General features: G+C 55.6%; 1 protein-coding gene across 1 annotated transcript; it reads right to left on the bottom strand.

Moving 5' to 3' along the window:
- Positions 1-13326: 13326 nt before the first annotated feature.
- On the bottom strand, positions 13327-68640 carry MAPK4 (mitogen-activated protein kinase 4). Its single transcript, XM_071425875.1, has 6 exons — positions 68507-68640; positions 39780-40505; positions 29091-29235; positions 19962-20123; positions 17223-17424; positions 13327-14165 (listed from the first exon to the last, which is right to left on the bottom strand). The coding sequence occupies exons 2-6, from the start codon at positions 40323-40325 to the stop codon at positions 13478-13480; spliced, it is 1743 nt and encodes a 580-aa protein (XP_071281976.1). The 5' UTR covers positions 40326-40505; positions 68507-68640; the 3' UTR covers positions 13327-13477.
- Positions 68641-70132: the final 1492 nt, after the last annotated feature.

Raw genomic sequence — 70132 nt, 5'->3', positions numbered from 1 at the left:
ATCTGTCCTTTCATTCCTTCCATGGTGCCTCACTGTCACTCCCACAAACTCACTGATAATGCAGCTCTGTGTGTGTACAGCTGATACAGAACAAATAATTATTTAAGCAGCGATACTGGCTTTTATCTCACTCCAGTCTCAGAAGGTTTTGCATCATGGACTAGCAGAACAAGCCATCCCTCAGAAGGTTCCTGTGGTTTGATGAAAGCTGGCCTCTTGGCCTTCTGCCCTTTATTTCTGTTAAAAAGCAATGTTGATTGTTCATTCTGACACGCCTGATACAGATGGATGACCCTGCTGACTCTTCACATTTACATGAGGCAGTAGAGATGATGGCTGCCCCGAGGCAAGGTTTGTGAAGAAAAATAATGTCTTTTATTACACCAATTCCACTGAAAGATATTTACTGCTCTCCGCCAGCCTTGCCCCTTTTACTTCTTTACAGTAACAACAGAACTGAGTATGTTTACACTGTTTCCATTCTTTGCATTCAGTTTTGGACTGGAAATTTCATTCTGTTTTAAAGCATTTCTGTGTAAAATTTCTCATTTAGCCTTTTTTGGCTCCAGTGTGTGCAGAAGAGTGTGGGGTCCCGAGGCCAGCTCACATAGGAACAGCCCACAGTGGTGCTGAGTGACAAGTTCCTTTATCAGTGACTCTCACTGTAGGTTAACATGTTGGTCTTTTGCTGCTTTTAAGTTTATGTTTTACTTTCTCTTCTTGTGATCTGCAGCCACTTTTTAGGCCAGTCTGCTCTCAGGTCAGATCTAATCTGCTGAACTGCTGGACAGCAAGGGGCACGGTGAGAAATCCTGAGAGGGGCTGACCCGGTGAAATTCGGGCTAGATAGAAGCACAATGCTCTTTATGGTGAGGATGGTCAATTTATCGATATAAATTGTAATGAAGCTGGTGAGGCTGGCCCGGGTTGCCCAGAGAGGTGACAGATGTCCCGTCCCTGGGAGCACCCAGGGCCAGCTGTGACGGGGCCCTGGAGGCACCACAGCGAGCGGCTCTGGCAGCGGCAGCCTGGGCCATTTTGGTGCTTTCATCCCTAGCAACGCTGCTTTTCTGCTGGGAATGGCGGCGAGCCCCTTCCTCCGCGAGCCACCCCACAGCAGCCCCTCTGCCCCCTCTGCCCGGGCTCCGTGCGCTCCGTCTCGGCTGAGGGGGGCACGGCAGCGGCGTCCTTCCCGTCCCGACCCGCGCAACGCGGCTCCGCGGCGCCCGCTGGCGTCCCGGGCACGGAGCGGAGCACAAAGCCGAGCGGAGCACAGGGCCAGGACTGCCCTCTTCTGATCGCTCCGGGGATGCCGAGCCGCGACTGGCTGGCAGCCTTTGTCCGACCGCAGCGCGCTCAAAAAGCACCAAACCGCGAATTTCACGGCGGGTTTGCAAGTCCCCAAGGCTCGCTGACCTCAGTTGAGCTGGAAAGAGCTTAGACACCTCGGGAGAGTCCAACCCCATCGACAGGGCCTGGTGACACTGCACTCGGGTTTAAGATCTTGGAATAAGGGCCTTTTGGTCTCTCTCACCTCACAGGCTGTGGATCTTGCTGCAGGATGAGGATGGAGCTTCCAGGGACTGATCAGAGCCAGAATGGGCTTGGGAATGACAGAATCGGTCCCGTCAGCCTATGCAAATTCCAGGAGCTGTTTCTGCCCTTACCTGATGGACACCTCACCGAGCCTGGGCTCCCAGGCACTCAGCCTCTGCTGAGAACACTCTGCTTTTGTCTCCATGCGGCACCAACCGACGAAAATAACAGAGAAACCTGCCAGAAAAGATCCATTAACCTTCACGGGTCTCAAGTTGCACTGGCTGGGGACGCTATAAAATGCATTTTCTGTACTTGTTAGCACAGTGTCATACAGTCAGCCCTAACTTTTCTGTGTCAAGCAAAGGATGGCATCCCAACCACTGCAAAACGACCTAATTTCCCACAAAGTGAGGAGAGGGCTGATAGGCAGAGTGCCATCCTGGCAGTAAGGAGAAATGTCTTTTCTCTTTGAGTCATCATTCCCCTGCTGGGCTGCTGGCCACCCGTGGGACTCTGCTAAAGCAGGGGTACAGCTGCTGGCCCACGGTGTTCCCTCTGTGTCCTGCTTGAGCTCCTCTGCATTTCATCCTACACGCACTCTCACAGGGCACATGCTGCTAGCTGAACCTTGAAATCCAGCTTCTCCCATGGGAAAGGGCTGATATTAAAACACTGAAACATTTAGGCTTTAGGAAAATACCTGATCGAGGGTATATCATGGTGAGTTTTTGCATCTCACTCTAAGAGTAAAGGACAGAAATCCCTTACATTAATTGTGCATTTTGTCACTTCACAGAAAGCACAGGTTTGGGACAAATCTGGGTTTGGGACAGTGTCAGATGTCTCAGTTATGAGGCATCTGGGTAGGGAGATATGAGAGTTAAAAAAGCTCTGCTGTAAGGTGAGCTTTGGCACTTATTCAGAAGCCCTTCTGTAGTTTAAATTACAGAGGACCTAACTCAATCAAGAGTTCATCAACCATGTTGTGAAAGGAAGTCTCCAATTCTCAACAGCTTCACAAACAGGATTTTTCTCTTTTCTGAGAGCAAGGGAACTTGAGCCTCTTAGAAATCCAGCCCTACTTGGCTAACATGTTTTGTTTCTCTTTTCCATCCTGGTTGAAGCTTGTTTTCCCCACTGCAAGGATCAGGTGGGCTGAGGCTGAAGGGAATCAACACCTAAAGGTACGTGAGGATTGAAGAGCTGTAGGAGCCACGGCCCCGCTCTGCTCTGAGGTCTAAGGCAGGAAGCAAGCCACCAGACAGTGAATATTAGGAACAGCTTACCCTCTCGAGCCTGCTCCTGACCCCTTCATGTTCCCCAAATGTCTCCCAGCAAGATTTGCTGCCCTCTCTCCTTTGCAGGCCCTCAGCTGAGGGTCGGTCACCCCTGCTGTCCCTGGGCGGGTTCTGGGGGCGCCTGGCGTCTCTGCTGTGATGAAACAGGGCTGGGCTCCCTATGGGACACTGCCAGCAGAGCCTGGTGGGGGCCGCCACAGCCCCCACCACGGCCATCCCTGAGCCCCCCGTGTGGCCAGGCCCTGCTGGAATCCAAAATGCAGGAACTCTCAGAACTTCGGGCCTGTAAGCCAAAGCCTAGAATTAAACACGGGATTTCACAGAATCACAGAATTTCTAGGTTGGAAGAGACCTTCAAGATCATCGAGTCCAACCTGTGTTCTAACACCTCACTTTGATCTGAGACCTTGGAAAAGGCTCCCAAACTGAGGTGCTAGAAGCGAGAATGTGGATTTATAGTTTAAAGCAGAGACACGCTGAGCTAAGGGGAGGAAAGTTTCGAGTTTTAGAGTTTAAGATATAGAAGAAATAAAAGTAGTTACAGAGGCGAACAAAGAGTTTAGAATGCAGTGCTGTAGGTAACATATAGAAAAAATAAAAATGGTTACAGAGGTGAACAAGGAGTTTAGAATGCAGTGCTGTAGGTTTGTGTGTCATAACATGGTTGGCTAAGAAAGCTTATACTGTAACATGGGTCCATAAGACAAAATATTTAAAGATTAGGTCAAAAGCATAAATATCCTTGTTGGCGGTGTTTTATTGGTCAATAAAACCTTTAAAGGCCTTTAGCTAAGGATCTTGTGGCCTTCTGAACCATGCAGTGAAGATGTGAGCTAAACTCACCCCTCCTGCCCCTGTAGAAGACAAGAAAAATAAACCACATCATCAAAAACAACTCAGAGGTCCCATCTTGAATTCCCTCCAAAATTCCCCCTGGGTGGATTCTCGCAGGGCCGGAGCAGGACTGCAGTCAGGGTGTGTTTCCAGTGTGCTCAGGAGGGTCAGACCATGGCTGTTCCTCAGCCCCAGTGCAGCCCTCAGAGCACACCCACCGGAGCAGCGGCTGCCTTTGGGATATTCCGTTCACACAGGGCTTACAGAGGCCAAACAAGCAGGCACTGTGCTTTTTCAGCTTCTGGTGAACTCGCGTGGATGAGACCTGCCCGTCGTCCCTGCCCCAAATATCTGGGGAGATGCAGAGCACCGAGAGCTACAGCACCACGTTACTGCTCAGAAAGATTCTGACTTCTCATTTTGAGCTCCTCCGAGAGATCTTACGCTGCTCTCTGTGGGACCGAAAGCAGCTTGCAACATAAATGTTTGAATATTGTTACAAGTGATGAGTGGTTTTAAAGGATGGTTTAGCAGGCACACCTATCAGCTCAGTGCTACCTGGGGAGAGGAAGGTGGTTCATCCCTGTGGTGTTTGAGAGGAAGGTGGTTCATCCCTGTCCCCAGGACGAGGGAAGAGATAAGAATCTGACTCCACGTTCTCAGAAGGCTGATTTATTATTTTATTATATATATTATATTAAAGAATGCTATACTAAAACTATATTAAAGAAAGAGAATGGATACATCAGAAGGTTTAACAAGAATGGTAATGAAAGCTTGTGATTGACTCCTCAGAGTCCATCATAGCTGATGGTGATTGGCCATTAAGTTAAAACAATTCACATGGAACCAATCAAAGAGGCATCTGTTGGTAAATGATCTCCAGACCACATTCCAAAGCAATCAGATAATTATTGTTTTAATTCTTTTCTGAGGCTTCTCAGCTTCCTGGGACAAAAATCCTGGCAAAGGGATTTTTCAGAAAATATGACAGTGACACATCCCTCTGCAACCCTTGTCAGAGGGGACACTGAATGTGCTGTCTAAGCTGAGGATGGGCACTCTTGTGTTTCAGCCACGCTGGCACAACACAGGAGGCCTGGCCAGTGTGGGCTCAGGTCTCCAGAAACAGCAAAATTCCCTTTTCTGTTCTAACATCTGCTGCCAAAATGCCAACCCCAGCAAGCACAGTGCGCAGCCACTTGCATGCAGGCAACAAAGCTGGCCCAAATGACTTTGCTGACCTTCCTGGGGATGCTGTGCTGCAGTGCTCGGCTGGAGAAAACCTGCCAGACACAAATCAGCAGGACTCAACACCTCCCGGCTTTCTTCACAGGAGCGGGGAGCCCTGCGAACCCAGACCTACACCTGCTCCTCGCAGCTCACACGTACCCCAGCAGCTGTGATCCCATTATCTTTCCCAGCAGGGGGAAAAGCTTGGCGTGAAGCCATGGACTGCCGGCGCACCTCCCTGGAAACCTGTGCGTCACAGGCGCTGGAAACGGAGATCTGCTGGAGGATGTGAGGTGAGAGCAGGGCTCTGGCCCTGCGGTGGCCCCAGTATGGGGTCGATCTGTGGGAGATAACGCAGGCTGTGGGTGGGGAAAGCCGGAACCCAAGTCTGATGAATTTCCCTGCAGAGGGCGGCCTGTCCTTGCCTAAGACGGCTCGCGGCCCCAAGAGCTGCGCGACTCTGAAATTAAAATCAAACAAAAATCAAACAAAAATCAAACAGTTCTAGGCAGGAAACACAGCTATTCCCACCTGCCAGCGGAAGAGCTGCCTTGCAGAGTGCCAGCCCCGGCTCGAGGCATCGCCCAAAAGGAGACCTTTGTCTGGCTGCAGTTCTGCGCCCCAGCACCTCAGCTGGAGATAGGCTCCTGCTGGCTCTCCTTGAGTCCACCACTCTGCTCTGCCATGCCTTCCCCTCTCAGGATTTCTCCCTTCCCTCGTTCTTCTTCTGTCCTCAGAGGGCAGATCCCGGCTGTTCTGTGGCGGTGCTGAGCAGGGAGCTCGGTGTGTCCAGAGGAACCTCGGCCCGCGGTGAGCCGGAGCAGCCGGGACGCGTGGGCTCAGTGCCTGCCCTGCCCTGGACAAGCTGCTGCGGGAGGTGGGTTCCCTGCAGGCTGCCGCTTGTTCTAACCTGCTGCCCTGGGCCGGGCGGCCTCTAAAGGTACCTTCCCACCCAAACTGCTCCATGGGTCTATGAAAGCTTCTCTGTTGGGAAAGAAAACCGGATCACGCCTCACTCTTTTCATCAGTCAGCCTCAAAGCATTTTTTTCACCCCCTCCCTCCTATTTTGCAAGTGAGATCGAGGACATGCAGACAGAGCTCAGCAGACCTCAGGGAGGAGCAGGCTGCAGAGCAAGCCCCAGGGCAGCTCTGCCTGGCTCCAAATCACAGGTTTGGAGCACCAAGGCTGGCTGACAGAAGCTGGGCGTGAGCACAGTGATGCTCCTGTGAAAATCCAGCAGCACAGAGAGACCCTGTTGCTCCTGGAGGAGTGGCTCAAAGTGGCAGGCGAGAGGAGGGAGCAGCTTAGCCTTTACTGACAGCTCCTGTGTCCCAGGGATGCAGTTTGGAGTGACCTGCTCCAGTCCCTTGCCCGGTGCAGAGGTGACAAACAGGTCTGCCCACGTCTGGCTCAGTCAGTGTGAAATGTCACTCGGTGCCTCTGGACACACAGGAGTCACAGCCAAAGGAAGACACCAGGGCTCCTGCTGTTCAGCTCCTCTGCCAGTGCCTGCCTGGTTAAATATTCCAGCGTGTTGCTCAGCAGCTCACAGGCTGGCATTCCTGCCACAGTGGCCTTTGGTTCCCCGTTAGTTTATCCATCAGAGGCTGAGGGACGGCGCAGCCTGTGTGAGGATGAAGGGGTGACACAGCCACTGCCACCCAGACACCACTGCCACATTGCTATCCCCAGCAGGCCTGTCCCGCTGCCAGGGCCGAGGGGCAGCTCCCCCAGGCCCTAGGGACACTCGGGGGGTGCTGGGACACAGCTCTGGGATGAGATGGACATGGCTCAGAAATGGCATGGGCCATGCAGAGACAGTGTGAGCCCCTGATCTGCTGCTAATTTTGGGCAGAAAAGCTGATTCCTCTGCATCCTTTTGTAGGAAGGCAGTGAGCTGTCTGGGCTGTGGGACACAGAGCAGGCTGAGTTAGTGGCAGGAGCACCCAAATATGTGGCCTTGTTTTGCTGCAGTGACAGACTTTTGAGCCTGTAATGAACAAGCATCGCACCCCATCTTCTCTGGAGAGAGAGGATTTTCTTCTTCCTTCCTTTCACAGAGGACACTTCCATGGGACACACAAGGAAAATCTGGAGGCCTCTCCAACTCGTGTTTAACTGTTCCCAGGAGGATTCTCTCTGGTTTATGGACCTCCCTGGGGACTGTGTGCCTGCAGTGGACAGACAGCAGCAGTACAAGCATCCTTCCTGCCTTGCCCTGCCTTCCTCACAGCCAGCTGTGCCCAAAGATTGACTCTGGAGCCTGAGGAGGCGCCCTCAGGTGAGGCTGTTCTGCGCCCCTGCAGGGACTGCTCTGGGCACTGAGGAGAGTTCCTTGGTAGGACACCGTGCTGCACATCCACACACATCCCGTACGTCCAGCTCCTACAAAAACGTGGGCTACTTGCTCAGGGATGGAGTAACTCCACTACCAACCACCTCCAGCCAGCTGGAAAAGCTTGACCTCTGTCAGTTTTACCCCTACAACAGCATAGAGAAGTTCTCCTAAGGGAGGAATTCCCTCAGCGGGTGAAGGAAGGTGAGAAGATGTGGCTGACCTTTGTCACGAGAAGGCAAGATGGAGCTGTGAGGTTGGAAACAAACCTTCCTGGTCTGGAGTGCTGATCCAGGGCTGGCTGGCCAGGTGGGCCAGGTGCTCAGCGCACGAAGCACGTGTGTTTATGTGCACACAAAACAAGAGTGTTTATGTGCACACACACAGAGGTGAGCCCTGCTGTGCCTGGCTGGGTCCAGGCCGTGCACGCGGCGAGTCTCCTCTCCCCTTTCCCCTCCGAAACCACCAAGTGCTTTAGGGAAGGACTTGCCTGGATGACCGGTGGCTTCCCAGCGTCCAGCTGCTCCTGGGCACAGGGATTTGCAGAACACAGGAAGGGCACCGGGCTGGAAGCGTTTTGCTCCCTCCCTGCATGTTGCTGCTCCCTGGGGAACGTGGCTGCCTCTGGATGCTCTCGGGGGAGCCACCGGGAGCTGAGGCATGGAACGGGTGTGATGGGACGCTCCTCACTGGGTGCTCCTGCTGGCTCCGGCAGGGTTTGGGGACAGACAGCACACACACAGTTTTAAGGGGAGTATTTCAGCACTAAATTGCCGTCCTGTGCCCCGTTTCACCCCACCCGCAGGGCAGGAACCCTCCGGGAGCAGCGGGCTGAGCTCACGGACAGGCGAGGGCACCGCGGGCTCCACGCCAGCCCTGCTCACGGCCGCATCGCTGCTGCTCCCCGGGCCCCCTCGCCACAGCCTGGCCACGTTCAGGCTGTTCCACTGGCCCCTCTTCCCTCCTGAAATGCCTGATGGACTAGCAGGAACGTCCCAGGAGTTTGAAATCTCTGGTGGACACAAACGCTTCATGCAGCTTTGACATACGCAGGGATTAACTCTGTTTTTCAGAGTTAATTCCTGTGTATGTCAACAGGAATTATTTTAATTAATAATATCAATTTAATTAATAAAATTAATTATGATTTTCAGAGTAATTCCTGTGCATGTCAACAGGAATCTTTATGAAGCTTTGGAGAGAATATACCCCAGGCCATCTTTAATAGCGCAGATGGCCTTGGGTATATTCTCAAAGATGGCTGTCAAAGATGGCCTGGGGTATATTCTCTCCAAAGCTTCATGAAAATTCATATAAACGTCCTAAAGCACCTAATTTTCACTGCAACGTTAATGAAAGCAACCATTCAGAGATCCTTTTGTTACACTTTATTCCACCACAACCTAAGACCAGGGGCTGTGGGACACAGAGCAGGCAGGGCAAGACCATGGGTGAAAGGGTTGTTTTTTTTAAGACAGAATCTTTTTTATTTCAACAAATAAAAACCTACTCTGAATTTAGCAATATGATTGTTATAAGCCAGCTTTCCCAGTGCCTGGATGGCAGTTTAAAATACTGGGATGAGCACAGCTTCAGAAAGTGAAGATGCTCTTTGAGAGGACTCCATTCACCCGAATATTGTACAGAATCAAACTCTGCCTTTCAAAATGTCAAAGGCAACAATTCACAAGCAAGCACCATATGGTGTGTTTGTTCTCTTCCTCTTAGAACCAGCTGAAAAAAAAAGAACATTTCAGAGCTGAAGTGTCTGCATGCCACACTGTACAGTGCTCTCACTGCAAGCCCTCAAAAACTGTAGATGGTGGCATGAAATTGCTCCAAGGGACAGAATTGATCATTTGCAGTCCAGTCTCCAAAAAGCCCACTTGTAAAATGCACTGACACTATGTTGTGGTTTTGCTCTGGGATCTGGGAGGGATTTGCACAGGACAAAGCTCCCCGGATGTCCCCAAAGCCCTTTTAAAAGGCAGCTGAAGTGGGTATTTTTGTTACTGCCGTGGTGAAGCTCTGAAGGCCTGGTTAGTGCAGCTCCGTGACGGTGTAACAGCTGCTGAGTCCCAGCACGATTAAAAATAAACTGCAGCAAAAATAGTCACAGATTTGTGACTGAGGAAGAGAAATCACTGGGGCAGCAGCAGAACTGTTGGAGGCATCTCTCTGACGCTTAAGGGGGTTTTTAAATCACCCTCCTGACGGGTTCCCAGGCTCCAGCCCGTGGCCAGTGGGTGGAAGGGCAGATCCTGGTGAGGAGCCACCAGGGGCAGCTCCTGCAGTTTCAGGGGGGGATTTTCTGCTCCTCCTGTTGCTCTTTAATTTAATCCTGTAACAGCTGGGGCCCACATCTCTGAGTCCTGGGTATCACCCATCCAGGGCCACGTGGGCTCCACGGTGTCACCAGCAACAGCAGTGCTCTGTCTCTTTCAATGATTGCTCTCTGCAAATTTACTGAAACACCCGGTGGGTGATCTTGCACCCATCAAGAAATGCTTCTTCAAATTGCATGAGACGCAGATGATGACCAAGCCTAAATTCCCTCCCTGCGACCCTGAGTGCTCACACGGCCTGAACCTGCCAAAACAAAGCTGGGTGAGAAGCAGCCCAACACCAAGAATGCAAATATTCCTGTGATGCAGGTCTTCGTGGTCACTCTTAAGCATGGTCACCCATTTTTCCAACCTGAGTAATATGCAGAATTCTGTGGATTTTTACTCCAGTACTGGAGTAAACACTTCAGAATAAAAATAATAGTTAATAAAATAATTACACACCGCCACGCATGGAAGGCTCAGGCCTTACATTTTATTTCTGCAAATGAGAGACAGATCTGGCTTGTGATCAGCTAAGCACACTCAGGTAACAAATTAAAGCCATCCCTCTTATCCCCTTTTCCCAGCATGTGATGCTGAGGTTTTAGAACAACATTAAATAAGAGCTCACAAAGCGAGATGGAAAATCCAGAGTGGTGGCAACACGCTCTGTTTGCTTGCTACCGAGTCTGTTTTACACCTTAATTGTGGGCCCATAAGACAATACTCAAAAGCAAAACTGTTTTTTTCATGGCCACATTAAATAGTCCTGCAGGCCTCTGGAGAAGAAGTGACAGCCCATGGGAAATGGCTTCTGGTTTCAGGGGACGTGGCCACCGCTGCCCGGCCGGGAGAGCGTGGTTTGTACGGGCCGAGTTCTTGCGTTCAGAGGAGCCATGGCAGCACGGGCTGCTCCATCTCCAGAGGAGTTTCCAGGGTCACCGAGCTGCTCTCCTCCTGCAGCCCTGGCTCTGCTGGCCCCAGCTGGCTGCCCTGCTGCAGCTCCGTGCCTCTGCCACCGGGATGGGCTCCGGCCAGAGCCCCGGGACACAGCCGAGCCCGCTCCGGCACCGAGCCCAGCACACCTCAGAGCCCTGCAGGCCAGCTTCAAACCCTGCTGGCTGCTGCCAGGGGGGTGCCACAGGGCCCAGCGGCACCGTGGGCAGAGGGATACGGGCAGTGGGACCATGGGCAGTGGGACCATGGGACTGTGGGGAGCAGGACTATGGGGAATGGGACCATGGGCAGTTGGGACTGTGGGGAATGGGACTGTGAGCAGTGGGACTGTGGGGAATGGGACTGTGGGCAGTGGGATCGTGGGCAGTGGGACTGTGGGCAGTGGGACTGTGGGGAATGGGACCGTGGGCAGTGGGACTGTGGGCAGTGGGACATGGGGAGCAGGACTGTGGGCAGTGGGACCATGGTCAGCCAGCTGTAGGGCAGAGGGATATGGGCAGTGGGACTGTGGGGAATGGGACTGTGGGCAGTGGGATCGTGGGCAGTGGGACTGTGGGCAGTGGGACTGTGGGGAATGGGACCGTGGGCAGTGGGACTGTGGGCAGTGGGACATGGGGAGCAGGACTGTGGGCAGTGGGACCGTGGGGAGTGGGACTATGGGGAATGGGACCGTGGGCAGTGGGACTGTGGGGAATGGGACATGGGGAGCAGGACTGTGGGCAGTGGGACTGTGGGGAATGGGACTGTGGGCAGTGGGATCGTGGGCAGTGAGATCGTGGGCAGTGGGACATGGGGAGCAGGACTGTGGGCAGTGGGACTGTGGGAAGCCAGCCATGGGCAGTGGGACCATGGGCAGTGGGACTGTGGGCAGTGGGACCGTGGACAATGGGACATGGGGAGCAGGACTGTGGGCAGTGGGACCATGGTCAGCCAGCTGTAGGGCAGAGGGATACGAGCAGTGGGACCATAGGCAGTGGGATATGGGGAACGGGACCATGGGCAGTGGGATTCAGGGAACGGGACCATGGGCAGTGGGATCGTGGGCAGCAGGACTGTGGTGAGCCAGCTGTGCTCAGCCAGCCGTGGGCTGCCGGGCTGGTTGGATCTGCTCCAGCGTGGGGGCGGCTGCTCCTGGCACTGGAATGTCCCCCACCAGCAGTGAAAGTGCTGAGCTTTAGTTGAGGTATATCAATCATCTGCAACACACCAGAAATCAAACCTCTGTCTCTGTCCTGTTTCCCCTTTCTAAGCCACTCTGGGGCACATCAAAACGCTCAAAGCAAAGACCAGAGACGAATGGCTTTGCCTTTCTGAGCCCTTCTCCATCAGCTTCGCCTTCCAAATGCCTTCCCCACCCCTGCGCCCGGGCTGGCAGCCCATCCCCTCCTGGCAGCTGGCTGCCTTCACACCAGTGCTGCCGACTGGCTGGAGCAGTGGCGTTTCCATCGCCCCAGTGTGAGATCTTCACAGTAGGAACACGTTTTTGGGCTTGTCAAGGCCTGCTGCAGCTAAATCTGCTCCTGGTCCCAGCAAGGACAGAACCCAGGGCTAATACAGTAAACACTGCTGTTAGTTATCTGAGCCCCACACCAGTTTCTTCACATCTCAGAGCATTTAGCGGATTCCTTGTTAAAAGGGTAGAAATAATGAAAATGGGAGTAGTTAAATATGTTAACTACTTGCAGTACTAAATAGAGCAGTTTCTGTTGCACAAATCCGGGCAGCACAGCAGCAGGATACTGAGGAAAGCAGAGGCTGTCTTGTGTGGCACTATTTACACATCTCCATTTAAAAAGCTGCCGAGTTGGGTTAAATATAAGTATAGAACATTTCTTCCATATACAAACTCTTGTTAGCTGATTAATTATTAAGGTGCTCAGAAGTGTGGATGAAAACAGAAGGTACAGTAGATCAGTTGTGTCTTCACCTATGTACACACAGTTGCCTGCTGACACCAGCCTCTCCCACAGGAGCTGGGAGCCAAGTGGGCAGTCACGGATCTCATGCCACAGGAACTGTTGTTTTCCTCACGAGATCCTTGTCAGGAGGAAAGCCAGTGGTTCGGTGATTCCTTTTGCAGCAGCAGAGTGGCTGGGAGCCCTTGCTGGTCCGTGTGGCTGCTGGTGCCGGGCCGCGTCACTCCGTGGGACACGCTGCTCCCAGCCCTCCCTGCTGGAATTCTGCTGGTCTTGTGGCAGCTCTCCGAGGCAGGACTCGCAGCAGCAGCACCCGGGGGCGTCCCGTGGGCCCTCCCGAGAGCTCGGAAAGCTCGGATCCCCGTGCATCCCCTGCTGCACCCCGTGCAGCCAAAGGGGAGGTTTTGGTGTGAGAAACCACAAACCAGCAAAATGCACTTAGCAAAAATTTTGTCTTCTCCTCAGAAAAAATAAAACAAATCCCCAAAGGCCCATCCTTTGTAGGTCATATTTCTTCCCCATTAACATTCTCAGAGAGTTTTATTTTTTTGTCTGATGGCCAAACTCTACCTGTAGACCCGTTCTGTGCTGACTGATGGCTGGCATCACTTTATTCCATACCTGTACTCACACAGGTGCCTCAGAGGGACTCAAAGTTCGGCGTTTTGGGAACCTGTCCAACCAGGAGGGTATCTGACCACACTGAAAATGTTAATTTTTGTCCTTGTCCTTTCAAGTTGCTATAGAAAAAGAGAGGAAAATAAGTCTATTTGACTACTGTTTGCAAACCTACCATGTACTGTCGTTTTCCCCCTCGTACATTTAAGTTTCAAACAGGTCCCAGAGATCGCAAGGCAAGATTGTTAAGGCAGTGTAAGGAACTCGAGTATTTCATTCGCACCTCTCAATCCCCTTAGAAGCACTTCTAAGGCATCAAGGGGGGCGTGTGGGTTGTGCTTGCCTTTCTGGAAAAGGCGTTTGGTACAGCGTGGGAAGGGGATGCCCAGCGGAGGCAGGCGCAGCGGGGCTGGGGCCCTCACCACCGCTCCTTCTGGAACACCTCTGCCTGCACCATCTCCCCGGGGTGCTCCGAGATGCAGGCCCCGTTGATCTCGTTGAGCTTGTTGTCCGGAAGGTCCTCGGGCTTTGTGCAAAGTTTCAGCGCCCTGGAGATGAAGACGTCGAGGTCGAACTCGGGGTCGGTCTCGCCGCTGACCGCGGCGGGTTCCTTGTGGAGGCGGTGAGGAGAGGAGGGCAGGCTCCTCTCCTGCATCTCTGGCAGAGAGCCGGGGCACTCCAGCCCCACCTGCGTGCTCTTCACCCACTGGGCAATCTCCAGGAACAGGTTGGATGGCTCCTCTTCCAGCGACAGCTCAGCTGCGGGCGCTATGGTTGCCCTTTTCCAGTGGGATAAATCCAGGATGAGCTTGGGCTCTGAGTAGTGGTGGGGCTTGCTGTCCCTCCACAGCAGCTTGTCCAAGTAGGAGGGTGATCCCACCTTGTAATCACACGATTTCCCGCAGTCGGCATCAAACACTCGGTCCATGGAGGAGTGGGAGAGCTCCAGGAAGCGCTCCGAGCTGCTCTGCGAGTATTTCCGCGGGTCCACCTGCGCCTCCTCCGCCGCGGGCTCCGAGCCCGCCCGGGGGTCCCGCTGCACCTCGTCCATGTCGTGGTGCTTGTCGTGCCTCCAGTCCAGGTCGGAGGAGAGGCTGATGTGGTACCTGCCAAAGACACGCTGCTGTGAGGCAGGGGCAGCATGGCCTCGCTGCCAGCAGCAGCGCCCGAGCCACCCCGAGCACTGCTGCTGCTGGCCTGGCCTTCTGCTTGCTGAGGTAACCTCCTACTGGCAGCACAGAGAGCCTTCTTCTGCCTTGGAATGACAGGTGGCCAATAATTTTTATTTATCAACTGCCTGAGATGCAGGAATGAGAGCCCAGCAACCAAACCAAGTGGCCCCTTCCTTTAGATGTTGATCACCTCCCCTCCATTCGGGACTAAAACTTGATTAACAGCAATAATTACCAATCTGCCCCTCAGCACACAGACAGGGACCTTGGCTGGGCCCTTCCTGTTTGGTGACAGAACAGTTAAAGACATGAACTTAAACTGACAGAACCAGAGGTCATGGTCTCAAGCTGTGCAAGGGAAATATGGGTGGATATTGGGAAAAAGCTTTTCATGGAAAGGGTGATAAAGTTCTGGCATGGCTGCCCAGGGAGGTGGTGGAGTCACCATCCATGGGTGTGTTTAACAAAGCCTGGATGTGGCACTGGGTGCCAGGGTTCAGTTGAGGGGTTGGGGCTGGGTTGGACTGGATAGTCTTGAAGGTCTCTTCCAACCTGGTCATTCTGTGAATTCTGTGAATTCTGTAAATTCTGTGAACAACCCCACTGAGGCTGGCCATCACCAGTTTGTTCCGATGTCAAGGACGCAGGGCATTCCTGGAGGGTCGCCTTGCTCAGTGACAGCTTCTCCAGCCAGCTGAAGCCCCTGACAGCACCCAGGGCTCTCCCAGTGACCCCTGATTCACTGGCTCCTCACTGAGCTGCCTGTGGAATGTGTTATCCCAGCGACTGGGGCCCTGCCACAGCGACCAGCCGCCCTTCAGGTGTCCCACAGCACGCGGCCAAAGGGTCACCTGCTGTCCCCAGGGTCATGGGTGACAGAGCTGTGCCCACAGCTGTCAGCTCCAGCTGCAGGCAGGCCTGGAGACCCTTTGGGTTTGGTTACAATGCATTCTATACTTTTATTTTGGTTACATTGCATTCTATACTTTGCTGAGCATCTCAATACAGTAGCACCAATCTATACCTAAACATTTATCTATAGCCTATCATAACTACTGTAATTACCATATTCATGTCACTGTTCTCCAATCACTAACAGTCAGTACATCACAGTTTAAGCTAGAAGTTGTTTTTCAGTTTTCTTGCAGTGGAAAATTCTGAGACCTTTTTTCTACTTGCCACCTTTGCTGCCTTGTTTGCCTGTGCTCTCTTTCTGCTTGGTAAAATCATCTCCTTGTTTGGGGTGGGTTTATCCTTTGCTCTAAGCCATAAAAACCCCTTCTAACCAACACACCCTTTGCCTCCTTGGTTATCCAGTCAGACTGGCTCAGCAATTCTTTTCTTCTATATCAAAACTCGCTCTCATCTCTATTCCTTCTTCACACTCTAGATTTCAAAACCTTTCTGCTAAGCACACATATCTGTGAGACTTCCTTATCAACTTTCCATCCTTCCCAAGGTGTGGGGATGCACTGAGGGCAGGTGTCCTGCTTCCAGCCTTCTCCCAGCCTGGCTGAGCCCCCAGACCCCACTTTGATGACCTTGCCAGGGCTGTCTCCCACATCTGCTCACTCAGGCACAGGCAGTGAAGGTGAGGGGAGGGAGGGATGCCTTCGGGTGATTTTTTCAGTGCTGGTGGAACCCAGTGGATCAGGAAGGCAAGGAGATTTCACTGCTCTGCAGAGGGGAACAATGCTAGAGCATCCTCAGCCGGTTCATCCCCCACAGCCAGAAGGAGCTGTACAGAAAACTGAGCCTGGTTAATTCTCATCTGCTTGCTTTGTCCTGCCTGCCCCAGCGCTGGGACTGGCCCAGTGACTGGGGTAATCACCTGGAACGTGAGAAACCTCAGCCCAAGGCTTTGAGCTGTCCTAAACTTCCAGTACAGCTTCCAGCAAACCATTTAAACGTCAGCTCAACTCAGGGTTTTTTACAAGGCCCCCAGGTCTGTGGCCTCTGGGGTGATGCACCTTGAAAAGTGGTGAATATAGCACTCCAAATCAGGCCCTGTGCCCAAAAGGTACAAGAATTACATTATTTTGTACCTGTTCCACAGGGACAGAGGGCAGAGGGAGGGGCTGCAGAGCCACTTAGACCCACATGAAGACAACCTAGGCTGAAAACCAAGAGCAGAAAGGTACTCAGAGATGTACAGGCATGTGCAGGCCCAGCTTCTGGTCCCTGTGGAATCCAGGAGGAGCCTCTGGGAGGCTTCAGCTTGGGCTGGAATTACAGCATGGCACAAAGAGGGAAAAGCAGGCATCTTTCAGGGGCCTGAACAGGCGTGGTGGAACCAGCCACGTCAAAGGTGTTGGGCAAGATGAAACAGGAAAGCCTTATAGATATGATTGCTTGGCAAAAGGTTTTGAGAATATGGAAACTATAAGCGAGATTGAAATGAAAGCAAGCTTTGAGATCCCTCAGTTACTGAACAACTGGAAAACAATGGTGTGGCCAGCTGAAGGTGATCCCCTTTTGATGGAACAACACCCTCTGCTTGCAGACAGGCCCAAGGGTCAGAGCAGACCCTGCCAGCTTGGCAGAAGGGCCCAAAGAGGAGTTTGTAGGGTTTAAAATGTAACACAGTATGGTAATGTAATGATTCCTATAAGCTGTATGTAAATGCTGTAGGATTTGTATCTTGTACTAGATTGGTTAGTGAGAATCAGAATATTCAGCACAGAAGAAGATTTGTGGTATTGTACTGGGAACCTCGCTCTCTTATCCTCTCATCCTCTCTCTCTCTCATCCTCTTTCCCACTCTCTTTACTTCTCTCTGCTGCTCTGAGCTGTCCTGGCAGCTCCCAGCAGGGCCCTGCACCCAGGTCCTTTGCAATAAACCCCAATTTCCCAGCCCTGGCTGCAGAGATCTCTGCTCTCTGTCCGTCCCCCCGTCCTACCCCCAGTGCTCCTACAAGGGGCTCACCAGCCCAGCTCTGCCCAAAGCCCTGCAGGCAGGACCCGCTCTGCAGCCCAGCCCAGCCCTGGTACCTGTCCCAGTTGGACATCTGGCTCTGGTTGGCCTCCATCAGCAGGATGTCATCGATCTCGTCCTCGATGCGGAACGGGTGCTGTGACACCGGCTCGTCCTCGGGGCAGGAGTAGGGGCTCATGTAGGGGTGCTGCAGGCCCATCTCGGCCGTCAGCCGGTCCATGGGGTTAAATGTCAGAATTTTCTCCAGGAAATCAATGGCTGCGAGGCAGAGGCACACAAGCTCACCATTCCTCAAAAGCAGAGACAGCTCCCCTGCCAGGAGGAGCCTCGCGGAGCCCCCCGGCAAATCCCCCTGGAGCAAGGGGTGAGTTAAAGGCCACCCCAGGTGGACCCAAACCAGGCACTTCTGCCCTTGCCGGGGTCCCCTGCCCCTCACGGAGCTGTGAGCTTGCAGGGGAGCAACCCTGCAGCCCCCAGGTGTCACCTCCTGTCACCCCCTGCAGCATGGCCAGGGAACGACTGCGAGAGCCCCCTCACAGCTGCACAGGACAGCACAGGGGTCACACACAACCAGAGCGACAGCCCCACACCTCAGCACAGAGCTGGCATCCCAGCCCAGCACAGAGCTGAGATCTGTGAGATCCCAGCACAGAGCTGAGATCCCAGCACAGAGCTGAGATCCCAGCACAGAGCTCACATCCCAGATCAGGACAGAGCTGAAATCCCAGCCCAGCACAGAGCTGAGATCCCAGCACAGAGCTCAGATCCCAGCACAGCACAGAGCTCAGATCCCAGCACAGAGCTCAGATCCCAGCCCAGCACAGAGCTGGCATCCACCCCCAGCACAGAGCTGACATCCCAGACCAAAAAGGCCTCTGGAAGGTGCTGGGATCTGACTCCACAGCCTCATATCCATTTGACAAGCACACTGTGTTTCAGAAAACTGATTTCACCTCTTAGGCCCCACTGGAGTGGATTAGATTTACTGCAAGTTTTAAAAGCCTTTGGCGTGACCGATGCCATGAAATTATTTTACCCATTAGTGTTTGAAGAATTCTGAGCGGCTAAAATAATTTTAGGAAGACTGAGCTGCGTGAACTCTTTCTGTGATGAATTTTAAGTGCAATTAAACCTAAATGTAGAGGGCTGGCTATGATTGCTTTGATGATTCCATTTACTGAGGTTATGTGAAAAGGTAAAATCCTGCCACTGAAGTTGTTGCTTATCCAGTTGATCCTTTAATGGGAAAGTCCCTTTGAGTTCAGGCAACAAAAATAGGAATAATGCCTTTCTTCAGATACGGCTTCGTACTGAAACCTCCATGAACACGCCCCCTGAAGGTGCAATTGTGTGAATGGGGCAGTTTCTGTAGGGGCAGAACCCCTCAGCGCGAAGGACAGCCACTCGTGCAGCCCCAGAGCTCAAACATTAACCAATTTCTGACTGTGTCCCGTGAGATCACCTCATGGCTCAGACTAATTAAGCAGGAAGGAGTCAATTGCTCCATAAGGTCACAAAAACCCATTATGGGTTATATATTGTGATGCACCACGGGTCAGAGAGGCAGGGAAATTACAGTGAATAATGCGAGGGGCAGGGGTGACCTTTCCTCCTGCAGCCACAGCGGGGAATAAATCTGCTGCTGCTCTCTGGAGGCTGACACAGCCCTGGTACCCCGGGCACAGGGAGATTGTGCCACCAAGGCCAGGCACGGCACCTCTCACATGCGGAGCCACTCCAGCAAACATGAGCTGAGCCTGCTCCTGGTCTCTTCCCAAATGCAGGCCTGGTTTAACCCTGGTTTAACCCTTGGAAGGAGCTCAGGGGAGCGCTGGTCAGTTCCTGCCTGTAACACCCATCTCAGGAGCGGGGTGTTTGTGAGGAAAAGCCTGTCCTGCAGACTTGGAAAGAGCCTCTGGGCTGAGCCCTCGCTCCCAGCTCGGGGGGACGCACGGGGAGCCAGGGATGCACCTCCAGAGGCCCCGTGTTCGCCCTTGGGAGCCACCTGTGAGCAAGCCACAGCATCACAGCCCTGTCCTGGGGCAGGGCCCGGGGACAGGCCACCTGTGAGGGGACAGCACTGGGGACATCTGGGCTACAGCCAGGACCTTCGGGGATGTGCATCCCCTTCCCCAGAGCTCAGGCCCTGTGGCTCCTGTGGCACTCCCAGGAAGCAGCTCTGGGGACACGGCTGCTGTAGTGTGTTCTTTTACTTGGCATTTTTACTGTTTCATTTGTGGTTTCGTAATCCCTCTGTATTTTTCTCTCCCCGTCTTTAGAGTGGCACAGCTTTTTTGTTATTCAGTTCAGTTAAGTGTGGTTTCTCGGTTTGTTACCCAGTTACTCCCTGCCAAATTCCAAACCCCCTCCCATATCCAGTTGTTAACCCCTCCTGTCCCAAGCTGTTCCCCTCCCTTGAAATCCTCCATTGGTTTACACATTGTATTCCCTGCCTTGTGATTCACCTCCAGCTCTCCCGATTACCTAGAGATTGTATCCTCCCCTGAGACCTCCCCCAGTTTATAAACTGCTGTTTTCCCTCAGTTCGGGGCCTGGGACCCTGGAACTGGGGAATTTTCCCACCAAATAAAGCTACCCCAGTTCCACCCCAGGCCTGTGCTGCAGCCTTTTGTTTCTGCGCCGGTTTCTGTGAACCTCCGCTGGCAGCTGGGATTCTGCAGAGCTCACAAAGGGGGGTCTGTCACATCCCTGCATCATCTAGCTGGGACTAATGCCCGCCACGGCAGTTTTGGGACACACGGCAGCCGGGGAAGCCCCGGGGGCCACCACGGTACCTTCGCTGTCCACCTCGGGCAGCAGCTTGCGCAGCGGCTTCCGCACCTCCCACGTGCTGTTGATGAACATGGGCATCACCTTCAGCAGCTCCTCCTTGTCCTCCTGGTGGATAACGGGGATGGTCTCCAGGATCAGCTGCATCTGCTCCAGCTCGTGGCCCCCTGAGCAGGGAGAAGAAGAGAGCACTGAGACCAGACACAGAAGTTAAACCGGGGCGGGCGTGGGGCACTGCCAGCTCCAGGGGTCCCCACACTCCACCTTTAAAGGAGTGCAGGCCTCCAGCCCCAAGAGGAAAGGGTTTTTGACCAGCAGCTGCTGGGCACCAAGTCATGGCCGTGGTGGTGGCAATCCCCACGGCTGCCCTGTGCCATTTCGTGTTTTCAGTCCTTTTCCTTCAGGACATATTTATCCCTAAAACCCCAAGCCCTGCTCAGGGCTGGCTGCCCGTCACTGGGAGGAGAGCAGCAGCAGCAGCAGCAGAGCCAAACAGAGCAACTCATCAGTGAGCACCATTCCCACTCTCCAGACTCTCCTGGATGTCCCCAAGAGGTGACATCTGTGGGCATTCCCAGCCTCCTGCGCGGGCAGAGGAGCCTGGTGGGAATGTGGAGCCACACCACTGGATTTCTGCCTGCCAGGAATGGTTAGGAAATGAAAATGGTTAGGAATGGTTAGAAATGCCCTGTCCTCAGAGGCAGGACCAGCATGGACCAGCCATGGGCAGCCAAAACAGCGGGGATTTTCGGGCTACCAAGCCCCTGCTGGCCCAGCCATGGATTTCAGGCTGCTTCAATGGCCCATCCATGACAAGGGGAGTCAGCCCATGGATGGGCAGCACTGCTGATCAGCCAGAGCCAGCCCCATGGATGGGCAGCACTGCTGATCAGCCAGAGCCAGCCCCATGGATGGGCAGCACTGCTGATCAGCCAGAGCCAGCCCCATGGATGAGCAGCACTGCTGATCAGCCATGCCAGAGCCAGCCCCATGGATGAGCAGCACTGCTGATCAGCCATGCCAGAGCCAGCCCCATGGATGGGCAGCACTGCTGATCAGCCAGAGCCAGCCCCATGGATGAGCAGCACTGCTGATCAGCCAGAGCCAGCCCCATGGATGGGCAGCACTGCTGATCAGCCAGAGCCAGCCCCATGGATGGGCAGCACTGCTGATCAGCCAGAGCAGAGCCAGCCCCATGGATGTGCAGCACTGCTGATCAGCCAGAGCCAGCCCCATGGATGGGCAGCACTGCTGATCAGCCATGCCAGAGCCAGCCCCATGGATGGGCAGCACTGCTGATCAGCCAGAGCAGTGCCAGCCCCATGGATGGGCAGCAGTGCTGATCAGCCATGCCAGCCCCATGGATGGGCAGCAGTGCTGATCAGCCATGCCAGAGCCAGCCCCATGGATGGGCAGCACTGCTGATCAGCCATGCCAGAGCCAGCCCCATGGATGGGCAGCACTGCTGATCAGCCAGAGCAGAGCCAGCCCCATGGATGGGCAGCACTGCTGATCAGCCATGCCAGAGCCAGCCCCATGGATGGGCAGCACTGCTGATCAGCCATGCCAGCCCCATGGATGGGCAGCACTGCTGATCAGCCAGCAGGGAGGAGGGGAGGCCCCTCACAGGACAAGGGACCGCTTGCCCTGTGGCAGCCCTGTTCCTGTGGAGGTCCCTGGCGTTTGCAGGGGCTCCCCTCCACAGCCCAGAGCTCCTGAGGATCAGCACGAGTTTTCCAGACTCACACCCATGGAACTTGCTGGAACCCAGGGCCCTGGGAGTGTTTCTCCGCCTGCTCTGAGGGGTCCTGAGCCCCAGGGAAGCACTGCTTTTGGAGAAGGCTTCCAAGGCTTTGGGATGGATTAGAGTCCACAAGTGTGTGAAACAGACAAGGGAGAATAGTGTAGCTTGTCACAGGGTGAGAAATTTAAGATTTTGGGGTCTTAGTATAGAGGCAGATAGGAGGCAAGATGGAGGATCTTGGGTGTTGTCTGGGCTCCTCCTTCTCCTTCTCCTTCTCCTTCTCCTTCTCCTTCTCCTTCTCCTTCTCCTTCTCCTTCTTTCTCCTCCTTCTCCTTTTCCATTTTCTGCAGTGTTGGTGGCACAGGGTGATTGGGTGAGGGAAGCCTCAGTGCAGAGGTTACATGGACAGACAAAGAATTAATAATGGTAGAAAGGTAGAAATAAAGTACATTTTAAGAGTTAATTGGACAAAACAGCTTTAGAAGACCTTGAAGCTGCACCTCTTGTGACTATTTTTGCTGTACTTTCTTGCACGCTAAGTCTGGTGCAGACGGCGTGTCGGACTTCTGATAACAGAACAGCAACGTGAAGACCGAAAAGCGTCTCTCAGTCCTGGCACAGAAGCGTTGAAAGGAGGTTTTCCCCCATCCGGGGAGCCCTGGGGGCCCAAGGAGAGCAGCACACACAGCGCTGACCCCAGCACAGCCCCTGGGCACAGTCAGTGATGCTGGCAAACTCTGCTCCCATCCAGCGCAGCGTGGTGGCCACGGCCACTGCCAGGCCACATGGCACAGCTCGGTGGCACTGCAGGGACCCCAGCAGCCCCAAGGCCACGCTGACAGAGCCCAGCTGGTCACCACCACCACACACAGCCGCTCAATCAATGAGGCAGAGCAGCAGGAAAAGCAGAGGAGACAAAGGGAGGGAGCCCTTCCCACGTCAGTCCTGTGCAGATTAATCCACTTTCCTACACGAGAACTAATTTTAGGTCACTCAGAGATTCGCAGCGTGACTCCAGGGGAAACTAAGGATATCTAGCAGGAAATGAGCACCTTGTTAGCCAGGCTAATTCCCCAGCTGCGATCCAAATTACAGGGTGATAAAAGTCACAAAGCCTCTGTGGCTTTTCCCTCAGTGCAGCCCCAGCCGCTGCTCACCGAAGGTACCTGGCAGCCAAAAGACACCGTGTTTAGTCACACAAAGGAGCTGCTAATGCAGTGCTGGAAGCCTTGAATTATGGCTCCCAAGAAACCCCATCCTCTTCCATTATCCTCTATTTATGGAATTCCCAGGGATCTTTTCCTGAAGGTATTAACTCCTGAAAAGGAGAACACAAACCAGTGGCAGAATAAACGCAGCAGGCTGTGGTTACCCTGGGAGAGAACGAGGAGCTCTGCACCACGAGGAGCTCTGCACCACATCTTGGAGAAGAGAGCCTTCTCCAGGCCTGCAGCCAAGCCCCAGGGAGCACCCAAGCCCTGGCAGTAAGCGCTGATCCCACGGGAAAGGCCCCTGTGCCATCTCTGGCTCTTGGCCACAGGCACAGCCCCACTGGTGAGCCCCACGGAGATCTGCAAGGACAGATCGATCTCTTCTCCTTTTTTCTCCTTTTCCCTCCTTTTCCCCATTTACTCCTGCTTCCACTGCTGCTGCTTTCGGTGGTAGAGACACTGGAGGGAGCTGCAGCTGCTCAGCCAGGGACTCTTCTCCCTGTTTTCTGTGCTGCTGCTGCTGCTGGGGAGCTCTGCCAAGGCCTGCAAGCCAGGCTCCAGCTGCTGGGGACCCCGTGAGCTGTGGCACAGCCTGGCCTGCTGTGGCCCCCAGGGCTCTGCCAAGCCCAGAGCACCCAGGGAAGGGGCCCTGGGAGGGGTCTGGGGTCCCTTTTTGCTGCACGTCCAAAAAATCCGTGTGGGAGAATGGAAGCAGTGAGTGGCATCTGCCCCAAATCACCAATCACCCTCATTTACCTGCCTGGCTTAAGCACCCCAGATGGACCGCGGGAGTTAATTATATTGATTTATGCTAAGCACTCAATTTAAACTGCACTCTCTAGAAACCATTTACCCAGGGCAAGGCGCTGCTGCAGGATGGAGCCTTCTCTGAACCACACTGCTCTCATTTCTCTCACTTCTCATTTCTGCCCACCCAGGGCTCTGCGCAGGCCTCAGCCTGCAGGGAGTGTGAAAAGTGCATATTATATGGCTGCACGCAGATATTTACCACATGCATTTTGTATTGATTAGCAGTGCTAATCAATTTTTGTATTAACATTTTAATAGTATGGTAAATTCAGTCTTGTAGTTAAAAGATAACTTATATAGTTAAAATAAGAACTATGTATGTGGGATATGTTTTTAAAGAAAGGAATGAGGCACTCTCATCAGACAGCAGCCCCAGGACACCTGAATCTTCCAGAGAAAAAGAATTTATTGCTCCATTATCAGGAGAAACGAACTTCTTCCTGCCTCAAAGGTGCTGTTAAGATTGAGAGGAAGAAGTTGACACTGATCAGAGAGAATCGTGTGTTTGAATGGAATTTAGGCATCATGTATGAAGTGTATGAATATGCAACAGGCTGTTGTTTTTAAGGGTTAATCCTCTGTTAACGTGGGTCCTTTTTCAGGCTAGTGCTGCCCAGAAAAGCTACCCAGATGTCCGTAACTCTTTGTCTTTATTGTCTCATATTGTCCTAATTCAAATTGTCCAAATTATTGTTACTCTAATTGTATTACTCTTTTATAACCATTTGATTACTATTAAAGTTTTAAAATTTTAAAAACAAGTGATTGGCGTTTTTCACAGAGGCTGCAGCTCTGGGAATGTCTCACCCTGCAGGGATGGAGAATGCAGCTCTGGGAATGTCTCACCCTGCAGGGACATTGGCTGCAGCTCTGGGAATGTCTCACCCTGCAGGGACGGAGGCTGCAGCTCTGGGAATGTCTCACCCTGCAGGGACAGAGAATGCAGCTCTGGGAATGTCTCACCCTGCAGGGACAGAGAATGCAGCTCTGGGAATGTCTCACCCTGCAGGGACGGAGGCTGCAGCTCTGGGAATGTCTCACCCTGCAGGGACAGAGAATGCAGCTCTGGGAATGTCTCACCCTGCAGGGATGGAGAATGCAGCTCTGGGAATGTCTCACCCTGCAGGGATGGAGGCTGCAGCTCTGGGAATGTCTCACCCTGCAGGGACATTGGCTGCAGCTCTGGGAATGTCTCACCCTGCAGGGACAGAGAATGCAGCTCTGGGAATGTCTCACCCTGCAGGGATGGAGGCTGCAGCTCTGGGAATGTCTCACCCTGCAGGGACATTGGCTGCAGCTCTGGGAATGTCTCACCCTGCAGGAACAGAGAATGCAGCTCTGGGAATGTCTCACCCTGCAGGGACAGAGAATGCAGCTCTGGGAATGTCTCACCCTGCAGGGACAGAGGCTGCAGCTCTGGGAATGTCTCACCCTGCAGGGACAGAGGCTGCAGCTCTGGGAATGTCTCACCCTGCAGGGACAGAGAATGCAGCTCTGGGAATGTCTCACCCTGCAGGGACAGAGGCTGCATCTGGCTGGGCTGAGCTCCTTCTCCCCAGCCAAGAGGAGAAGAGCTGCAGCCAAGGCAAAGCCGTGTTGCTGTGCAGGTGTTTGTGCGTTTTAGCTGCTCTGGGGGCTGGGCTTTACTCTCCCCCAGCAGATAAAGGACACCAGGGCATCCTGCCTGTGCCAGCCCTGCCCCTGGCCCTGCTCTGCCTGCTGGCACAGGAGGAGGCCAGGAAAAAGGGGCAGGGGGCCAGAACCTCCCAGGACAATGACATATTTTCAAAGCCACCCAAAAGGAGCTGATATTTTGAGCTTGGTTTTGATCCCCACCCGCTAACCAAGCACCCTGCCAGCACCTGGGGATTATTAAGAGATTTCCCTGGGCTGGGAGGCAGAGAACAAGGGATGCTCGCAGTGTGTGCCTGGCTGAGCCCAGCCCGTGGTCTGCCAAACCCCACCTCTGGTCACCAAATCACCTCAAATCACCTCAAATTAATCACCTCTGGTCTCCACATGCTGAGGGCTCTCAGGGACCAGCCCAGGGAGGTTCCTGTGTGGCAGCTCTGGGGCAGCTCACCCAGGCAGAGGACACATCAGTCCCATCCCAGGGCTACTTCTGCCCCTGCCTTACCACAAAACAAGCTTAAAGCACCACCTTAGACACCTCAGTGGTGTCAGCCAACGTCACTTATACCCTGGGATCCACAAAGAGCAAAAAGAAACCCAGGCTGGGGCTGAGAGAGGGGTCAAACACAGCGTGAAAAGCCAGAAATGCTCGGGAGCTGTGCTGGGGTGGCCAGGGGAGCTCAACAGGCAGCTCTTGTTTTGCTGTTTGACCTGAGGAATAAGAGACTGCAGCACCTCCCAGCAAGACCAGACAATGCCCTGCTCCTAGGACGTGTCCCAAGGAAACACCGGGAGCAGACAGGTTAAAGGCACAGTTTTCACAGCTGAAACCCGGGACTGGAAAGCTTTGGTGAAATTGAAGACAAAAGTAAGGAAGGAAAGGGAGGCAATTTAAATGATCGCTTCCTAAGGGCACTGACTGCTTATTTTTAGGCTTCCACAAAAGAATTATGGAAGCTGCGAGCAGGAGTGGGGAGGCAGCAGCAGAGCAGCTGCAGCCGAGTCTGTGGAGCTCAGTGGTGCTGAGATACCCGTGAGGGAAACCTCCTCCTCCTCCTCCTCCTCCTCCTCCTCCTCCTCCTCCTCCTCCATTATTAACGGGGCTGGTTATTTATTTACACAACTCTGCGAGCAGCTGCTCACCAAACACGTTAAACCTTGTCACTCAGGGCACAGACAGGCAGGAGAGACTGGCCCGGGGAGCTGTGCTGTGCTGTGCTGTGTGCTGTGTGCTGTGTGCTGTGTGCTGTGCTGTGCTGTGTGCTGTGCTGTGTGCTGTGTGCTGTGCTGTGTGCTGTGCTGTGCTGTGTGCTGTGTGCTGTGTGCTGTGTGCTGTGCTGTGCTGTGTGCTGTGCTGTGTGCTGTGTGCTGTGTGCTGTGCTGTGCTGTGTGCTGTGTGCTGTGTGCTGTGTGCTGTGTGCTGTGTGCTGTGCTGTGTGCTGTGCTGTGTGCTGTGTGCTGTCTGTGTGCTGTGTGCTGTGTGCTGTGTGCTGTGTGCTGTGCTGTGTGCTGTGCTGTGCTGTGTGCTGTGTGCTGTGTGCTGTGTGCTGTGTGCTGTGTGCTGTGTGCTGTGCTGTGTGCTGTGTGCTGTGCTGTGCGCTGTGCGCTGTGCGCTGTGCGCTGTGTGCTGTGCTGTGTGCTGTGTGCTGTGTGCTGTGTGCTGTGTGCTGTGTGCTGTGTGCTGTGCTGTGTGCTGTGTGCTGTGTGCTGTGTGCTGTGTGCTGTGCTGTGCTGTGTGCTGTGTGCTGTGCTGTGTGCTGTGCTGTGCTGTGTGCTGTGTGCTGTGTGCTGTGTGCTGTGTGCTGTGCTGTGTGCTGTGCTGTGTGCTGTGTGCTGTGTGCTGTGTGCTGTGTGCTGTGTGCTGTGCTGTGTGCTGTGTGCTGTGCTGTGTGCTGTGTGCTGTGTGCTGTGTGCTGTGCTGTGTGCTGTGTGCTGTGTGCTGTGTGCTGTGTGCTGTGTGCTGTGCTGTGCTGTGTGCTGTGTGCTGTGTGCTGTGTGCTGTGTGCTGTGTGCTGTGCTGTGCTGTGTGCTGTGTGCTGTGCTGTGTGCTGTGTGCTGTGTGCTGTGTGCTGTGTGCTGTGCTGTGTGCTGTGTGCTGTGTGCTGTGTGCTGTGCTGTGTGCTGTGCTGTGCTGTGCTGTGTGCTGTGTGCTGTGCTGTGCTGTGTGCTGTGTGCTGTGTGCTGTGTGCTGTGCTGTGTGCTGTGTGCTGTGTGCTGTGCTGTGCTGTGCTGTGTGCTGTGCTGTGCTGTGCTGTGTGCTGTGTGCTGTGCTGTGTGCTGTGTGCTGTGTGCTGTGTGCTGTGCTGTGCTGTGCTGTGCTGTGTGCTGTGTGCTGTGCTGTGCTGTGTGCTGTGTGCTGTGTGCTGTGTGCTGTGCTGTGTGCTGTGTGCTGTGTGCTGTGCTGTGTGCTGTGCTGTGTGCTGTGTGCTGTGTGCTGTGTGCTGTGTGCTGTGCTGTGTGCTGTGTGCTGTGCTGTGTGCTGTGTGCTGTGTGCTGTGTGCTGTGTGCTGTGCTGTGTGCTGTGCTGTGTGCTGTGTGCTGTGTGCTGTGTGCTGTGCTGTGCTGTGTGCTGTGTGCTGTGTGCTGTGTGCTGTGTGCTGTGTGCTGTGCTGTGCTGTGTGCTGTGTGCTGTGTGCTGTGTGCTGTGTGCTGTGCTGTGCTGTGTGCTGTGTGCTGTGCTGTGTGCTGTGTGCTGTGTGCTGTGTGCTGTGCTGTGTGCTGTGCTGTGTGCTGTGTGCTGTGTGCTGTGTGCTGTGCTGTGCTGTGTGCTGTGTGCTGTGCTGTGCTGTGTGCTGTGTGCTGTGTGCTGTGTGGTGTGTGCTGTGTGCTGTGCTGTGTGCTGTGTGCTGTGTGCTGTGTGCTGTGCTGTGCTGTGCTGTGCTGTGTGCTGTGCTGTGCTGTGTGCTGTGCTGTGTGCTGTGTGCTGTGCTGTGTGCTGTGTGCTGTGTGCTGTGTGCTGTGCTGTGCTGTGCTGTGTGCTGTGTGCTGTGTGCTGTGTGCTGTGTGCTGTGCTGTGTGCTGTGTGCTGTGCTGTGTGCTGTGTGCTGTGCTGTGCTGTGTGCTGTGTGCTGTGTGCTGTGTGCTGTGCTGTGTGCTGTGTGCTGTGTGCTGTGTGCTGTGTGCTGTGTGCTGTGCTGTGTGCTGTGTGCTGTGTGCTGTGTGCTGTGCTGTGTGCTGTGTGCTGTGTGCTGTGTGCTGTGCTGTGCTGTGTGCTGTGTGCTGTGTGCTGTGCTGTGTGCTGTGTGCTGTGCTGCAGCCCTGCCTGCCAGGCGAGCAGCTCCTGCAGCAGCCACAGGGCAGCTGCTCCTCCCACTGGGAATGGCTCCATGTCCCAGCTCAGCTTTGCTCCTGACACAGCATTTTGGGGACTCTATTAAATGCATATTTTCTTCTCAATGACGTCGGAGTTAGGCTTCAAATGCTGCCCTGATAACTCCTTGCTGTGTCTTTGTTGTCTTCTCTTCTTGCACTTCACCTTTGCAGCGGCAATTTGTGCTTACAGGTAAATTCTCAAAACGGGTGGTGGCGTTCATTTCCTCCCTCAAAGGAAATAAACAGCTTGGAGACACGAATCACGATCCAAATCCATGGCGTGGAGCACAAACCTCCTGGGACAGGGCACCAGCATCTCCTCTCCTCGCACAGGGGAATTCCCTCGGCCGGGCTAGGAAGCCTGGGAATTGGGTATCAAGGAAGGGGGGAGGAGGAAAGGGAATCAACAGGAGACAGGAACCTACCAGCGAAGAGCATCCTCCCGGTCAGCATCTCGGCCAGGATGCAGCCAGCTGCCCACATGTCGATGGCTTTGGTGTAGTTGTTGGGAGACAGGAGGAGGCGCGGGGAGCGGTACCACTTGGTCACCAAGCCTTCGGAGAGGTAACCCTGGAACAGCAGGGACAGGGATCAGGACAGGCAGCAGAGCTCCTCCAGTGTGAGCAGACAGGGATCAGGGCAGGAACGGGCAGCAGAGATCCTCCAGCCTGAGCAGGGACAGGGCTCAGGACAGGAACAGGCAGCAGAGAGAGGGTCAGGACAGGATCAGGCAGCAGAGACAGGGCTCAGGACAGGATCAGGCTGCAGAGAGAGGGTCAGGACAGGAACAGGGAGCAGAGAGAGGGACAGGAACAGGGAGCAGAGAGAGGGTCAGGAACAGGCTGCAGAGCTCCTCACCTGTCCTGGTCCCTCCCCGCTGCAGCCCCACCCAGGCAATCCTGCCCCCATTCCTGTGCTGCTGCCCAGGCCGGCTGGGGCTGCCTGCCCCGCGGGAAGGGGGGACCTGGGGCACACCAGGGGGGACAGAGGCTCCCCAGGGCTGCGCCAGGCAGGGCGCTCGCTGTTTGTCACCATGGTATTGCAGCACCGCCTGCCAAGCCAGATGGCTCCGGAGCACAGACCTGCGGATCACACCTGCCCGAGTCATCCCAGGTCACCGCTGGAGGGCTCGGATGTATCCTGTAAATCCCAGTCCCCCTTCACGTGAGACCTTGTCCAGGAAAACAAAAGGGTCAGGGAGGATTGCTGGTGCAGCGTGGAAGGAAAGGCTCCTGTACCAGCGGCTGTGCCTTACGGGGAGCAGAGCTGCCAAGGGCTCCCAGCCAAGGCTCCTAAAACAAGATCCCATGGGAAAAGTGGGAAAGCCCTTCGGGAACACCTAGCTGAGGCAGGGATGGAAAACCCTGCTCTTCCTGCATGAGCCTGAGCCGTGCCCAACAAATCACCTGTGTCCCTTGTCACAGGCTGCGGGGGATGGCATGGCAAGGGCAGCTCCTCACCCCAGTGCCACTGAGGATGATGAGGGGCAGCTCCTCACCCCAGTGCCACCGAGGATGATGAGGGGCAGCTCCTCACCCCAGTCCCGCTGTGCTCACACTGAGGATGATGAGGGGCAGCTCCTCACCCCAGTGCCACTGTGCTGACCCTGAGGATGGCGTTTGGGATGCTTTACCCAGTTCCATGAGAGAAGCTCTCAGCAGCATCGTGGCACAAAGGCCACCCCCTCTCTGAAGCGGGGCCCTCCTGCTCCTGAGCCCACCAGGAGATTTGTCACCAGAGCCAAGGGCTCACAGCCCTGCTGGAGCCAGGGGCCGTGTCCCAGCAGCCTGGGAACAACCCTGGCACCTCCAGGGACCCCTCGCTGCCACACTGGGGCTGGGCGTGGATGGTTATTGCATCGGGATAATGCTGGAATATTCATATGCAGCCTTTCCTGTATTAAATATAACACATTAACAGAAGGAGGTAGATTGAAATGCAGCAGGAGCAGCAAAATAAAATTAAATTATAAAGCCGAATTGCATTTAAATGCCACAAAGCATTTGGAGAATGCAAAAATGCAATGACAGCATGAACACGGTTCACATAAAAGCCTATTTGAGAACTCCATCCGTACTGATCTGGTTCCAGAGATCATTTTCAGCTGTGCTGTAGCTGGAGTTGTGCTGCACAGCGTTTCCTGGGATGCCGTAGGATGCATCTCTCCACCTAAACACGGGAGCAGTGCACCACCACAAGCACCACGAGGCTGATCACACTCCTCTTCCCCCAGCGCAGGGTTTTGTGCCAGCTCCCAAATGTGCGAGTCATCAAGCTTTTAATCATAAAGGGCTTGCTTTTAAAAGAGCGTGTTAATTTTGGCCTTGTCATGATAAGTTGTAACGGAGACTGATTAGCTCAGAAGTTTCCTTTAATGCTGTTACATTTTTGCTAATGCTGCTCAGTCAGAACCAGCGCAGGAGCCCGCAGGCATTATCCGATCAAACCAACGCTTCTCGGCTACTGCAATTATTCCCAACAAAGAGACGCTGGTGTTTATTGGAGAATCCCAGGAAGATAAACTCTGAGGGCAGCAATCCAGGGCAATTGTTAGCTGGAGCCATCTCTTCCCTCTCCCGGGGAAGGAGTGCCACCCTCCTTGTGGATTTAACACTGCTCATGTGTTTCTCCTCTCTGACAGCAAGGAGGATCCGAATTCTCGGGGGTGTCTGCACCACGCAGGATGCATGAGCAATACCCTGCAAATATCTCAAAGTCACAACAAGCCAAACATTTTCCTCCCCTCACGTCTTGGAGAAAATTGCCTTCAAAAACTCAACAAATGGACGCATCTTTGACCTTCCTGCTGCCATGTGAGGCTCCTGGTGGTGGTGGTTAATCCTCGCTGTGCTCCCCTCTCCTGCTGCCCCTCACCCCGGGTCTCACTGCCATCTCCCTGCTTCCATCTGCAGGAAAACCTTGGATCGCCCCCAGCACGCCCAGGAAGGACCCATGGAGAGGAGGAACCTGCAGCTGCTCTGCATTGGCCGCTCGTGGTCCTTGGAGCTGGACCCCACCACTGAGGTCCCCACCACGGAGGTCCCCATCTCATGGACCCTAGCACTGAGATCCCCACCTTGTGGACCTCAGTATTGAGGTCCCCACCTCATGGACCCCAGCATGAAGGTCCCCACCTAATGGACCCCAGCACAGAGGTCCCCACCTCGTGCACCCCACCACTGAGGTCCCCACCTCGTGCACCCCACCACTGCCTCCTGGGCATTCCACACCAGGCTCTGCGTTATCCCTCCCTCTCCCCGGGGTGGGGAGCACAGGGGGGAGTGACTGGAGGTTTGGAGATGAAGACTTCTCCGACCTGGCTCGAGGTCCTGGTGAGGGCAGCACAAACTCGAGCAGCTGATACAGCCCTGGCACCTTCCCTGGCTATAACCTGGGCTAGGTCCCTACTTTCAGAGAATGCCTGAGCTCCTGTCCTGCTGCCTGGAGGAAGGGACTGCAGTGCTGTGGACCAGGAGGTTCTATCATCTCTGGATGATGGGTGGATGGATGGATGGATGGATGGATGGATGGATGGATGGATGGGTGGATGGATGGATGGATGATGGATGGATGGATGGATGGATGGATGGATGGATGGATGGATGGATGATGGGTGGATGGATGGATGGATGGGTGGATGGATGGATGGATGGATGGATGGATGGGTGGATGGATGGATGGATGGATGGATGGATGGATGGATAGATGGATGGATGATGGGTGGATGGATGGATGGATGGATGGGTGGATGGATGGATGATGGATGGATGATGGATGGATGGATGATGGGTGGATGGATGGATGGATGATGGGTGGATGATGGATGGATGGATGGATGGATGGATGGATGGATGGATGGATGATGGGTGGGTGGATGGATGGAGAAATGGCACGGCAGCTTTGGGATCTGGGATCATGAAGTCACTGCCATGGGCCCTGGGCTGGGCTCAGGGACTCAGCCCCGGCCTGAGGGGCCAGGCTGGGGAGCCCAGGCACCCCTGAGCAAGGCAGGGCTCCAGCACAAGGATTTCAGTGTTTGTGCAGATTCAACCAGACAGAAAGACCGAGAGCCGAAGCATATTAATTAGTTCTAATTAAGATGGAACATACATCTTTGTGACAATATTCTGTGGATTCAGCACAGCCCTTTCTGCACTGAAGAATCTCTTTAAGAAACAAGATAATGGAGTTAATTGAAAAATAGAAGTAGTTTCAAGCCTAAGCCCTTCCATGCTATATTGTGGTTTTTTCCTTGTGATTTTCAAGTATCTTTTTCCTGCTTCTCCTCTTGTCTCCCTGCGTGTGTGGCAACAGCTCAGGCAATTTATAAAGGTGATGAATTCACTACAGGTAGGATAAGCATCAAGTGGTGTCTAAGAGCACAGCAAGGGAACAGGAAAGCAAAGAGAAATGGATGTTTTTTCAAATTCTTTGCACAACATGTATTTTGTGTTTTGCTTGTAAACACCAGAAGGAGAAACAATTCCACATTGGCTGCATCCCGATGTGGCCCTGGTGACAGCACACTGAACCTGCCCTGCATGGCACACCCGGGGCTCCACAACCACCTCCATCCACCCCCAGGGCTCCACAACCACCTCCATGCACCCCCAGGGCTCCACAACGACCTCCATCCACCCCCAGGGCTCCACAACCACCTCCATCCACCCCCAGGGCTCCACAACCACCTCCATGCAACCCTGGGGCTCCACAACCGCCTCCATCCACCCCCGGGGCTCCACAACCACCTCCATCCACCCCCAGGGCTCCACAACCACCTCCATCCACCCCCAGGGCTCCACAACCACCTCCATCCACCCCCAGGGCTCCACAACCGCCTCCATGCAACCCCAGGGCTCCACAACCACCTCCACAACCACCCCCAGGGCTCCACAACCACCTCCATGCAACCCTGGGGCTCCACAACCACCTCCATGCAACCCCAGGGCTCCACAACCGCCTCCATCCACCCCAAGGGCTCCACAACCACCTCCATGCAACCCCAGGGCTCCACAACCACCTCCATCCACCCCCAGGGCTCCTCCCAGAGCCAGAGGGATCCAGGGGCTGTGGGAGTTCAGGATCCACCTGCTGCAAACCGAGCAGCCCCCATGCCACAGCCCAGGGCTTCTCCAGGTGCATTCCACACCAGAATCCACCTTCCTGCAGCCAAAAATCCACAGAGGTGCAGACCAGGTGCTCTCAAGCTGGAGATCCACCAGGATCCAAGCACAGCCTGTGTATCCATGCTTCCAGCCACAAACACAGTCGGGATTTCTGCTGCTGCACCCATGGGAGCCAGATCAGCTCCTGGTGCAGATGGGAGGCTCAAAATAGCAACAAGCCCAAGCTTTTGGAATAATCCTGGAGCAGCAGCAAGCTTCTGCCTCCTGACAGCAGGGTTTTTAACCTCATTTTATAAAATGCAGGTCAGGCAGCTCTAGGAGGGGCTGAGGGAGATGCTGGGTTTGTGGGAACATTGCTCCGCAGGCGGAAAGCAGATGGATGATGGGTGAGGGATGGACGGATGGATGGATGGATGGATGGATGGATGGATGGATGGATGGGCAGCAGATGGGCTGCTGTGTGTGCCCCAGCAAGGTGACAGCTCTGGTTTTGGGAGGGCAGAGGGCGTTCATCCAGGATCACGGACAAACACGGGGCCTGTCAGAGGCCAGGGCAGGACAAAGGAGCCGGGGTCACAGAGGGGAGGTCAGCAGGGCTGCACAGGCTGGACACGGAGGGTGGTCCCGGCCACAGGAGCACACAGCCCCACAGCCCCAGCTCCGCTGAACTCCTCCCCACCACTCCCAACTGGGAATTCTGTCCTTCCACAGGATGGACTGGAAGTGATTATGCTTGTGCTGAACGGCAAGTACAGAACTAAAGGAGGACTTCAAAGCTTTGAGGATGGTCTGTGAAGTATTTCCCAAAACAACTCCCCCTAAGAGGGCTGACACACCTCCATGGGGTGGGGTTTCTGCCAGTTCATGGTGTAATGAGTGCTGCCATCAGGAAAAGGGAGAGCAGGTCCCCTGGGAATGCCATGCCGATGTCCCCAGGTGCTTTGGAGCACTCAGAAGGGACAATCTCTTTTGCACAACACAGGGAGCGTGAGGATTATTTTGGTCCATGGTCGTGTCACCCAGGAATGACATTCAGCGAGTCTCTGTGTCCCCATCAGCAGCAATCTGCTGTCCTTCCCAGACAGGACCACCCCTGGTGCTGGGGATCCAACTCCCCATGTGGGATGCACAGCTGGGGATGAGCCTGCCCTACAAAACATTGATGATTTTACACTCCCGACCTCCACGGGCGTTGATGACAACATTTAATGTGTGACTCTGTGGTGTCCCTGCTCTGCCACAAGGCGAGGGAGATGAGGGGAGGAGAGCAGAGCAAGAGCACCTCCCTTGTACAGCGCTGCCCTGCCAGACCGGGCACAGAGGGAGCTGAGCTCTCCCGGGGAGCCCAGGGCGATTATCCGGGCAGGAATGGTGGGGATGGATGGATGATGGAGGGATGATGGATGGATGGACATGGATGGATGGATGGATGGATGGATGGATGGATGGATGGACATGGATGGATGGATGGATGGATGGATGGATGGATGGATGGATGGATGGACATGGATGGATGGATGGATGGATGGATGATGGATGATGGATGGATGATGGATGGATGGATGGATGATGGATGGATGGATGGATGGATGATGGATGGACATGGATGGATGGATGAATGATGGATGGATGGGTGGATGGACATGGATGGGAGATGGGCAGCAGGCCCAGAGCCTCTGCAGACACACGGGCAGGGACAGGGCCATGGGGGCAGGCAGGGCCCCACAGCTGCAGACAGAGGGAGCATCGCAGAGGATTCCAGTGGGGAAGGTGGGACGAATGCATTCCCCAAGGGGTGCAAGGGTTGGGAGCAGCAAAAGCCGAGCTTTTCCTGTCCTGCACAAGGATAAGGACCTCCTGGAGGCTGGGAATGCTCCTTTCTTCACCTCCACCCCCCTTCGCTCACCATTTGGGCACCGAGGTGTGGGGCCAAGCGTTCAAACCACAAACAGCAGAGCCAAGGAGAAAGGCAATAATGTGGAGACGTTCCAGAGGGATAAACTCCCATGGATAAAGAGCAGTGTGGTGGAAGAGAGAGGAGCCTGCAGCACAGCTGGGTGGTGAGAGCTTTGGAGAAGGGACAGGATGAGAGAGAATCATGGATGAACAGGATCAAATCCTGAGGGTTCTCTCCTGCTACACCTGCTACTCTGTGCCCTAAAGAGATGTCTGCAGGTACCTGAGCCCAGAACCTCACCTCACCTTACTCTGAGACAGGGCTCAACTTGTCAGGCCTGAGCAGCCTGGGAAGGTGCAGACCGGGATCTGGATGCGACCTTGGCAGCTGGAAATCCCTTTTGTTTGCTCTGGAGAAGTTTCAGACAGAGAGATGTCCCCATGCTGCTCTTACTACATGGAGAAAGGTATGAGCAGCAAAAACAGACAAATGGTGGGAGAGACAGAGCCAAAGGTGCTCTGCTTCACTGCTGGGGAGGCCAGCTCCTCGCTGTGCCTCAGGGCACCCCCAGGGCACCCCTCCTCACCACGTTATCCCAGCTCAGCATCCCCAGGGCTGGGGAGCTCTCCCATTCCCACCAGGTTATCCCAGCTCAGCATTCCCCAGGGCTGGGGAGCTCTCCCATTCCCACCAGGTTATCCCAGCTCAGCATTCCCCAGGGCTGGGGAGCTCTCCCATTCCCACCACTTTATCCCAATTCAGGATTCCCAGGGCTGGGGAGCTCTCCCCTTCCCACCACGTTATCGCAATTCAGGATTCCCCAGGGCTGGGGAGCTCTCCCCTTCCCACCACGTTATCCCAATTCAGGATTCCCAGGGCTGGGGAGCTCTCCCCTTCCCACCACTTCATCCCAATTCAGGATTCCCAGGGCTGGGGAGCTCTCCCATTCCCACCACTTTATCCCAATTCAGCATCCCCTAGGGCTTGGGGAGCTCTCCCCTTCCCACCACGTTATCCCAATTCAGCATCCCCCAGGGCTGGGGAGCTCTCCCCTTCCCACCACATTATCCCAACTCAACGTTTGGCTGAGGAAAGTCACATAAACAAGACATCTTGCCAGGCAAGGGCTCTTTGTCAGTGGTATGTGTATTCCAAGCTGTGTTTAAAATTCTGCTCACAGTCCAGCGTGGCTCATATTTGCCATTTTAACACTCAGCAGGACGGTTTGGGGTTTGAGAAACATCAGGTCAGAAGAGATGTGACCTTTGAGACAAATAACACCACAGCCTGCAATTGTTTGTGTCAGCAGAGCCCTGCCATTAGTGTAAGCATATTCCAGATGCACAAAACATGCTAAGAGGAAAAAAATCCACGTGCTCAAGGCAACAAAGAGCTGTCAGGAAAGGCTCTCAGGAAACCATGAGGACAGAGCTGCAGCTGGTTTAGACAGAGGTGTGAATCTGCTGGGTCTTTGGGTTGGTTAATTGCCCAAAGGGTGCAGGATTCCATCGGCTCGTGGGCACCTCTGCCTGAGCACGGGCTGGCATCACCAGATCTGGGCTGTCAGGGTCCCTGCTCTGCTCAGGCCAATGCCAGGAGTGGCTGTCTGGAACAGAGGCTAGACAAGACTGAGAGAATAAAGTGGGGGTTTATTAAAGGCCCTCAATAGCTACACCTTGGGCAGCCAAAGCCTCCCAGAGGCCTCACCCAAGGTGGATGATGGTCACAAGTTTTTCACACAACTTTAAGTTCTATTTCCGTATCAGGGGTTAAGTCTCCAATACAGCTTCAGGTAATAAAGCATCACACACCCCCGGTTTGCTCCCCCCAGTTTACTTTTGTTTATACTTTTCAGGGCCTCAGCCTGCAGGGTATCCTTGGATCTCAGGCCCAGAGGGATTGCTCTGCCTGCCCAAAATGTGAAGCCAGCACCTGACACTCTGTATGGAGTTTAGAGCAATGCACTAAAGCAGTGTTTGAAAAATATAAAAGATAAAATCCTAGGGCATGAGGGGGGCCCCGGGGTGGAGGCCTCAGAGCCTCAGACTCGGGATGCTCCACTGCTCTGCCTCCTTCCTGCTGCTGCCTCCTGCCAGAGCACGGAGCTCATCAGCCTGAGGGAGCCTTGCGGGAGAGAGCAGCTTGAAAGAGAAGCAGGGAAAGGAATTGATTTCTCCGAGCCATCTCTGAAGTGCTGGACATCAAAGGCAGGGCTGACCCACAGCCCATCCTGCTGCAGCCCTGCCTCTGCGGGCCCTGGCACCAGCCCTGGCAAACCCAGCCCCGCCACGGCCAGGGAGCCCCAGGAGCCGGCGTTACCTGCTGCTTCCCGAGCAGCACCCAGCTCTCTGTGCACACTCTGATGGGCTTCTTTGCACTGATGCTCCAGCCTCCCACCCATGAGGAGCTGGAGATACAGTGGCATCTGGCAGAATTAAACACCAGCATGAAGCTGCAGCCCTTGACAGCTCCTTCCACTGCACTGGCTGTTATTGAGGCAACAGGGAATTGCTTAGAAATAACAATAATTCTGCAGCAGACACAAACAGATGACTCCTACCCTGATCCCACAGTCCTTGACAGCACGATGTTCCTTAAATCAGAGACTTTCTGTGTTCATGTAGCCTGCCTCGTTTGCAGGGGTTTTCTCTGGGAGTTACCTGACTTTAAACAAACAAATCACACGTTTGAAGAGCCGGGAGCCTCTTCCTGAGCTGGGCCATAAATAATGAGTGAGGAAGGGAGCAGAGAAAGGGCAGGCAGAGTGACAGGGACTCTGTGCTTGCTTCCTGCAGCCTCATTCCTTCTCCCCAGGCTCTGTTTCTCCCCACAGCCCAGACTGATATCCAGAATAACTCAGCTCAGGATCCCAAGATTGTCTTTTTGCCATCCTCTGCTGCCTCCCCCTCCATGCCCCCCCTCCCAGAATGATGGGCAGGAGCCCACTGGTAAATGCAAAGTGCATTTAAACCTGTTAAATCTGCTGTACATCAACAGATCCATGGGGCCTGTGGACACATCCAGCTCTAGAAAACAGATTCTATCTCATCTCACCACACCAAACAGGGGCCTTAACCAGAAGCCAGCTGCAGACCACACCATGGCTTTGTCTTCTCCCAGGAACACACGGAGCCACGGGCTGATGGATTCTCCTCCACGTTCCTGCACTGCTCAGGAGCTCCAGCCTGGAAGGCAACCTGCACTTCTCATCTGCAGCTGTGCTCAGGACCCATTGGCACCAGGGCTGTGTGTCACAGAGCCTTCTCACCCATTATCCCTCCCTCCCTCCCTTGTACAGCCCAGCCACTCACGTTATTGTTCCTCCCTGATACACTGAGTGCCAAACAGCAGAGAACTCCATGTGTCATTTGGATCCAGACCTCAGATAAAGGATCTGGCTGAGCCTCAAAGACCCACTCCTCTCCCCCTATGCTAAATGAATGTAATTCAAATGAAATCGGGTTTTTAAGAAGCTGGCTGGCACCAAAGTGAGGACAGAGCCCAGCAGAGTGGGGGTGGACATGCCAGGTCCCCTCTCCATGTGCTCCCAGCAGCTTGTGCTTTTTAGCAGCAGCAGAGCAAGAAACACAGAGCTTAGTCATTTGGGTGAAGCAAGCAAACACACGCCTCCCCACAGTCCACTGCTGAGACAGAGCAAAGTACCTGAGTGTGTGTTTGATACACACAGTATAAAGCAATGCAAGGCAGCTGAGGGGCACTCAAACCCTTCCTGTGTCCTCTCTGCAGAGCCCTGGGGACTCTGCAGAGCTCAGTGCATGGGCTGTGCCCAGAAAGCACAGAATGTCAGGCTGGACAGGGCTCTGAGCAACCCCTTCCAGTGGAAAGTGTCCCTGCTCGTTGCTGGGGCGTTGGACTGAATGAGCTTTAGAGGTCCCTTCCCACCCAAACCGTGACTCCCTGGACGTGTGTCACAGCTTGGGGCAGAGCAGCCACCAGCAGTGATCACCCAGCAGGGCTCACAGCTGCCCAAAGAGGCTGCAGGACCAGTTCCCCTGGAGGATCCATCACAGCCCAGCCACATCACCCCGCAAGTCCTGCCCCCCTGCACCGGCCAGCCCCGCGCTGCCCACCTTGTGCGAGTAGTGCTGATCCACGATCCTGGCCAGGCCGAAGTCGCCGATCTTCAGCACCAGGTCCTCGGTGCTGATGAAGATGTTGGCTGGCTTGAGGTCGCGGTGCAGCACATTGGCCGAGTGGATGTACTTGAGCCCACGCAGCAGCTGGTACATGAAGAGCTTGGCGTGCTCCTCGGCCAGCTTGCCCTGCTCCAGCAGCCGCGCCAGGTCCGTCTCCATGTACTCCTGCACGATGTACACCACGTTGAACTTGAAGAAGTCTCCGCGCAGGCGGGCGCCCTTGGGGCCCAGCACCTCGTAGACCTTGACGATGTTGTCGTGCTCGAGGCGGCGGATGATCTTGATCTCGCGGAAGGCGTGCTTCACGCTGCGCGCGTCGCCCAGCGTCAGCTTCTTGACGGCCACCTTTCGGCAGCTGCGGCTGTCCAGCGCCGACAGCACCAGCCCGTTGGCCCCGAAGCCCAGCGGGCGGAAGTTGACGAAGCGGCAGCCCAGGTCGTAGCCGTACATGCTGGCCAGGCACTCGCACTTCTCGGCCATGGCGCTCTTCCCGCTCCTCCCGCTCCTGCGCCCTCGTCACTGGAAAAGCCAGGAATGCCCCGGGGCCTCCAGGTTGGAAACGCGGCTGGAGATCAGGCGCCTCATGGTTGCTCACAGGAGACTGGGCAGGGGGCTTGCTCTGAGCGCGGTGCTTCAGCACGACACAGGGTGGAAATACACCTGAGGACACACAGGCAGACGGAGAAATAAAATGTTTTAAACTGGGTGAGAAATCAATGGACTTTCTAAGGGGGCTCGCTCTGAGCCCGACGCTTCAACACCGCACAGAGTGGAAATGAACCTGAGGATGCACAGAGAGAGAAATAAAATGTTTTAAACTGGGTGAGAAATCAATGGACTTTCTAAGGGGGCTCACTCTGAGCCCAACGCTTCAACACCACACAGAGTGGAAATAAACCTGGCCCAGCACTTCAGCACAACATGGGGTGGAAATAAACCTGAGGACACACACAGACGGAGAAATAAAATGTTTTAAACTGGGTGAGAAATAATGGACTTTCCAAGGGGGCTCGCTCTGAGCCCAGCACTTCAACACGACACAGGGTGGAAATAAACCTGAGGATGCACAGAGAGAGAAATAAAATGTTTTAAACTGGGTGAGAAATCAATGGACTTTCTAAGGGGGCTCGCTCTGAGCCCGGCGCTTCAACACGACACAGGGAGGAAATAAACCTGAGGACACACACAGACAGAGAAAGAAAATGTTTTAAATGGGGTGAGAAATCAACGGATTTTCCAAGGGGGTGAGAAATCAATGGACTTTCCAAAGGGGCTCGCTCTGAGCGCGGCACTTCAGTACAACATGGGGTGGAAATAAACCTGAGGACACACACAGATGGAGAAATAAAATTGTGGATGCCATGGGACAGAGAGAGAGAAATGGCAAGCGTTTCTCACAGCGGCTTGTGAGAAAGATGTGATAACCTGTTGACTATAAACAATTTGCAGGTGGTGTTTTTCTACTTTATTTTTCTGTTGCTCTCAAAGACAGTGGGTGAGAAAGATGTTCCTGTTAGTTAGGCCAATAGGATAGAATCTATCCGTACCACTCTATAAAAACCACGCGGTTCTTTTGAATAAAGCTTTTCTTCGCCTTTGCTATGATCCTGCCTCTCGCCTGTTCCTGCCCCGACCCCCGGCGCATGAGTGACATAAAATGTTTTAAACTGGTGAGAAATCAATGGACTTTCCAAGGGGGTGAGAAATCAATGGACTTTCCAAAGGGGCTCGCTCTGAGCGCGGGGCTTCAGCACGATGCAGGGTGGAAATAAACCTGAGGACACACACAGACCAGAGAAATAAAATGTTTTAAACTGGGTGAGAAATCAATGGACTTTCTAAGCAGCATGGAGAAGTGCAGCCTGGAGATGTCTATCAAAGCAGAAGTGCTCTTTTTCTTGGGATTAAAAAATTATCACTGCTACATTTTTCAGCCCCTGCCTCACTTCCCTTCCGCGGTGTCCTGAGACAATGCTGAAGGGCAGGGCTGGTGGCCCGTGTTCCCTGTCCCCTGCTGTCCCAGCACCAGGACAGGCTGTGGGGCAGAGACTGAGCACTCCCACGGCCCTGCCCTGCCCCACACCTCCCTGCCACAGAGCTGAGGAGAGGAGAGGAGAGGAGAGGAGAGGAGAGGAGAGGAGAGGAGAGGAGAGGAGAGGAGAGGAGAGGAGGGGAGGGGAGGGGAGGGGAGGGGAGGGGAGGGGAGGGGGAGGGGAGGGGAAGGGAAGGGAAGGGAAGGGAAGGGAAGGGAAGAGGAAGGGAAGGGAAGGGAAGGAAGGGAAGGGAAGAGGGAAGGGAAGGGAAGGGAAGGGAAGGGAAGGGAAGGGAAGGAAGGGAAGGGAAGGGAAGGGAAGGGAAGGGAAGAGAAGAGAAGAGAAGAGAAGAGAAGAGAAGAGAAGAGAAGAGAAGAGAAGAGAAGAGAAGAGAAGAGAAGAGAAGAGAAGAGAAGAGAAGAGAAGAGAAGAGAAGAGAAGAGAAGAGAAGAGAAGAGAAGAGGGATCCATTTGATGCCAGTGCTGCCTGTGCCTTGCCCACGTAACAGCTCGCTGAAGGCTGACCATGAGCAAAACCATGACCTTTGAGAGGATCATCAGTTATCCTCTCCCAAGGCACTCAGCACCACCAGCATTTTTCAGCTGCCTGATTTTCCCCTTTTCCATTTGTAAGACGCAGAGAGCTGTAACTCTTTCCTTTCCCCCTTTGCTGCCCTTTTTTTTTTTTTTCTTTTATAAAATTTTCTTGAAAACATTACAGAGCAGTTTGCAGTGGCTGCACAGCGCGTCGGGTCAGCGACTGCCCTGGTAAAGCACACAGCAAAACCAGCACAGAAATGAGGGTGCAAAACCCTCCTTGCCAGGCAGCTTAGAGAGCCATGGGGCTTTCCAGGGTGTAACAACCAGATCTGCTCAGGCAAAAAAGGAGGTTTTGGAAAAAAACCTTCAGAAGTGTCCCTGGGGATGTGGCATCCCCTGAACTCGGGTCCCACAGCAAATGCTGGCAGCAGCCCTGGGGATGCCATTCCTGGGCTCCCTGAAATTACAGCTGAGCAGGTAAATATACACATATTTACATATGAAGAATATAAAGTTTGTTTTCTCCACCACTAAGGGGTTAAGAAGCTCTAACGGCTGCGTGTGGACCCAAGAGCAGCTGGGTGAGCAGTGGCAGCAGGTGAGCCACCGCTGGAGCCCAGTCCCAGATCCCAGATCCCAGAGCTCTCTGGAGCCCCAGTCCCAAATCCCAGAACTCTCTGGAGCCCAACCCAGATCCCAGAGCTCTCTGTCTTTGGGCTCTCTGTCTTTTGGGAGCCCAGTCCCAGATCCCAGAGCTCCCTGGAGCCCAGTCCCAGATCCAAGAGCTCCCTGGAGCCCAGTCCCCAGATCCCAGAACTCTCTGGAGCCCAGTCCCAGATCCCAGAGCTCCCAGAGCTCTCTGGAGCCCAGTCCCAGATCCCAGAGCTCCTTGGAGCCCAGTCCCTGATCCCAGAGCTCCTTGGAGCCCAGTCCCAGATCTCAGAGCTCCCTGGAGCCCAGATCCCCAATCCCAGAGCTCCTTGGAGCCCAGTCCCTGATCCCAGAGCTCCTTGGAGCCCAGTCCCAGATCCCAGAGCTCCTGGAGCCCAGCCCCTGATCCCAGAGCTCTCTCTCTGTCTCTCAGCTGAGCCAACAGCTGCCCCGAGCAGCCTCAGAGGAGGTCTCTCAGGAGCTGCAGAGGCTCAGGAAGGAGCTGCTGGCAGCACAGAGGGGCAGAGCCTCGCCTCTGTGGGCAAACACCAACAGCTGCTGGGACCCAGGTGTGCCCCAGCCAAGGATCCCAGTGCTGGGGATCTCCCTGACAAAATGTCCCTGTCTGGCGGCAGGTGACCGTGCAGAGGTGGCCATGGCCAAGGGACCATTTCTCACAGCTGCTCCCGAGCTGGGGAAAGACAGCTCAGGGTCCTCAAAGCACTTCAGTTTCCCACTGTGGTTTTCACCTCATTTGGGAGCAGAACGGAACAAAGGGTCTGAAGCAGGAGGGAACAGCTGGGCTGATCCTCCCAGATGATCAGCACAGGGTTCTCAGCGCACTCAGTCTCCCTGAGCTGTTGGTGGGTCTAGAGGAGCAAGGACACCTCTCCTGCCTGAGTCTGGCCCCCATCCTGCTCCAAACACCCCTGACGCCTTGCTGCGCCCCATCTTCCCCCTCCTGCCACCCCCTGAGGGTCCTTCTGGGCCAGGGGCACCTGTGGGACTACCCCGCTGCACAGGGGCCGTGGCCTAGCACAGGGAGGCCCCGGGTTACCTGCTGGGCTCAGCACTGCACAGAGGAGGAACATTGAAATAAAATAAAATAAAATAAAATAAAATAAAATAAAATAAAATAAAATAAAATAAAATAAAATATAAAATAAAATAAAATAAAATAAAATAAATAAAATAATAGTATAAAATAATAATTAAAATAAAATGAAATAATAGTATAAAATAATAATTAAAATAAAATGAGATAATAGTATAAAATAATAATTAAAATAAAATAAAACAAAATAAATAAAATAATGTAAATTAAAAGAAAATAAATTTAAACAAAATAAATAAAACTAAGATAATTAAAATGAAATAATAAAATAAAATAATAAAATAAAATAATTAAAACAAAAGAAATAAAAATAAAATAATAATTAAAATTAAATAATAGTATAAAATAATAATTAAAATAAAATAAAATAAATAATGTAAATTAAAAGAAAATATATTTAAACAAAATAAATAAAACTAAGATAATTAAAATGAAATAATAAAATAAAGTAATATAAAATAAGAATAAAACCAAAATAAATAAAAATAAAATTTAAAAAATTAAAATTGAATAATAGTAGAAAATAATAGTTAAAATAAAATAAAATAAAATAAAATAAAATAAAATAAAATAAAATAAAATAACTATGGATCTGCTCCTGTTGTGTTCTTCATGCCAGAACGATGTCTCTATTAGAGCCCCTGATCACCGGGGCTGCTCCATTGACCTGGCAGAGGGTTCACAGCCTGGTCTTGTGCCCTGTCCTCCCCAGGCAGTGCTGCTGGGACCCTCCTGCTCCCTGGCAGAAGTCCCCAGGAATGACAAAATACCAGGGAAAGCATTAAAGGCTGGGCAATCACCCTTTGCTGAGGGAGGGTGAGAAAGGCGGCGCTGCAGGGCAGCAGCGCTGAGGGGAGGGAGCCGGCTCGCAGCTGAAGCGAAGGCATACGAGAGGGAGGATGTGGGCAGGGCAGGGATACCCTCCGCAGAGCATCTGCCAGCAGCCACCGAGCCGCTTGGCAAGCGCTGCCTGCTCTTCCAGTCGGGAAACAGAAATAATTACAGCCTCTGTGCAACCCAGCAATTATCCAATGCTGGCTTTTGCACGCAAGGACTGAGCAGGGGGAGCTGCTGGCGCTGTCAAGGAGCGGGGCAGGCACCAGAGGGACAAACCAGGGGGGCAGAACCAGGTGGGGAGCAAGGGGAGGAAGGGAACAGGGACATGGATAAATCCTGGGGCTCTGCAAGGAAGGAGCAGGAAGGTGCCCCAGCTGTGAGGACATGGAAAGGGAGCAGGTGCTGCCATGGAGAGGGAGAAGGTGCTGCCATGGAGAGGGAGAAGGTGCTGCCATGGAAAGGGAGCAGGTGCTGCCATGGAGAGGGAGAAGGTGCTGCCATAGAAAGGGAGCAGGTGCTGCCATGGAAAGGGAGAAGGTGCTGCCATGGAGAGGGAGAAGGTGCTGCCATGGAAAGGGAGAAGGTGCTGCTATGGAAAGGGAGTAGGTGCTGCCATGGAAAGGGAGCAGGTGCTGCCATGGAGAGGGAGAAGGTGCTGCCATGGAAAGGGAGAAGGTGCTGCCATGGAGAGGGAGAAGGTGCTGCCATGGAGAGGGAGAAGGTGCTGCCATGGAGAGGGAAATGGTGCTGCCATGGAAAGGGAGAAGGTGCTGCCATGGAGAGGGAGAAGGTGCTGCCATGGAGAGGGAGAAGGTGCTGCCATGGAGAGGGAGAAGGTGCTGCCATGGAGAGGGAGAAGGTGCTGCCATGGAAAGGGAGAAGGTGCTGCTATGGAAAGGGAGAAGGTGCTGCCATGGAAAGGGAGAAGGTGCTGCTATGGAAAAGGAGAAGGTGCTGCCATGGAGAGGGAGAAGGTGCTGCTATGGAGAGGGAGAAGGTGCTGCCATGGAAAGGGAGAAGGTGCTGCTATGGAAAGGGAGAAGGTGCTGCCATGGAAAGGGAGAAGGTGCTGCCATGGAAAAGGAGAAGGTGCTGCCATAGAGAGGGAGCAGGTGCTGCCATGGAAAGGGAGAAGGTGCTGCCATGGAAAGGGAGAAGGTGCTGCCATGGAAAGGGAGAAGGTGCTGCTGCTGAAGCCACCGGAGCTGCTGGGGAGCTCTGAGATCCACAGCAAGGCTCAAGGACCCAGTGAGCAACCAGGGGCTGCAGCAGCACTGGGGCTTTTCCCCTGTGGGCAACCACCTGCACTGCAGACCTGGGTCTCTGCACAGCTCTCTGGGAGAGAGCCCGATGAGAAAAAAAACAAATAAAAGTAACCAAAACAAATAAAATTAACCAAAATCTCCTGCTGGCAAGGAGAACTGTGTGAAATAGGGCTGGGATTGGTGTGCTTTAACATGGTGCCATGGTGGCTGTGAGACCCATCTCAGCACCTCATGGTGGCCCCAGCATTCAGCCCCTAAACTCAGCCCCAGCCCTAAAACTCAGCCCCAGCCCTAAAACTCAGCCCCAGACCCAAAACTCAGCCCCAGCCCCCAGCCCCAAAGCCCAGCCCCAGCCCCAGCCCCAAAACTCAGCCCTAGCCCTAAAACTCAGCCCCAACCCCAGCCCCCAGCCCCAAAACTCAGCCCCAGCCCTAAAACTCAGCCCCAACCCATGCCCCCAGCCCCAGCCCCCTGCCCAGCTCTCTGCCACTCCAGGCTCGTGCGCTTTGGGACTGAGTGGTCCCGGGGGCCCTTCCCACCAAACCCTGCTGTGGTTCTGCCAGCAGAACCCTCGGGGTGCTGAGCAGAACCCAGGGCGAGGACCCAGGCCGAGCTCCCACGCCGAGCTCCTTGGCTTGCTGCAGACGCAGTGGAAAGAAACCAAGTTCTGCCTCGTCAGCCTAATTATTAATAATTAGTAGAGCTCTCGAGGCGCTGAAAGGGAAAATGGAACATATGAGGGGGAAAAAAGGGAAGAAAGTGCTCTGTTTTTCCTCACAAGCAGAGCGAGGGCCTTTGTGGTACTCCAGGCCGTGCCTCAGCCCCCAGATGAGCCAGGATCCCACAGGATCCCAGGGGATGGGAGAGAGGCCGGCCAAGGGAAGGGATCCTGCCCCTGTGCCCCTGGGCTCAGGTGAGAGCCCACCTGCAGAGCTGCCCCAGCCCTGGCTCCAGCAGCACAAGGAGCTGGAGCTGCTGCAGCCAGTGCAGAGGAGGCCACGGAGCTGCTGCCAGGGCTGGAGCCCCTCTGCTCTGGAGCCAGCCTGGCACAGCTGGGGCTGCTCAGCTGCACAAGAGAAGGCTCCAGGGACACCTCAGAGCCCCTGCCAGGGCCTCCAGGGGGCTCCAGCAGAGCTGCCCAGGGACTGGGGACAAGGCCTGCAGGGACAGCAGCCAGGCAATGGCTCCCAGTGCCAGAGGGCAGGCACAGATTTTGGGCTCTTGGCAATTAGGAATTGCTGGCTGGGAGGGTGGGCAGGCCCTGCCCAGGGTGCCCAGAGCAGCTGGGGCTGCCCCTGGATCCCTGGCAGTGTCCCAGGCCAGGCTGGATGGGGCTTGGAGCAGCCTGGGACAGTGGAAGGTGTCCCTGCCCATGGCAGGAAGTGGGATGGGATGACCCTAAAGTCCCTTCCCACCCAAACCTAGGACTCAGTGATGACCTCTGCCTGCATCAGTTCTTATCTCTTCTTCCTCCCCCTGAGACTGCAGCAAACCCCTCGGACCAGGCAGAGCAGCCCCCCAGGGAAGGCCACAGCGGTGGTTTCCCTGCTCTTCCCCATTCTCCAGACCACACCTGGCTCCTGACAGTCCCCAGCAGCCCCAGGGAAATGTCACCAGCAGCCCCATCTCTGCTGTGCGGCCCTGGCTGCTCTAATGAGCAAGTGTTAATTTCCTAATGAGCGCTGCTGCCGCTCCCAGCATCGCACAGGGAAGGTGCTCAGCGGCTGTGGAGCTGCAGAGCAGAGCCCAGCAGCTGTCAGGCTGCTCAGCCCAGCTCTGGTATCCACCCAGGGAGCCAAATCCAGCAGGAGCCTCAGGGGAGCTGCAGCAGGGCAGGGCCAGCAGCTCCTGCAGCACAGCGGGCAGGGAGACAGCACTGACAGAGCCTGGGAGCACCAGAGGGATGTGCAGGGAGCAAACCCACCCTGCTGACACCAACCCAGCCTACTCACAAACTCAGCCTGCTCACCAACCCACCCTGCTGACAGCAACCCAGCCTGCTCACCAACCCACCCTGCTGACACCAACCCACCCTGCTGACACCACCCACCCTGCTGACACCAACCCACCCTGCTGACAGCAACCCAGCCTACTCACCAACCCACCCTGCTCACAAACCCACCCTGCTCACCAACCCACCCTGCTGACACCAACCCACCCTGCTCACAAACCCAGCCTGGTCTGTGTGTGCTCCACAGGGACAGCAGAACAAGGGGACACCAGCCGCAGGGATCAAACCCAGCCTGCTCTGTGTGTGCCCCAGAGGGACAGCAGAACACAGGGACACCAGGGATCAAACCCATCCTGCTGACACAGGGAGGCACCCAGCCTGTTCTCTGTGCTCCAGAGGGACAGCAGAACAAGGGGACACCAGCCGCAGGGATCAAACCCAGCCTGCTCTGTGTGCTCCACAGGGACAGCAGAGCAAACCAGTTCCGAGGGCTCTGAGGGAGTGCTAACTTCACTCCCAGCCCCTGTCCCAGTTGCTGTCAGTCCCAGCTGGAAGAGGGGAAGGCTCTGGGTTGCCCCCAGAGGGCTCACACCAACGGTGCAGGCCGTGGATCGCCTAATTAATAAATAAATTATGATATAAATATCCGTCATGGCCATCAGCAAGCCCACAGCTGAGGGAACAGAGCCCCGTGGTGCCAGCACCTGCCCTGCAGCCACTGGGCACAGGTGGACACAGCAGGGACCAGGAAAGGACCAGGGGGAGCTCCTACAGAGAGTTAAACCACCCAATTAAAAACCAAACCACTCTGAATTTGGGAATAATGCAGGAGATGTGGAGCTGCTCCTCCCAATGAACACTGGGTGCATTTCACAGATTCAATTCACCTCTCACTCGCTCTTTCACTGGGGCAGCTCCAGCAGCTGCCGCAGAGGCAGGGATTTTATGATGGGCACCCTCAGTGCCATAAAATACAGAGATGGGGGAAGAATTTAGAACTTTTCTTTCATTTTTCTATCCTTCCTGTCTCTCTCCTGTGTGCCAGGGCAGTGTTTGCCCTGATGATGCTGCTGGGATTTGTGCTGGGATTTGTGCTGGGATTTGTGCTGGGATTTGCTCTGCCTCCATCCTCTGAGGGCTTGGGGAGCCCTCACAGGGCTTGGGGGGCACTGGGTGCCCTTGGGGGGCTCTGGGTGGGCTCTGGGTGCCCTTGGGGGGGCTCTGAGTGGCCTCACAGGGCTTGGGGGGCTCTGGGTGCCGTCACAGGGCAATGAGCTGCTCAGCTTTGAGGGATACTGAGGAACAAGGGACGCTGCTGTGCTGCGTGTCCCCTGTGCTGGGGTGTCCAGCAGGGACACTCTGCCCTGGCCCTCCCAGGGACCCTGAGGGCTCTGGGGGCTGTGTGACAGCCAGCTGGGGGCTCTGGGGCTGTGTCAGAACCAGCTGTGCCCTGGAAACAGCCCCCCAGGCTGCCCAGGGGGGGATGGTGTTCCTGCTCCCCTCAAAACACCACTTATCTAAATGCCTTTGCTGCCAGGAGCCACACAGGAACTCATCAGCAAGATGAGTTTCTGCCAGCCAAAAGCCAGAAGGCATCATCAGCATGTCACAGGAGGGCAAAATCCTCAAGAGGGGGAAAAGGGGTACTCCCAAACCCAAGGGAAACAGCACAAAATGACCCCAAATCCAGGCGTGACCAGCAGTGAAACACACATGGGAAAACCCATGCACTGTGAGCAAGCAGGGCAGCATCACCCAGCCCTGCAAAGCCAGCTCTGCTGCCCAAACCTGACTCAGGGAAACAGGAATTCTCCCCCTCCTGAGCAGCTAGGGCAATTGTGGACAGGCCAAAATACACTGTGAGGAAAAAAAATAAAAGGAGAAAGGAAAATCAGAGAACGCTCGTTAGCTCAGAGAAAGAACAGAAAACAAAGGAGAACTTGCTGACACTCTTTGGGCAGTGTGGGAAAGCCAGCCCTGTGTCCTGAGCAGGGGCCAGCCTGGCCACTGAGCTGTGCAGGGGCCGAGCAGGGCCCAGACAGGGGACAGGCCCCGCTCCCCGTGGGACACAGCACTGAGACTGCTCTGCCTGCAGACAGACAGACAGACAGAGCCTGAACAAACAGGCCGGGCCTGCCTGGGGCCAGCAGGGCCGCCCCACTGCCGGCCACTGCCCCTGGTCAGTCCCAGTCCCTGGTCAGCCCCAGTCCCTGTCCCTGGTCAGCCCCAGTCCCAGTCCCTGGTCAGTCCCAGTCCCAGTCCCTGGTCAGCCCCAGTCCCAGTCCCTGGTCAGTCCCAGTCCCTCTCCCTGGTCAGCCCCAGCCCCTGTCCCTGGTCAGCCCCAGTCCCTCTCCCTGGTCAGTCCCAGTCCCAGTCCCTGGTCAGCCCCAGTCCCTCTCCCTGGTCAGTCCCAGTCCCAGTCCCTGGTCAGTCCCAGTCCCTCTCCCTGGTCAGCCCCAGTCCCAGTCCCTGGTCAGCCCCAGTCCCTCTCCCTGGTCAGCCCCAGTCCCTGTCCCTGGTCAGTCCCAGTCCCTGGTCAGTCCCAGTCCCTGTCCCTGGTCAGTCCCAGTCCCTGGTCAGTCCCAGCCCCTGTCCATGGTCAGCCCCAGCCCTAGCCCCTGGTCAGCCCCCAGTCCCTTGGCAGCCCCCATCCCTCTCCCTGGTCAGTCCCAGCCCCTGTCCCTGGTCAGTCCCAGTCCCTGGTCAGTCCTGGTTGGTCCCAGCCCCAGTCCCAGTCCCTGGTCAGCCCCAGCCCCAGCCCCTGTCCCTCATCATCCCCAGCCCCATTTCCTGTCCCTGATCATTCCCAGCCCCAGCCCCAGTCCCAGGTGATCCCCATCCCTGCCAGCTGTGGTTCCCATCCCACACTTTTGCTGACTGACACCACATTGATTTAAAACCAGCAGAATTATCTCTGTTACCAAAATAAAGCAGTTCCTGGAACGGATGACTCAGAAGCCTCTCCCCTCACCATAAATCAGAGCAGAAACATGATACCTCACGGGGGCAAATCACTTTGCCCTTTTGGTTTGGCACCTACAGCCTTTTCTTCCAGAAAAAAAAGAGATTAAAATCCACTCTGAGCCGGTGCTGTGTCAGAGAGCTGAGCCTTTCCTCCCCGGGACGCCACGGTCAGGGCTTTGCCTGTGTTATCACTGGAGGGGCTGGACAAAGATAAGCAAAAGCAGGATGGATATTAAAAAAATATTTTTTTGAAAAACACACAGAAACAGCCCTAGAGGGTTTTCTTACTGTCTCTGAGAAGCCTGCGCGAGGAATTTGCCCCAAAGGAGGTATGTGCAGCATGTGCCAGCAAGGCAGAGCGATGGCAGAGCGGCTCCTCCAACCCTCCACGGGCCCCAGAGATAGGTATCTCTGCAGAGAGAGAGAGCCCTGTCCTCTCCAAACACTGCTCTGGGATGGCTCAGGAGCGCCTGCACCGCCGCGCTGCGCCTCCCCTCTAATCCCTCTGATGGCTGGCGGATCTCACCCAGCTCGCTCGGGGCTGCATTGCTCACAGATCTGCACGCTCAGCGTGGGCAAACAGCAAAGAGGGGCTTCATGGAGAGGGGAAATACCCACATTTGTCTGCTCAAACCGCCTGGAAAAGAGTTCCACCCTGCCTGCTTGCTGCTGATTGCAAGGTTTACCCCAGAACCTGGGTCCCTCCCCTGACAATTCCCCCCCAGGTGTGTCAGTCACCTCTCCTTTCCCTCCCTGACCCCTCCCAGCACTGTCTGTCAATCCTGGCATTCCAGAAGGGCCTCGAGTGATTGGCAGATCCAAAGGATGCCCTCTATACCCCTGGGGGGCATTGGGCCATCCAGGTGTCCTTTGTCCCTTTGTCCCTCCCCTCCTGTACCTGGCTGGTGGGATTCCTGCCCCTTCCCTGCCCCTCTCCCCGGGGTTCAAAGGAGCAGCAACCACGGGCTCAGGGAGTTCTGTTGGAGCTGGTGCTGCATTCAGAGGCCAGAATAAAGCTCTGGATCCAAACCCTCCATCAGAACCGACTCCTTTCCTTCACCATCACCTTAAAGCTTCTCCACAGAGGGAAACCTGAGGGGCAGCCCCTGTTATGGGGGAAGCTCCATCCCAGCACCACCAGAGTTCCTGCAGGCCTGGACTTGTCTGCAGTGCCCAGCTGCAGCACCCAGCCAGCCAAAAGTGTCTGTGGGGTGAAACACCACACACCCAGCCTGCCAAAAGTGTCTGTGGGGTGAAACACCACACACCCAGCCAGGCAAAAGTGGGGACCTGCTGGATCTGAGCCAGCATGCCCCGAGCCAGGGGGACAGCCCTGTCCTGTCCTGGGGACATCAGGGACACCACTGCTCTGCACTGGGGCTGCCACAGCGTGAGGAGGATCTAAAGCTGCCTGAGAGGGTCGAAAGGAGGGACACAGGGGTAGGGAAGGGTCTGGAGAGGCCACGTGAGGAGCAGCTGAGGACACCTGGCACATTTGGGTGGAGGAGACTGAGGGGAGAGCTCGCTGCAGGTACAGCTCCCGTGGGAGGGGCAGACACTGATCTGCCTTCAGGGGTGACAGGGACAGCACCAGGGCACGGCTGGAGCTGTGTTGGGAGGTTTAGGTTGGATATCAGGGAAAGCCTCTTCCCCAGAGGGTGCTGGCACTGCCCAGGCTCCCCAGGGAATGGGCACGGCCCCGAGGCTGCCAGAGCTCCAGGAGCCTTTGGGCAGCACTGCCAGAGATGCTCAGGGTGGGATTGCTGGGGGTCTGTGCAGGGCAGGAGCTGGGCCTCCTGTCCAGCTGGTGATCCAGCTCATTGTTCCTCCACGGGGAGCAGTGAGCTTCCCAAACTTTGGGATGGGCACGAGCACCAACCCAGGCTCCTCCACGGGGAGCAGTGAGCTTTCCAAACTTTGGGATGGGCACAAGCCCCAGCCCAGGCTCCTCCACGGGGAGCAGTGAGCTTCCCAAACCTTGCTGTGGCGTTCTCCTCCCTGTCTGCTCAGCCGCGGCTCTGATCCACCCCCAAGGGTGATCCTGGTGGGTCCCTTCCAGCTCAGGGTATTCTGAGACTTGATGATGATGGGGCAAGGCCACCAAGCAGAGCCAGAACCGAGCAGAGCCAGACCCAAGAAGAGCCAGAACCAAGCAGAGCCAGCACCAAGCAGAGCCAGGGCCAAGCAGAGCCAGAACTGAGCAGGGCCAGAACCGAGCAGGGCCAGAACCGCGCAGGGCCAGAACCGAGCAGAGCCAGCACCAAGCAGAACCAGCACCAAGCAGAGCCAGAACTGAGCACAGCCAGGGCCAAGCACATTCAGCCCTGCACCCCACGCTGCCCAGCCAAGGCTGCCCAGGCCCTGGGGAGGACCAGCAGGACCCCAGCACTGCCCAGATGCAGCAGGGCACAGGAACCACAGCAGGGCTTGGCCACTTCAGCCAACCCTCGACCCGAGCACACGGAGCCTCTCCTGGGATCTGCCCTCTCCCTGGAGCCGCTTTCCCAGCCCAAACTCCTGCTGCTCCTCGCTCAGCCAGCTTTCCACACGTCCAGCCTGCCTGGGGAAGCTGGGCAGGTCCTCCCAGGGCGGGGAGGCATCACTCAGCACCCCAAAATCCACCTTTTCCTCAGGCTGATTCCCTAGGGAGAGGGGCTGCACACAGGGACAGCAGGAATCCCACAGGACACGTGGCAAAGCTCCCCCTCGCCTACTCTGCTGTAAGAAACCGTCCCTGCTGCTTTAATGCTGCCCAGTGATTTTGGCAGACCCTGCTGCACAGCCATGGGGTGCCAGCAAAGCTGAGGGACAGGGGCAAAAACGCGCTGGCATCGTCACAAACAGAGCAGGACATCTCCTAGGGAATCAAAACAAAAATATCGTAGGTCCTGCCCCTAAAATATACTGACCAAACCCAAAACGTGCTCCCAGCGACTTTTAGCCACCCACATAACAGACAGGGAATAAAGGGCTTTGCTGGAGCACTGCTAAAGCTTGCTGTCAGTATAATCACCTACTACTATAATGAGATTACATGGATTAGCTGCACTTTAAGGAAACATCAATGAGGCAGGCTGCCTTTCCAGGCAGGATCTTGGGGCTGTACGGGATAATACCGGAAAAACCAGGAAGCTATTTTTAGAAAGCATTTCTCCAAATAACCTGGGAGAGGGGGATCACAAGGCAGCAGAGGTGTGTCAATGCGGGCAGGAGCTGAACGACTGGTCCCTGCAGAGGGAAACAGGCCCACCCCTGGCCTCCCTCGGCCGAGCGGCGCTGAAATCCATCGAGGCCTGCGTTCCCCCCGTGCTGGGCTGTGGGATGGGCTCAGGGCTGGAGAGGAGCAGGAGCAGAGGATGCACTGTGGCAGGAATGCCAAGGAGGCCAGGCTGACCCAGGATAAACAGGGGTGCAGGGTCCCCTCGGGGCACCTGCACTCCCACAGAGCCGACAGGCCCCAAGCCCTCTCTCTGCCGGCACAGGGGAGCTCCCAGGAAAATGTCCCCAAAACAAGTCTGAAATTGGACTCCTGGCACCATCCATCACCAGGTGGGACCTGCAGCTCTGTCCCACGCAGGGCGGGGGTGCCAGCCTTGACCTGGAGGGACATGGCCCCCAGGAAAATGTCCCCAAAACAAGTCTGAAATTGGACTCCCTGGCCTGGGAGGGAGTGGGACCTGCAGCTCTGTCCCACCTGGAGGAGCAGGGCCCCCAGGAAAATGTCCCCAAAACAAGTCTGAAATTGGACTCCCTGGCATCCCTCACCAGGTGGGACCTGCGGCTCTGTCCCATGCAGGGCAGGGGTGCCAGCCTTCACCTGGAGGAGCAGGGTCCCCAGGAGAATGTTCCCAGAACAAGTCTGAAATTGGACTCCTGGCACCATCCTTCACCAGGTGGGACCTGCAGCTCTGTCCCACGCAGGGCGGGGGTGCCAGCCTTCACCTGGAGGGACAGAGCCCCCGGGAAAATGTCCCCAAAACAAGTCTGAAATTGGACTCCCTGGCATCCCTCGCCAGGTGGTACCTGAGGCTCTGTCCCACGCAGGATGGGGGTGCCAGCCTGCACCTGGAGGGACAGGGCTGCTCTGCAGGCATCACATCCTCACCCAGGAAATGCCACACCCTCACACCCACCCTCATCTGCTCCCCGCAGCCCTCAGGATTTGAGAGGAACTCTCAGGCAATCAGGTTTTTTTCACTGCTTTTTGTCCTCGGAGCTTACTCCTACAAAACACCCATCGACCATCCAAAACAAACTGCACGCTTCATCTTCCAAAGTCCTGTACTCTTCCTTTCCAGGATGGATCCAGCCTGGAAGCCTTGGGGGAACTGCAGCCTGGATATTTTGCTCCCCATGTTCCATCCAGCCGTATCCCTGCACCTTCTCCCTCTCGTTGTGACTCAGCCAGGGCTGGTGAATAAAACCCAAATAGGGATCAAACATCAGAGCAGCACAGCAAAGGGATGGCCCCTACCCCAGGCAGCTCACAGCCTGGGATCTTCAGCTCCCACCATGGTGAAGCGACAAAAATAACCCATTAAAAAGCCACTTTAATTGCCTTGCCAGCGGTTTGCACAAACTCCAGCTAAAGCTGGAGGTAAAAATTAATTAAAAGCCTTAAATAGAAAATTCTCTTTCACTACTCCCACTTTAACCCTTAAATTTTAATGGGGTCGTGGTGAGGGAGGAAGCACATCCAGCCACTCCCCCAGCTCCCCTGCAACAGGGACCAGGCTGGGCTCTGCTGGGTTGGCTCCACCATGGGCTCCTGTGCAGGCACCCAGGCTGTCCTAAACACCCAGGCTGTCCTGGGACAGGCACCCAGGCTGTCCTAAACACCCAGGCTGTCCTGGGACAGGCACCCAGGCTGTCCTAAACACCCAGGCTGTCCTGGGACAGGCACCCAGGCTGTCCTGGGACAGACATCCAGGCTGTCCTAAACACCCAGGCTGTCCTAAACACCCAGGCTGTCCTGGGACAGACACCCAGGCTGTCCTAAACACCCAGGCTGTCCTGGGACAGGCACCCAGGCTGTCCTGGGACAGACATCCAGGCTGTCCTAAACACCCAGGCTGTCCTAAACACCCAGGCTATCCTGGGACAGGCACCCAGGCTGTCCTAAATACCCAGGCTGTCCCGGGACACCCAGGTTGCTGCCAGGCACAGCTCAGGCCGCCCTCAAGCTCACATTCCTCAGGCCAAGAGAGCCTTAAAACCAGGACAACAAAATTCAGAGCGTGACCCCTGCACCAGAGTCCCCCAGAGCCCTGGAAGTTCTGTCCCACCGTGGTTTGTGCTCCTCAGCCACTGCCCAGGGCAGAATCCCAGCAGGTGAGAGGCTAATGTGCATGTCCCAAACACCAACAGCTGCATGGTGTGGAGCCAGCCAAGGGTTTTCAGGAATAACAAACAAGGACTTGGTAGAAACACACCTGAGGAAGACCAGGATGTGGCTGGAGAAGGGGCCATGTGGGAGCAGGGCAGTGTTTTAGGGACAAACCTCCTGGTTGTGGCTCCTGCAGGAAAGCACAGCCTGGCCTGGCACAGGGACAGGGACAGGGCCAGAAGGGCTGAGCACTGCAGGGGGGAACTCTGAGCCCGTCCAAGACCCCAAAGCCTCCAACCCATTTCCAGAAAGGCCTGAAAGAACCACTGTGAATGAGAACTGACTTGCACAAAAAGTGGGAAACTTCTCCCCAGAGAGTGGAAGATTTAAATGTGCCCCACAAAGCCCAGGGTCCCAGGACGTCCCATCAGCTGGATCCACACTGGAGTCAGGACTGGTGATCTCTCTCTTCTTCTGTCTCTCTCTCTCTCTCTTTTCTTTTTTAATCCATCTCTTTGTTTCTCTCTTCCCTTTGCCCGAGTGCCTCTGCTGTGTGCTTGCACTGGGGATCAAGCCCTAACACACCAATGCCCACGGCAGGGGTGCAACCCACCAAAAATCCCTGCCAGCTTTTGCTGCTCCTTTCAGCCTGTCAGTCCTGGGTTCTCCCTCATCCCTGCACACACAGCACTTTGTGTCCAGGCTGGCTCAGCAGGAGAAACGCTCCACCACCACCACCCTTTTGGTGAAGAGCAGGACCCAGGCAGGAGGTGGGCAGAGGTCTCAGAGCCCAAAGATCCCCCAGGGAATCACAGCCCAGTGTTGGGCAAGATGAAACAGAAAAGCCTTATAGATATGATTGTCTGGCAAAAGATTTGGAGAATATGGAAACTATAAGTGAGATTGAAATGAAAGCAAGCTTTGAGATCCCTCAGTTACTGAACAACTGGAAAACAATGGTGTGGCCAGCTGAAGGTGATCCCCTTTTGATGGAACAACACCCTCTGCTTGCAGACAGATCAAGGGCCAGAGCAGACCCTGCCAGCTTGGCAGAAGGGGCCCAAAGAGGAGTTTTTGGGGTTTAAAATGTAGCAGAGTATGGTAATGTAGTGATTCCTATAGGCTGTATGTAAATGCTGTACGATTTGTATCTTTGGTTAGTGAGAATCAGAATATTCAACACAGGAGATGATTTATGGTATTGTAACGGGGACTTCTCTCTCTTACTTTTCTATGCTCTTAGCTCTCACCTCTTGTCTCTCAGCTCTTGCCTTTTACTCTCTTATGCTTTTACTCTCTCACCCTCTCATCCTCTCTGCCCCTCTCTTCTCTCAGGCCTGCTCTGAGCTGTCCTGGCAGCTCCCAGCAGGGCCCTGCACCCAGGCCCTCTGCAATGAACCCCAATTTCCTGACCTGGCTGCAGAGATCTCTGCTCTCTGTCTGTCCCCACCGTGCCGCCCGCATTGCTCGTACAGCCCAGTGCTCCCTGCCCGCTGCCAGCCTCACAAGGATCACCCGAGCCAGAGTGACCCTGCTCCCACCCAGACTGCAGCCCAGAAGGGAGGATGGAGCAGGGCAGCACTCACAGCACAGCTGGGAGGGAGCTGCTGCTGCTGGTTTTTGGGGGATCTGCTCTGCTCCCTGACCTGGTGGTTTAAATGCAGGCTTAGAGCACGGCCTCGCTGAGAGCAACGCAATCAGGCTCGGGCTCCAGACCCCATGGTGCCCAGCATTTATTTAGCTAAGTATTGCTCTGAAATGTCCCTTCTGCTCTGCCCAGGACTGTGAAAGAGCCATCAGGACGGAGCAGTCTCACAGCTTTAATCCCTTCCTTCCCATTTGGCTCCAGTGGGCAGCAACAAGACCATTTTGCAAAAGGAATTGTGCCAGGGAAACCTGGCTGAGGGGTTTGGTTTCTAAGTCCCAGAGATTCACTTTTTTTTCCCTCCCCTTTCAATTTCTGTTGCTTAAAAAATCCTCATGTTTCCGAAGCATTTTGCAGCTCTTACAGCACACTTTGCTGCGATGAAGAAAAGCTGACACACATATCACAGCAGCAGCAAAGATTATTTTTGCTGTCTGAGTAGTAGCAGGCACGTGAGATTTATTCAGATAAAGGAGGTCAGAGTCGGAAATGAGCTTAGATTCCAGGCTGTGAGGCAAAAACCTTGGGAGATTTGGGGTCTCCAGGTGGTGTCCAGTGTCAGCATCACCCCACAGCCTCCCCGGGGTCAGTGGGGCTGCCTGGAGCCCTCAGCCTCAGGAGAAAGGTGAGATGGGCACAAACACCAACCCAGGTGAAAAATGAGCTTCCCAAACTTTGGGATGAGCACAAGCACAAACCCAGGCTCCTCCACAGGGAGCAGTGAGCTTCCCAAACCTTGCTGTGGCATTCTCCTCCCTGTCTGCTCAGCCACGGCTCTGATCCTGGCAGATCCTGGGGTCTGCTGGAACACACAGCACCCTCATGTCCTGAAAAGATCCTGCAAGTGTTATTACAATCGAGATTTCCTCCCAGCTGCTTCTCTTTTCCACAACACGCCCTGTGTTTGCAGCAGACAGCAATCTGCTTTCCAGCTCAGAGATTTGGGATTTTTTTGTAACCTTAGACCCATCTTTAACAGAAGAGTATGGGGAGGGCGCTCATAATGACTCAGGGAGACAAAGACCCTAAATGCCTTTCTGGAGAGCAGACTTGCCTGCAAACACAGGAGATAAGGAGCTGCTGGAGCGCTGTGATCCAGCAGGGATTTTGGGAGCAGATGTGGCCAGCAGGGATTTTGGGAGCAGAGATTTTGGGAGCAGATACGGCCAGGAGGGATTTTGGGGGCAGGTATGACCAGGAGGGATTTTGGGGCAGGTGTGGCCAGCAGGGATTTTGGGAGCAGGTGTGGCCATCAGGGATTCTGGGGGCAGGTGAGGCTGCCTCCTCACCCTTGGTGGTTTTGTGTCCTTTCCAAACAGGTGGGACAAGCCTCTGCCTGGCAAAGTTCGGAATCCCTCAGTCAGGAATATCAAAAATGGATTTTCTGGCAAGTATAAAGCCCATCAAGATGCCCTTTGGGACTTCCCTGCCCCTTGCTCAAGCAGAAGGGAGATGACCCAGAGATGGCACCGTGCTCATCTCGACCCTTCATGGAACACTCCGACTTCGTTTTCCCAAAGGAGTCTCACCCAATTTCACATTTCCTTGACTCTCCCACTGAAGCACCCAAAGCTGGCATCAGCTGTAGAGTGAGCCTGGGGGGGAAAAAGGAGAAATGACAATTTCGTACTGAAATGTAGCTCCCTGAAGTTTAGGGTTTGGTGGCACAGGTGTGAGGGAGAGAGGAGCACACCCCCAGCCCTGTGCTAGCACAGCTGCACGCACAGCTGGCCCCAGAGCTGCAGCACAGCTGGATGCACAGCTGGCCCCAGAGCTGCAGCACAGCTGGATGCACAGCTGGCCCCAGAGCCCCTTTCAGCCCAGCAGTGACTCCAGGAGCTGCAAGACCCCTCTCCATCCCACAGGCATTTCTGCTTCCCAGGAGTTCCCTCTCTGGCTCCCCCAGGAACGGCTCCCTGGCCACCATTCCAGGCTCCCAGCTCTCCTGGGCACGAGGACAGGCCTTGCCTGCTCACTGCCTCGCTTGGAACACGTCATTGTTTCTAATTTATGGTGTTTCTGCACTTGGCCTCGCTCAGCCTGGGAGGTTGTAGGGAAGGGAGCTAAGCCTGGGCAGCTCATTGCAAGCTCTGGATAAAGCCTTTCTCAAGTTGATACAACCTCGCATTGAAAAAAAAAAATAAAAATAAACAGACAAAAAACTAAGGAGAAAGGAGAATTCCCAGAGAGCAAAAGAACTGCAGTTCTAAAATTATCTGAAATAGTCTCCTGGGTACAGGTGCCTGAGTACAGGTCAGATCCAATGCTTGTAAGAGAAATGCAAACCAGTGACAGAACTCCAGAATGGCTTAGGGAGGAACAGACCTCAAAGCCCATCCAGTCCCACCCCCTGCCATGGCAGGGACACCTTCCACTGTCCCAGGCTGCTCCAAGCCCCATCCAGCCTGGCCTGGGACACTGCCAGGGATCCAGGGGCAGCCCCAGCTGCTCTGGGCACCCTGGGCCAGGGCCTGCCCACCCTCCCAGCCAGCAATTCCTAATTGCCAAGAGCCCAAAATCTGTGCCTGCCCTCTGGCACTGGGAGCCATGGCCTGGCTGCTGTCCCTGCAGGCCTTGTCCCCAGTCCCTGGGCAGCTCTGCTGGAGCCCCTGGAGCCCTGGCAGGGGCTCTGAGGTGTCCCTGGAGCCTTCTCTTGTGCAGCTCAACAGCCCCAGCTCTCCCAGCCATCCTCTGGCCAGGATTCCCCCTGGCTCAGACCTGAGGAGCTCCAGCACATCCATGACCCGATGAATTTCCCTGGCCCAGGGGCCCGGCTCAGGTCCCAGGACCACAGCTCTGACCCCCAGAGGTGCAGCCCCTTCCTCACCCGCCCATCCCAGCACCATTCCTGGAATGCAGGGTGGGAATTACAGCCACAGCAACCTGGAACAAAGCCAGGAGCAAACCAACCTTTCTGGGCACCGTGGGGAGCGGGGAGAGGAGCCCAGCACTGAGCCCAGCCCAAGGCTTCACGCTGCAATCCCCACAAAGTGCACAGATATCTGCCTGTTTTTTCCCTCATCCCATTCTCCTTGATCTCATTTTAACTGGAAGCAGTCCCAGATGGATCCCATCCCGAGAAGCCCAGCGCCTACCCTCTGTCCTTGCAGTCATTTTGAGCCGGGACCTATTTCCACACCAGCATTCCCAGCCCTGCCCCCTCACAGCAGGGAAAGGGTTTAATTTACCTTTACTGGAAAAGGTTTAATTTACCTTTAATTTACCTCTACCCAAAGGCGCTTTGTGATGGTTCAGAACTTTCCATGCTCACTCAGTGTAGCACAGAGCCCGCACAGCACAGGGGGATTTCCAGCCTGGCTCAAACCTGGTCCTGCCCTCAGAGCACCTGGCCGGGGCTGAGACCACCCCTGGGCATCATCCCAGAGCCAGAGGTGGGCAGGGGGAGCAGCCTTGTCCCCAAGGCTCAGCCTACCCTGAACATTGTGCATTCCCTGGCCCCATTTCAAGGCTCAGTCTCCCTGAACATTGCTGCATTCCCCAGCCCCATTTTGCTCATTTCACAGAGGGACAAACCTCACTCGGGGCCAGGAACACCCCCGGGCATCATCCCAGAGCCAGAGGTGGGCAGGGGGAGCAGCCTTGTCCCCAAGGCTCAGCCTCCCCTGAACATTGCTGCATTCCCTGGCCCCATTTCAAGGCTCAGTCTCCCTGAACATTGCTGCATTCCCCGGCCCCATTTCAAGGCTCAGCCTCCCTGGCTCATTGCTGCATTCCCCAGCCCCATTTCGCACATTTCACAGAGGAACAAGCCTCGCTCGGGGCTGGAGATGACCTGCAGAGCTTCCTCTGGGGAGGGATTTCAGAAGGGCTTAGGAAGCCTCCAGCTGGAAGCAGCCTGCACTCCAAACCATGAAATTTGATTGGCCTTTTATCTCGGTTTACATAGCTAATTGTTGCAGGTGTATCAGTTGCCCGATTAAATTAATCCCGTTGTAAAACCAGGTGTAGCCAAGAATTAAATTGTGCAAATAACCCAGACAGCTGGGACAGATGGACACCAACAGGACTCAGCTTGCGGGGGGGGGGGGGGGACGGTTTGCTGCTCCCCGAATCCAGAGGGGCTGAAGGTGATGCTGAAACACGGCCAAGCCACTCCCGCGGGAGATCACAGGGACCTGGTGTGCCCGTGGATGGCTGGGAGCAGAGCCAGGCTGGGGCAGCAGGGGCTGGGTGCTCACCTGGAGGGTCAGGGCAGGTAAGGCAGTGCGGGGCCGGGGCAGCAGGGGCTGGGTGCTCACCTGGAGGGCCAGGGCAGGTGAGGTGAGGCAGCCTCGGAACACAAGGGCAGGGTGTGTGACACAAGGTGGCCGGTGCCCGGGGAGGGGACAGCTGTGCCCCGAGGGGCATGGGGCACACACGAGGCACTCTGCAGAGCTCCCTGCTCCTCCCCTGCCTCCGGGAACGCCCCGAGGAGCCGGGAAGAGCCGGGAAGGGCTCCGGGCTGCGGCAGCGGCGTGGGCTGCCCGGCCTCCCACGGAGATGAGCGCTGTGTATAATATAGAAACCGAGCCGCCTGTTCCAAGCACAACCACGCTGGCTGCTTTTTAAAGACAGGCTGGGCTCGGGTGGAAAGTGCTGCAGGAAGAAGCGGCGTTAGTTGCCCCCGCAGCCTCCCAGCCAGGGGAAGATTTTGGAGGGGAGATGTGGGAGCTGGTCCGGCTCCTGACGCAGCCCCGGGGACAGGGAGTGATGGCAAGGTCACCCTGGCACCTTTCAGCAGGGCTGAAATCGGCTCCTGTAAATCCTCCCAGGCAATCCTGCCTGGAAAGCCCTGGAAGGAGATCAGTGCTTAATCTCAGCCTGGCGCTGGGCAGGGGGAGCCCTCGGGGAGCCCAGCCTGGGCTGCCCCAGCCGGCGCCACTGCCTGGCAGCATCTGGCCAGGTCTGAGGGGTGCTGCGGTCACCTGGGAGAGCAACAGGAGGCACAAATGAAGAGTTCAGTGTGCCAAAATATTTCTACCCCACGTGGAGGATGTGATTTCCCCCTCCTCAGCGGTGTCAGACACCCAAACACCACAAGCGCCGAATTTCACTCTTCTCCGTGCACAGGGACACCTTGCCACCATCCATCACATCCACGCACCCAGGGGGGCAAATAAAAATGCCACCATGCAAACAACTCATGAGTAACCACTACCAGACCCAGGGAGCTCACAAATCTTTGGGATGAGAAGTTGCTGCTGGCACAAGGAGCGGGTCACGTTCCAGCGTTAATTGCCCATGGAGTGGCAGCAGGTCTGCGTGACAGGGACGAGGCCAAAATGAACTGCCATGCCTAATGCAAGTCTTCTTCTATTATAGTTTCTTCTATTATAGTTTCTTTCTGCTTCTCTGCTGCTCACGGGAACGGCGAGCCCAAAATAACGGCGGCAGCCGTATGACTTTAAAAGGGCAAATTTAAAAAAGCCCAGAGCAGTCGCTGGCATCACTGAAAGCAAGGAACCTGCTTCAAGCTTCTACCAAAGACCCCAAAAGTCACAAACCTAGAAAAGCAGCAGGATTTAAATAATGAAAAAGCCATTCTGGCAAGAATGAGACGTGGAAAATGCGTGGGAACGTGATCTTTCTAGGCACAAAGGAGGAGAGAGGAACGGCACTGGAAAAGAAACGTCCGGTGTCGGTGACTGATGGGGACCTCTAAAGGAATCCATTAAATCTGTACAGCTAACAGAATTAATTGAAAAATAAGGCACTTTTTAAGCATGCCAGGAATAGAGAATTAGATATCTGCCAGGTTCACTATTAGGTACCGTCAGTAAAACTGATGAAACTGTTGCCAAAGAGGACCAGGGGAGCCCACAGATCAAGCGCCATGTGCACCCCACTGTGCCAAAGCAGGGCTTTTCCCACCAACCCCCTGTGCAACCTCTTTAAAACCCCTCAATGACCCCTTAAGGCCCCTTAAGACAGAAATTTCAGTATTGCCAGGCATCTGCCAAAATAAAGCATTTTCAGACCAACTGATGGAACTCAGAAACTTTGTGCAGTCAGAGTATTTGGGTAAAAGGCAGGAGCAGCAGGCAACCCGGGGTCAGCTCCAGCTAGAGCAGCAGGACAGAAATTTCAGGTAAATACACGAACCGGAGACTAAAAATACAATTCCAATCAGCCAGCTGAGTTTCCTGGAATTAGATCTATTTAGGAGCCTTATTATCTATCTAAAGGCATTATTATTGCCTCAACGCAGTGTTTGCCCACATTTCTCCAGAGCACGGAACACCCCGAGGATGGATCTCACAGCAGGTGCAACCAACTGCACACAGCACCAGGTGTGGCTGCTGCCCGTGCAGAAACAGCATCCCAGCACCTTCCTCGGGGATTTGTGTCACTGCCCAGTCCCATCCCTGACTCCTTCCCTGGGTTATATTAAATGTAAATCGCTAACACGAAAAGCTGCAGTAGCTCATGGTTGGTTGGTTGGTTGGTGGCCCAAATCACCTCAGAGAGGTCACAGTCGGACAGAGCACAGGTTTATGTGGCAGGGAGATGCATGGGGCCAGGACAGAGAGCTCTGCCAGGGCCAGGAAAGGTTTGGGATGAGCACGGAGCGTCTCCCGCCTAAGGCATCAGCACAGGAGCGGGTGTTCCCTGAGGGGGCAGCGGGAACGCGTCCCTGAGGAGTCAGAAAACCGAACTCACACCCACGGCTGCACCCAGGTGGGCACCTGGCCACACAGCCACGTCCCGAGGGTGCCACAAGAACCCCGAGGTGAGAGGGGACAGCACCCTCGGGCTCCCGAGCAGCGGCGGTGGAGGGGACAAGGAGCAGGCAGCGACGCGTGACCTCCGTGACAAGGACACGGCAGCATCCCCCCCCCCCCCACCACTGCAAGTAAAAACTAGATAAGTTCAACCTTGAAAGGAGATAGCATCTCTCCAGAGTGAGAGCAATTAAATGTTGGCACAAGGTAGAGAGGAGAGGGGTGGCGGAGGGGGGGGGGTGGGACTCGGCGTTGCTCAGAGCCATTAACACAAAATTAACAGGCTGCTTGTTTAACCCGGGCTTCGGCAAGGAGGATGAGCTGCAAATGCTTCCCTGCAGTTGCATTTCTGCAACACCTCCCACCTGGCAGGGGGGGGGGCGTGTGGAAAGTTTCAGAAGCATTTTCTGTGCCTGGGAAGAGTCCTGAGTGGTAGGAGAACAGCAGGGTCGTGCTAAAAAAAGGAAAGATCAAGGCGAAAAGTCTGAAAAGCAAGGTTTGCAAGCACCGGGTGAGATTCATCTCGCTTAAATTTAGACCTCTCTAGCTCAGCTATCCAAATCAGAACCAGCACCCTGAAAGGCATTTGCCTGGCCTGCATGCGAGGCTTTCCGAGGAGGAAAACAAGCCTCGTTTGGAGGTGCCTGTCCCCCCTGTTCGGTGGGGGACAGCTCGGAACAGACCCTTTTAGACCCCTCAGCAAGGGCAAACACACAGCATCCACTAGAGCAGAAGCGAGTTGGCTCCTGCAGCCTGGAGATCTGAGGGGTAATTCCAGCCCTGAATGCCTGCTCTGGAGATTTTGGCAGCCCAGGGGGCAGGAGCAGGGCAGGGAGCTAATCCAGCTCCTTCGGGACTCTGTTCTAGGCGTACAGAAGGGACAAACACGACCCTCGGCATGGAGGACTCGGCCTGGAGAGCGGGATGTTCCCAGATCAATGTCGTTCTTTCCGAACACGGGTCATTGGATTGCGATTGCAGGTTTTATCAGTCCTTGCTAACAGCCTGGGCTCAGCTGCAGGAGCGAAAGGACTGCGATGAATCACAGCCAGAGAGGGCTTTTGGAGGCTTTTCTAACCTCGTTTAGGTTGGAAAAGCCCTCCAAGATCACCGACCATTAACCCTGCACTGATAAACCCACCTCTGACTCATATCCTCAAGTGAGCCCGACTCGGCTCTGCTTTGGCTCCAAGGCCAGAGCAGGGCACACACTGACACCTCTCCCAAGGACAAGGGCATCAGCGGAACCGGGATTATCATGTCCCTTTGCCCCCTCCTCTTTTGTAGGGATGGGGAATGCTGATGCTTACCGGCTGGGTGTGACATTTATCCCCAAAAGTCCAGATCTGGCCCTTATTCCTGCAATATCCTCATTACAGTCCTGACCTCCCTTTCCCTGCAATCCTTCACCCACCAAACTCCACGGGGCTTGTCACCTTCCCCCTGACGGACACCTGTCCATCCACTGCAAGGTCAGGGCACTGCAGGTCTGAGCTGCCACCCCTGATTGTGTCCAAGGGGCTCAAAACGATGTCCCTGTCGCCTCGCCTCGCCCTGTACGAGGCTGGGATCCTGCTCAGACCAGGAGAGGGGAAAGCACTCTGGTTTGCTGGAAGTTCCCAGCGCCAGAGAGGATTAGTCGTGTCTAATTAACTGTGAGGAGTACAGAGCTGACTGCAGAGACCCCATCCCTCGCAGCAGCCGAGCTCTGTGTGTCCACTACCGAGCCAGCTGCTTGGACAGGGGGACCCTGCACCCTGGACATCCCCTCCTGTGGCCACCATGTCCCCAGGCACGCAGCCAGGCTGGCAGAGGCATCCCAGCACCTCTGACACCCAGCGAAGGCCGAGCTCTGAGCTCTGCAGCCCGGGGAGCCTCTCCCCTGCCCAGCGCCACGCCTCGGGCTGGAGGGAGGGCTCCTCTGTGTGGGGACAGCCCAGCAGAGCCACTGCCACACCAGGGTCAGAAAGGGGTCTGTCTCCCCCTTTCTGCTCCTCACACCACAGCAGCCCGGGATGGATGTCCCCAGCCAAACTCACCTTCCCCACAAGCCAGGCGTGTCCCAGTGCCATTAAACCTGGACTGTCACCACCTGCCACCTCCCCCCGAGGCTCTGGCCCAGCTGAGAGGAAATAAACCTGACCGAGAGCAAAAGCAGCCTGCCTCGGAGCAGGGCAGAGGCAGAGGAGCAACCTTCTCTCTCTGGGCACAGGGAAGGGCTCTGGGCGCCCGCCGGGCAGTGACACCGGGTTTGCCTGGGTGAACCCACGAGTGTGCACGGAGGGACACACATGGCACGAGTGGCACACACACGGGACCTGCACGGCCACGGGGCACGAGTGGGGCACACACGGGACCTGTACGACCACGGAGCACGAGTGGGACACACACGGGACCTGCACGACCATGGGGCACGAGTGGGGCACACACGGGACCTGCGCAGCCATGTGGAACGAGTGGGACACACAGGACATGCACAGCCACGGGGCACACACGGGACCTGCACGGCCATGGGGCACGAGTGGGGCACACACGGGACCTGCACAGCCATGGGGCACGAGTGGGGCACACACGGGACCTGCACAGCCATGGGGAACGAGTGGGACACACAGGACCTGCACGGCCATGGGGCACGAGTGGGACACACAGGACCTGCACGGCCACGGGGCACGAGTGGCACACAGAGCCCGTTCACAGGGCACGCACGTGTGGGCACACAGGGCAGGTACAGCCCATCACGGCGCCCATGGATGGATGCTGCTCATGGGGACACCCCGGGGCACGCACGGACTCACAGGGCAGGTACGGACCCATGGGGACCGTGGGCACACCCAGCACGCGTGGGCTCGCGGGGCACGAACGGACACAGAGGGAGCGTGTGGGCAAATGGGGCACGTACGGACACACACCGCCCGGACAGACAGACAGACAGACAGGGCACACACAGACACACACGCCCGGACAGACTGACAGGGGACATACAGACACACACCGCCCGGACTGACGGGGCACATACAGACACACATAGCCAGGACAGACAGACAGGGCACATACACACACAGCCAGGACAGACAGACAGACAGGGCACATACAGACACACACAGCCCGGACGGACAGGCAGGGCGCACACACGAGCACGGACAGACCGGCGGGCACGGACGGACAGACCCACGGGCACGGACAGACAGACCGACAGGGCACACACAGAGCCTGGACAGACTGACGCAGACAGACAGGGCGCACACAGACACTCGGGCACGGACAGAGCCGCGAGGCACGGACGCACAGACAGGGCACGGCGCCCGAACGAGCCCACAGGGCACACAAAGACGCACCGAGCCCGTGTGAGGCGGCGGAGCAGCAATGCCGGTGTCTCCGCTCGCCCTCGCCGGCAGCCCGCCGGCGCTCCCGGCGGTTCGAATGCCTCCGTTCCGGGCGAGGGGCTCCGGGGCACGGGAAGGACGAGGCGACACCGGCGCCGCTCCCAGGGACGCTCCCGCGGGCGGTCCCGCACGGGACACGGACACCGACACGGACACCGACACGGACACGGACCCGCTCAGCGGCAGCGCCCGCCGGGGCACGGGGGCAGCGCCGGGGCCGCCGCACTCACCGGGGCCGCCGCGCTCGGCTCCGCCATGGCCCGACCGGCACCGGCACCGCGCCCGCCCCGCCTGACGTCACCCCCGGCCCCGCCGCGCCGGCACCTGCGGGGGGCGGGGCCGCCGCCGCCAACCCCCCCAGCCCCGGAGGCACCGCCGCGCTCCGGGCATCCCTCGCCGTGCCCGGGAAACGACGCTGCAGAGCTCGGCTCCCCCCTCGCCATCGGCGGGAGGAGCCGCCCGGGGGTCCCCTCCTCCCTCGCCGTGCCTGGGAAAAGCCGCCCCCGGCATCGGGTCCCCCCCACCCGTTCCGGGGAGGGACCGCCCGGGGCTCCCGCCATCGCTCGCCATGCGCAGGAAAAGCGGCCGGAGGGGCGCGGACCCCTCTCGCCATCCCCGGGGGAGCCACCCAGGGGCCCGTCCGGTCATCCCTCGCCATCCCCGGGAAAAGCTGCCCCAGGGGTCGGGACCCCCGCTCCCCCCTCGCCATCCCCGGGAAAAGCTGCCCCAGGGGTCCGAACCCCCCTCGCCATCCCCGGGGGGAGCGGCACGGAGGGGTCCGGTCCCCCTCACTGTGGCCGGGGGGAGCCCGGGGAGCCCGGTGATCCATCCCTTCCCATCCCCGGGAGGAGCCCGGTGCGCCCGAGCATCCCTCGCCATCTGAGACAGGAGCCGCCCAGGGGATCCGCTGCCCGTTCCCTGGAGTCGCCGCCGGCGCGGATCTGGTTCCCCCTTTGTGCCCCAGCCCCTGCGAGGAGCCGGGGGAGGGGGATCCCGCCTGGCGCCCGCCTCGGGGCATCGCTGGCAGCGGAGGGTGCTGAGCAGCCGGACCCTCCAGGCTGGGCGTTCTGCCCTTTCCCCCGCCCGTGCCCAACGTGCATTCGCTTATCAGTTTTAACCTGCGGGTTTCTGGGTCTGCCCCGAGCCATCGTCCCTGCGGGACCGTTCTGGGGCCGCTTTGGCCGCGGGGGCTTGGCAGCGTCCCCTCGTGTCCCCGCGCTCCGGGGGTGTTCCCAGCAGCGGAGGAGGTGTGATGGATCACAGGTGAGACAGCTGCGCTCTTCCTACCCGCGTGTGCCTTCACCCACTGAGCGGCCTCAAAGGGAAAAAAAAAAAAAATTCCCCGCACGCTGTATTTACAGTGTGAAAGAGCAATTAAAGGAAGCTGCTTCAACAGTCTAAGTGGAGGAAGCGCGATAGCTCAATAGTTATTGATCCCCTCCAGACAGGCACGCTGCTCTGTTGGAGCTGAAGGAACCCTGCCTGATGCAAGGGAAGTGGCGAGAAAAATAAAAAACGGTCCCGTAAATTAAAACTCCCAGGAAATTACATGGGAGGAAACGAAGGTGTATAAGCAATTTCTGGTGGCATAGTAATCTGTAACTCTACTGTTTCGCTGTCTAGGATTAAAATGAATGTTCCCATCCGATTACCCCGTGAGCAGGAAGATATTTAATAGAAGCTTCTGCCTGTGGATGGAAGGGTGGAAACAGAGCAGAGAGAGGAATAGGAGCATGAGCAGTTATAGTTAAAATCTCCCAGGGAAACTGCCCCCGTGTGCTCTCTGTGCAAACTGTGGAGGTTAGTTGGCCCCAGGTGACAAACACACAGCCAGGGACAATTAAGGGCATCCTGGG

Source organism: Agelaius tricolor, unplaced genomic scaffold (assembly GCF_023055355.1).
Source record: "Agelaius tricolor isolate 1412-34295 unplaced genomic scaffold, bAgeTri1.0.p SCAF_4, whole genome shotgun sequence".
In the NCBI taxonomy this organism is placed as follows: domain Eukaryota; kingdom Metazoa; phylum Chordata; class Aves; order Passeriformes; family Icteridae; genus Agelaius; species Agelaius tricolor.
This window is presented reverse-complemented; position numbering and strand designations above follow the sequence as displayed.

Coding starts and splice junctions, on each gene's coding strand:
- MAPK4 (XM_071425875.1), bottom strand. CDS start 40,325: ATGGCCGAGAAGTGCGAGTGCCTGGCCAGCATGTACGGCTACGACCTG. Junction 20,124..29,090: donor CGGGAGGATGCTCTTCGCTG/GTAGGTTCCTGT, acceptor CTCCCTGCTCAG/GGGGCCACGAGCTGGAGCAG. Junction 14,166..17,222: donor CAGATGTCCAACTGGGACAG/GTACCAGGGCTG, acceptor TGTCTTTGGCAG/GTACCACATCAGCCTCTCCT.